This window comes from Astyanax mexicanus, chromosome 6 (assembly GCF_023375975.1).
Source record: "Astyanax mexicanus isolate ESR-SI-001 chromosome 6, AstMex3_surface, whole genome shotgun sequence".
Classification (NCBI taxonomy): domain Eukaryota; kingdom Metazoa; phylum Chordata; class Actinopteri; order Characiformes; family Acestrorhamphidae; genus Astyanax; species Astyanax mexicanus.
Genome location: NC_064413.1, coordinates 18,493,446 through 18,549,592, shown reverse-complemented (window position 1 = coordinate 18,549,592; position 56,147 = coordinate 18,493,446). Strand labels below are relative to the sequence as shown.

Here is a 56,147-nt window from a genome sequence, read left to right as displayed (position 1 = left end):
TGCTCCTGAAGCCGCACCTGCTAATGCTAGCGCTCACAGGTAGCTACGGAAGTAAGATAAAACACGACATAAAGTTCACTAACTGCCTACATTTCCTTTTTGTGCGCTCACGGGTGTAGAAATCAGTAAAATCAGCGGTTAACGCAGTCCTGTCTTGTGTGTTTGTGTGTAGGGAAGCTGTGAATGAGAGAGTGAGAAAGTGTGGGTGTGTGTGTGCGGGTGTGTTAGCCTGAAGCTTACTGTATAAAAACAGGTGTGAATAGTGTTCTTTTTATTCTCGTGTGTAAAAAGCGTAACAATATTCGTGTCCGGCAGTAGGGTTTAAAGCTACTTACCATTGTGGTGAAAAACACCAGCTATTAAAAACAGAACGACGATTATCATCTCTGTGCTATCGATATCCTTAGGCGCTCCGTCTAGTTCATGTTCCTATTGACAGTCGGGCTGCGTGGGGGGTTATGGGCGGGGCCTATTCAGGGCGTATTTGTGACCACGCCCACATGGTGTGGTTAAACAATACTGGGCTGTTTTTTTATCCGCGTGTTGCCTATTGCAGACTTCTCATATTAGTTTTAAAACTTGTGTACGCCTAACAAAAGTGCCAAAAATCTGTTGTGTGGTGGACAAAAAAAATAATAATAGAAAATAATAATCCAAATCCAAAGAAAATAATAATAAATAATAAATAAAAACAATCCCAGTTCTTTCTCCAGTGTTGTCTACCTCGTCACTGAAGTCTATAGCTCATATACCTTTCCTACTTGTATCATTAGTTTAGAATGCTCAAACCCATTTTTAGGTTAGCTAGCTTGTTTTGCTTATTAGGCTATATCTTATCATCCATATCAGCTCTATTTTTCGAGTATAAGGGTTTAGAAGTAGTAGGATTCAGCTGTCTAAAGACATGCCTGGTGACCTGCGGTTCCTCTTTTTATTTTCAGTGGAGGGTTTTCCTAGGGGGCGTGGTTTTGGTCTCTGGTTTTCCCCTGTTTAACTATATATCAATCTGCTCGTCTGAATCTCCTCTACTTTCTGTCTGAGAGGAGAGTAAAAATGATTACCACTGGAGTCCTGAGTCTAAGTCTGCTGCTGTCCGCGGCAGTGCTCCGGGGGAGCCTCGCCAGCGTGGAGCTCCGAGCTCGGTCAATCAGCGGGGAGGACGCGGTGCTGCGCTGCCCGGCGGAGGCTCAGCCCGGGGTCCGCTACTGCTCCGTCATATGGTACAAGGTATGAGAACGGTTCTTCAGATACATTTAGATTAACACTAGAAAACGTTGTGACAGCTTGTGTTTAAACAGTGAAGATAACCAAGATGATTTGTACTTCCACTTGAGAACAAAAGTATTGTGGCGTGGAAGAGGAAGGAAGACCCGTGACACTCATGCTGAATGCTTAACAGCTCCTTTATTGAACAGGCTTGCCACTCACTTATAGTCTTTAACAAGACTAGGAGAGCTAAAACCATTACCACAGAGCTAAAATAGCCCAAAGGCCACCAACCCAGCTGTGTGTCTCCCAGATGGCAGATCCAGAGTGGTGCCCACCCTCTCTGCATAACCCCTCCCAAGGCATACCTGCAGGCAGCCACACACACAACCCAGAGCCGCCACAGTATTATTACTGTAGGCATGTAATACTTGTAGAGTGTTGAAAGTCTAGCAATGCTAACATCAATCCCATCAAAACGTATTTACTACTTAATATGTAATACTCTTTTTGTTGTCTTGTAGTTGCCTTTACATGTAGCTACTCAAGTTTCAATTATTTATTATGGTCCTTATATCCTATTATATTATTTTCAACAAGACTCTTCTTAAATCTTTTTATGAGAAGTTTCTAGTGACACTCACACTTGGCACACCAAGTAGAATACCTTTAATAGAATATAATGATTTTTTTTACAATTTAATAATGAAATTGGTCACAACACTGACATTCACTATGCTGTAAATGTAATGTAATGTGCTTATAGTCACAACACCATAGGTAAGAGAACATAATCAAACACAAATGTAATATAATGAATAATAAGTAAAGGCATCAAACTGTTTTTTTTTTTTCTGTTGACTTCATCGCCGTCAGCTACTCTATACCAGGACACAGTTCATATTTTAAGAGAATTCACTCTTAAACATTCATAAATCAGTTTGAAACAGGCTGTTTTGTTAAAGCTGCTTTTAAGAATGATGTATGATATATGGAAATGAGATGTGTTCTTTATTCAAAACAACAGTCTGGAATAAAATATTCATTATATCTTAGTTATAACTGGGCTAAAGATTTGCACTTTAAAAATGGACCCACTTCTTTTTGCTTTCATGGAAACAGCGACATGGAAACAGTGTATTTTTACAGTCAGATATAGACAGGCCAGACTGGGGAATGATGCTTATAAATCATGTGAAGAGCATCATAAAGAAATATTTAATCAGGTGAATGGTGGATCTTCAAGCACTAAGACTGAGAAACACTAGTTAAATTAGTATTTAAAAGCTAAAGGTTAGTGGTATTTTTTGAACGTTAACCTTCATTTTAACCTGTCGTTTTATTTCATCAGGTCAGCGAGGCTCCCTCTCGCAAGCTGTCTGGTTTAGTGATGAAGAACCTGACACAAAGTAATGGCACTGTCCAAAGATACAAAGGTTTCGTGAGGGAGGTGCAGATACTTGAGGATTCGCAGAGCCTTCTCTTGCCTAATGTGACTCAGGAGGATTCTGGGAGATACCTCTGCTTTCTGTCTGCTCCTGTTGGTCATCAGAACCAGGAGAAAGAGATTCACCTGGCGGTTTACGGTGAGTGTACAGCTATGAAGACATGTTTTTATATGAAATAATATTGTGGTGGTAGACACTCTCTCTCAAGAGAGAGGGATATGTGTATTGGTTACTAACAGCAAAAATATATCAATTAAATATGTTTGTTTTGTCTTTCTTAGACCATGCCGATGAGGAAAATATGAGGAAGGAAACAAGTGAAGGAAAATATGAGCATGAAAATGATACAGTATTCATGGTGCTTGCCATCACTTTACTCATCGTGGCAATGCTGATGCTTTATTGTAGTTATGTAAGTACCCTCTTTTGTCTTTTTTGTGTAGTAGTCTGTAGTTTGCATAATGAATCACAATAAGAAAGCAGACACACTTGTAAATATATAATCCAATATTCAATAAATAACAAATAGCTTAATCAACATTAATCAAATACCATTGTATTCTGTGTTGCTTATGTTAAAAAAAAATATTTTTCTTTTCAGATTTGTCTACGAAATACACTAACCCGCCACAAAGAGAAGTTCTCAAAAAATGCTCTGTTAAAGAAGACTCAGCATGAAATGAAGCATGTCATCGTTAGCCTAAAACCAAATGGAATAGTATCCAAGATTTTACCTGAGCAACAATATGTCTGACCCTACCAACTTCATCATCTGGCCTGAAGAATAGAGGAACACATGACATTTTAGTGAGCATCATTGTGGATCTATACAGCACCTGTTGTATGGACAATGTGTTCAGAAAGGCACTCAAGATGCCTTGGTGAGGTAGTGTGTTGTTTGGGTCTAACACCAGACTTAAAAGTGCTATGAACACACACACTTCACCACTACAATTCTGCTTTGAAGCTATGAGGTTATTTGTTTCTCAGTTTGGAGAGAAGCAAATAAAATTCAACGAGCATCATTGTAGAACACATTGCGTCTGGATAGTGTGCTCTTCATAATACTAACAGACACACTGTCAGAGTTGAGTATTGTAGTGTGTGTTGAGAATCAGAGATCGGGTCATGAAGGCGGAGAGCCAATCAGGAGTCAGGTCATAAATGACAAAAACGAATGGGCTTCTTACAATGTGATATACAGTCACATTCAATACTTTCCACAGGGGTCATCCCATCTCATGATGCTGGTTCATTATGATGTGAATTATAGGTTATTTTTATATATTTTTTATTTTAAAGCATTATTGTAAAGAGTTGTAATGTGTCTAATCTAACCTAACACGCTTTGAAAGACAAGAACAGCTCTTCTTTAATTTGAACAGTCTATAAGCTTAAAACAGCTGTACGCAGTTTTTAAAATTACATTTCATTATGTGTTTTCTGATCAGGCTGTGCTCTCTCTGGAAACTTTGCACTGTTTAATTCAAAACCGAAATGAATGTATGACAGAATCTTCATCACTGTGATCTATCATCAATCATGTCACACACGCAGACATGCATTGATGTTCTAATTTTTATAGAAGCAATGAAATGTTTGTAATCTGGATATGAAAAATCAACACAAATGCAGTCTTAAGCTAATGTTTTGGCAACCCCATAATTTTTCAACATCTAAAGATTGTATTGTTTATTTTCTTCTTACATTTTCAAAAAAATCTGTTGAACTATGTGTTTTTCACCTTGTTTTTTGCCTCTAAAAGGTGTGTTTGTCCAAAATCTTGAATTAAAGTTTTTTCAACGTGTATGTCTTTTAAATGCACATTCTTTAAGTCCAGATTTTCTTTGGATGTCTTGAACAGTCGACCCGAAAGTCAAAATTATGTATTTTTAAAACATCTTTTAAATATTTACTATGGCCGTTCAACTGATTTTTTTGCAGGGTTGAAAACTGAAGCTCCATCAATGTTTCTTCAGACATTTTAACATCAATTACAGACTTCCAGATATCAGCTTCATATAGTTGTTTTCTGTGGTTCAGATCTTCACTACTATTATTTTTATGAACAACCAGACCCTGATATGCTTACTGGTACACCTATTCAGGTAGCTTTACAATTGGATAAAATGACACATTTCCCATAAACAAATAATAATAAAAATAACTTCACTCAAAATGAAATATTACATAGGAAACATTTTACTACCTATAAAATGCACATGATGGGCCTCACCAACACCAACACCTGTACACACTGTTCAGGCACAATAGACAATCACCATCATGCATTCTGGAACTGCCCCCCTGTCAGACAGTTTTGGTCAGAGGTCATGGAAAAGCTATCTGAGATACTAAGCGTCAGCATCACAATCTCTGTTGCTGTACACTGCTTGATGACTTTTCTCTCCATCATTCTCAAAAAATCTGCAAACATTCCTCTTTATTTCTCAAACAATGGCTAAAAACCTATTTCACTCAACTAGAAAGACAGAGCAAAATGATCAATAAAGCACTGGTACAATTTTGTAACTGAACACTTAAATCTACAAAGACTTACATTTACATTACTATATAATATCAATCCCTACAACAACATCTGGTCCCCATTCTTGAAATGTATCCAGAGCTGATCCCATCAATTACATGTTTGTTTATTTATATACGCTCTCTTCAATCAGCATACCTGCTCTTAATATTACAATAACCCCCTGTTATATGTCTGTTGTATTGTCTTATTGTAAATTTTGTAAATACCTATTTCTCCCTATACTTTTATGCATTTGTGACCCTGTATATGTGCATAAATATTAGAAAATATTAGAAAATTAGAAATATACAAGTTTTCTTAGTTTTAAGCAAAATACATCTTTATACTTCCCAAAACTGAAGGAATATCCTGGCCAAGAGATCATTCACTATTTTTAGAGTTCGTAGCTGATTCATTCATATTAGACTCCCTCTAGCGGTTTGCAGTCATTTAGGAAGTGGGTTAATCTGCCTCTGCTGATACTAATAGCAAAGAACATTAAATACACACTAAGTTTTTGGTTGCATTACATCTTTTAATGTTGATGGAAAAACAACCTTTATTTAACAAGGCTTTAATCAGTTAATAAACATTCTGACATTGAATCAATGTTCATTTAAAGGTTTAGAATGGTTAGGCTGACATATTCTACACTCACAATGCCTTTATGTGAAAGGTGGTTCCCACAAATAGAATACAATACAAACAATATATACATATTTAATGTCGCTAAAGTTTAATACACATACATAAAAAACACTTGAGCTATTTATTAAAAGCAATATACAAGGATTTCCATGCTCAATACTAAATGCTGATTTTGTGTACAATACTGAAATTGAATACAATACACCCTAAAATGTAATCAAGGACGAGCTGTATGGCTTTTTTTACCTTAAGGCAAGTGTGTCATGGGGGCGTGTATAAAACAATACAAAATAAGAGTAAAGTTCAGTGTCCTAATCGAAAAGTCCATATTGCTCAGCGCTGCTTTGAGTCTCAGCCAACACTGTTCTAGGGCAAAATAAAAGAAAAACTGAACAGTAATGTTCTTTGAGCCACTTGGCTTCAAACTTACACTGGCTCAGTAGCCAAAAGAGGGGAAGGATGATTTCACAGGCAGCAGGAGTAACTAAAAACATCCAATAAAAGGCAGCCCAACCCTCCTAGTTCCTTAAAACATACACCACTGCATAAAACAGCTGCTTACTCGATTATACATGATTCCAGGTAGCAATCAGAACCACTACCTTGAGCCTGCAGCACCTCGCCGGTGGTGTACAGGATGACCCTCGGCCCTCTCTTTTTTTTTTAGACTATTTTTGCAAAACGATAGCACCACAGTACTAAGCACAGAAGTGTTCCCCCAAGCCCCTCACACAGATTCTAAGGTGTTTTGGTGATACTGGCCACAAGCACATCTTGACTTCAAGTCATAAGACAATTCATACAGCCTTCACTGCATTTTTATATACAATTAATTTAAGGGATAATGCCTGCTAGTTACGTTAAGCCTCTTTATGTGTAATCCGGGGCACGTAGCTTGCCACCAGCTGCAGGAGCCCTGAGAGAGCACAATTGGCCGTGCTCTCTCTGGGTGGGTAGATGGCACTCTTTTGCATCATCACTCCTAGGGGGATGTTAACCAGCACATGGTGTCTATGAGCTGATGTATTGGAACCCAATCAGAATGTCACTAGCCATTCAATTCAAGAGTCAGATGCGCTCTGACTTTGGCGGATTGACATTTTATCGGTGCAGCATTTCTGCTCTTCTCAGCAGAGGAAACTGACCTGTAGGTTCACTGTGAAGGTGCGTCAGCAGAACATTCACAAAAACAAAAATTTTATTGGATTTAGTATTCTGTTTACTGTTGATGTAAAAGTTGGGTAAGCATGCTGCGGCGTGTCCTTGTGTGTGTGTAGTGTATGCGTGCTGGGCACAAGGTGCACCTGCGTAGCTAAGATAGGAATGAGCATCCAACTGTTGACTGTTGTCAGGGTTTTAAACAGTCAGTAGCACACGTGTTTCCGTTGCCGGGATAGCAACGTGCCAAAAATGTATTTGAACACACCTCATTTGCAGAACAACAGGGCCATCAGTGTAGATATATTCCAGGACTCCAATGCTAGTTTAACAGCACAGACGCAAGGCATGACATTAGACTGTTTGCAGGATGTAAGATAGCAATGAGTGTCACGAAAAATTAACACTGTTAGGGCATAAGCATTGGTAGCATTTCTTTCATTAAAGCTTCTGTGTTCAAGTCTAATTTAAAAATCAAAGCAACTACACTATAATGCACAAGATATAATAATATTATGAAAAGTTTACTCTAGCCAGTTTGCAATGTGTAGCTGCAATAAAGTGCACCTCAAACCTTAGTAAGGTGGAAAAAAAAAAAATTCTGGGTAGTGCAGGATGAGTGTTCAGAGACAGGGCAAAAAGTAAACAATACTGGTATGCATGCTTTTATCCATCACCGTTTATTTAAATTTCAACAATAAAGTATTAAACGAGTTTACAAGCATACATACTTGGTGAGGAACAAAAATGAATAAACAAACATAAACTCTATAGTCAGAGAAAAACAAATGTGTGACTGCTTAACCCTTGGTTGAATTAACACTTATTCTAGTCGATATAATCTACAAAAATTAGTTGACTCCAATTGTTCATTGTAGAGTAATCATCAATTACTAGCACTACACAAATTACTGTGGATAGAGACAAAATGGAAAAAGGGTAACAGCCTCGTCGAACAGTTTACACTCACCTCCTACCGCCAACATCTCCAAAAGTGCCCAATCACAACAGAACACAAAAAAAATTTCAAAAAAGCGATAGAGAAAGCTAGAAACAGGAGCTGTACCCACAACAAGCAGAGATGGAGGACATCGCAAAAATATTTGTTCATCAGATTAGTTTACTACTAAAATAATCATTAGTTGCTGCCCTATTTTATACCAGTGATGTCATAATGGGTATTAAAAGGGTATTAAAACATAATCGTTTATATACAGATATTGTATCAGTTAATCAAGCATTAAATCCAGAGGTGCAACATTTTTAAGCCTCATATATGTTTTAGTTTAGTGTGATTTTGTGTACACATTAAACTGTTCTTTCTACTAGTTTTACTCCCCCTTCCCATCTCCAAGAGTGAATTTTCCCTGGTTATCACAAAATATCACCAATAGGGTGATACGGTTTTAAAGGTCTCATTCCGCAAAAAATCCTTTTTTTCTTGTTCTTGCTAAAATACTATAGGTCTCTGAGTTGTGTATGCATGCTGCATATGAAACTGTTCTTCAGCCTCCACTGTCTGCAGTAGCTAGTTGAAGAGAAAATCCTCAGAAATACAAGTTGATCAGAGAGAAGTTAGGGTGTCTAATGTCAACCAGTGACTTCATGGCCTCTTCCACCTCGGCTCAGGACCGCCCACAAGCGGCACTGAACCCGGGCTAGAGCATTAGGAGCTATAGCTAAGGAAGAGCTAACAGCTCTGTTTACAGAGATAGTTAGCATTAGCTATCTTGTGTAAGCAACTCTAGGTTAACACTAGCACTCAGATTTAATGATATAGAGCGGACTCGATATGGGGCTTCGATGTGGTGAAACTGCCCAAGCATCGAATCTCTGAAAGTCTACGGTAAGAGTTTAAGGGTCCGCTCGAGTCTGACAATAAGTACATTTTAAAGGGTTAACTTTACTTAGCACTCAGTGCTTTTTCTTTATGACTAAGGCTGTATCTCTGAAAACATTTTTTCATTTGAGTTTTAGAGCTGTAAATCTGACTGTGGGGGAAGGCAAGTAGGCGTTCTCTGCTGCAGTGCTGTTAGCCAATCAGAGGCGATATATTTTTATGTATGAATATTCATGAGCAAGAGTCAAAATCTGTCTTTCTTCAGAGACCTCTAATTCAGTGATCTAAGGCAGGGCTAAATAGAAAGAAAAAATGGCTCACTTGACATTCATTCATACTAGAGACCACAACTAGACATTTTAAAATGAATGAAAAATGATGGAATGAGACCTTTAACGTCTGAACATATCAAAGCTGTTCATTTTGGTTCACATAATGTCACCGTTAAATCATAAGAAAGCCAGAATCCAGCGAAAAGGGGCTGAGTGAATGTGGTGTGGAGTGTGTGTAGGAGGGTCATTGTATTGAGACGCTATAAAAGGACAGTATCCCTGCACTGTGATCCACATACACTCCTATTTTGGAGGGTGGTGGAGCTGAGATATTAGTCTTAATGTTGTTGTGCCAGAAAGAGAGAGGAGAAGTCTGCAGACTCCAGGACTGATTGTTAGCATCAAACCTGCACTCATTACCACTCCCTTTCCTGCCAACCCCTTTATATGACACTGATATGTACAAAGATTGACTACAGCTCCACTCAACCTCCCAGTAACATCGTGCATTCACACTCTCCTTACACAGAACCTGCAAGTAGTAGTCAAATCTCTCTGGATGAGCAGGATACTGCTGAGCTCTCTGACTGCTTTTCACCACTCTGTTCTTTTCAGACAGAATAAGGTACTGACATGCCGTGTTTGGATCCAGAGTCAGTCGACAGAAATCTAAGGACAAAAAAAGCAAAGAGTTTAGTTATCACAACATTACAAAGAGAAATATTTACTATATTATCTAACACAAAACCAAATAAAATAAAAACAGAAACACAATCAACATAAGGTACAAGTGATCTAGGACAGTTCAGAAACACAAAGACTAAAAAACACGTGTAGCTTGGCGCTTTGCCATCGTACGTTGTCACCCTGACGTCTGGTGCTGCCCGGCAATTATATAAAACTTAAAACAATTGAAATACACAGAAACATAAAGCTATATGTTAGTGTTCGTAAAATCTTGTCTAGTGCTCTAAAATGTTGCAGGCACGCAGAGCGAAGCTTAGCAGCGCGTGCGGCATTGCACACGGGATTACCTCGGTTTTCTTAAAAAAATGTTTTAATAAATAAGGTCGGATCAAGTGTAGTAAAATTCATGGTATAAGAGAAATCAGGCAAAATGCCCTGCGCCTCTCTCTCTCTTTCTCGCTCTCTCTCTTTCTGTTTTGCAGCGCGGAGCTGAATTCAGCACGAGGCTACAAATAATACGATTAGTAAGGACCTATAAAGTTAATCAAATATTGTCAAATATAAAGGATAGGTTGAGGTTTTGGTGAGCTGTTTCAATGGTTTGAAACTAACTGAAACTGAAACTTTTATTATTCTGCACACTATCAGAAAGCCTGTGATTGTTTTAAATTCTTTTTTTTTAATGAGTTTATATTTTATATTATTTTAATTTTTATTATTGTATTGATCAAATTAGTTTTTTTCTTCATAAGATATAAGTTCTTTACTTTTTATGTAAATTTTTATGATCTTTTTAAAATGTCCTATTTTTCCTTTTTTATGTTTATATTTTATATTTTCGTCAGTTTTTAAGTATTTTTATCCCTTTTAAACTGTAAATGCTCAGCGGCTTTGTAAATGTGGGTCCCCCTCCAGTGTAAATAATGGTTGATTGCTTGGTTAATTTTCAGTGTTGTAAACCCAGTTTCTACATAAACAATAAACAAAATAGAGAATAAAATAACTTTACTCTTCCTTTTATTAGCTGCTGGTGTATCTTCACAGCACAGACACACAGTCTCCTGTGCACTCTTAAAATAGGAATGAACAGAAGTCAGTGTGCACCTTCTCTTAAATGGGATGGATATTGACACACCGATTGGTTGATTTCATGTTACGCCCAAAACACAACCATGAATAATTAAGGGAATTAAAACACGCCCTTTGCACCATTGGAGCTGCGCAAGGCGCATTTTTCGCGCCCTTACGATACCAAAGACACAGGACACGCCCCTAAATCCAGCGGCGCAAAGCGCAATTACCAAGTGTGCTTTAGATCATTAAAATAGGGCCCAAAGACTAAAAAAAGGTAGACATTAGTAATTAGTAATTGTGTGTGTGCATGTTTGTGTTTCACCTACATTTCAGAAAGTCTTCTCGCGTTTTAGGTTCTGATGAAAAAATCTGAACTGCTGCAGCTGTGGAGACAGAGTACGGTAAAAATTAGCAGCTAGAAAACAAAATGTCAGCTTCCCATGACAAAGATTAAGCCTAGTTGTAGATGTGTCTGAATTAAAACAATCCTGTAAAGAAGAGTGGAGCATAATTCCTACACAGATATGTAAATGACTCATGGCCTGTTATCGGTAAAACTTGATTGCCAATTGTATTATTGTTTGATAATTGGAAAAATATCAGTATGACAAATAATTTTAGAGCCAAAGGGTAAGTTTATTAAGAAAAACTGTACATAAAAGGAGGCTCTAGTACCACCTCTAGACTGAGTACTAGATGGGATACTTTTGGGCATGGCAGTATAGAGGTTTCTATTTGACATCCTTCAACATATTTATTCACAGATGTTGTAGATGTGGTTGTAGATCCTGCACACTTTCAGGCTCACAAAGCTGGCATTACAGCAGGCCCTATTAACAATCGGTTGGTGATAGACCAAGAAAGTTTGGCAATTTGACAATTTGGTGGAGACATTTTTGGAAACCTATAGGTGTGTGAGCATTATCCTTTTGAAAATTAAGGAGACTGTGGTTGTAGCTTATAGTGCAGTTGGGGAAGCACTTTTATGACTTCTTGTGTCAAGACCAGAGCTGAGTAATAAATTCATGAATCTATGAAGCATTTATTTCCTACATCACATATGACAGCGTCCCAGCTCATCTTACCGTGTGGAGACATTGTGTAGAACTTTTCTTTACAGAAGTCCTCTACCTGCTGTTTCAGCTCAGATACAGATCTGATCAACTCATCAAATGAGAGATGTTGATGGACATAAATGTTGTGTATCTGCTTGGATCCAGACGAGACACAGAGATTCTGGAAACTCTACAGAGATAGTAATAGCAGTAAATGAAAAAAAAATACGTAGTATAAATAAACAAAAAAGTAATTCATTATCTGACTCGCTCTAGTGACTGGACCAGCTGTCAGGTTCCAAGAGTTTTTAATGAACTGGGAAAATCTGCTTTTAGCTACAGTGCACAAGCGAGCTGGAATTCACTACAGGAAACTCTAAAACTCAGCTCACTAGAGTCACTAAATTATTTGTAAATTTTTAATATCTAACCACCTTTAGACAGCCTGTACCTGTTTTACTTAATCTAATTTATTCTTAAATTTATTTTTTTATTTTAGTTCTTCTCTTAGTTCTTTATTTTCTTTTTATTTCTTTCCTTGTTTTATTTTTTTTTTTAACAGTTATGTATTATTGCTTTTTACTATTAATTATATATATATATATATATATATATATATATATATATATATATATATATATATATATATATATATATATATATATATATTGTACTATTTAAAAGTTAGTTTTATCTTAAGTTATCAGTTTTTTGTTGTGTTAAACATATCTTCTTAATTTCTAATCAATTAAACCAGGTTTTATTATTATTATTATTATTATTATTATTATTATTATTATTATTATTGTTTTTTTTTCTAATTCTATTTTTATTTTGATCTACTTTAAAATGATTAACTGTAGTTATTATTTTCTTTATCATGTCAATCCCTGTTTTTGTAAATGCTCAGCTACATTAATAATGAGGGCTGCCCTGAATGTACTTTCAAGTAAAAATAAAGGTTAATTGGTTGATTAATTTATTAGAATTATCAGTATTATATCAGACAGTGTTTGTTACCTGGAGGAAGTGGACGTGATCATCTGTGTGTGAAAGCTGCTCCAGCTCAGAGTTTCTACTCTTTAGATCAGTGATCTCCTGCTCCAGCTGCTCCAGGATTGCTTCAGCTGCACTCAGTTCAGTCTTCTCCTGATCTCTGATCAGCTTTGTTACCTCAGAGCTCCTTTTCTCAATGGAGCGGATCAGCTCAGTAAAGATCCTCTCACTATCCTCCACTGCTGTCTGTGCAGAACGCTGTTAGGAAACACACACAAAGAGCAGATGTAGGCACATTTATAACTCACAATGACAGAGCCAGAGGCATTAGCACTGATTTGATTTTGGGTTAAAAATTGTCACACAAACAATTTATCTGGGTGAAGAATTTTGTGTAAGAGGAGGAATCAACTAACAATTAAAAATGTAGTGTCCACTTTGGGATATTATTTTAAAAATCTGGCCCGTTATTTAACAACAGAATCAATACACACTTTAAGAAAATGCATTTTCATTACACACTAAAAAAAAAAGTCAAAACTGTTGACATATCCCACAAGTTTATTGTTTCCACCCATGGTGGTATTTTCAAATTACCTACAATTTGTTAGTAAAAACTAATCTGGAAACCATGCACAGGAAGGAAATGCAAAGTGCATGTGCAATTATCGACTATACTATGAGACTGACTTTATCTGCTGAACAATTAAGCAATAATACATGAGACGGATTGCTATAACGTGTAATATTGGCACTGCTGTGTTGCAGTCAAAGGAACGAGGCCACAGTCCTCAAGTGTATTATTGCGAATATACCACAGTTTCATTATCGCTGTTTAATAAAAGATTTTGAGTTAAAGTGAGAGAGAAAATATTATCTGTTTGGTTATAAACACTCCGAGAGTTAAAATTGTTCCATTGCTGCTCTGTTTGTAGCTGCACTGTTTGGTTTGTAAGCGCTGCATCGTTGGTAGTTACCCTTATGTGGGGAAGTAATGCATGGAGAGCTTTGGTTAAAGTGCGTTACCGGCTGATAATGACACTCATAGAACGCCTCTCAGCCAATCACATTGCAGGGTCAAAACAAACTGTGGTATAATTTAAGTGGAAACATTTATTCTTCAATATGATTACTATTCCAAATTATGTTTTTACACATAACAAAGTAAAACATAAAAAATACCTCTTTACTAAGTAGTTAACTTACCTTAAGAGTGTCCACTGTCTGTTTCAGTGCCTGCAGCTTTTCCTCGTTCTCCTAGATCATCTGCTGATATTTTGATTGTATCTCTTTTAGCTGACCCTGCAAAAAGCAATAAAAGATGCAATGGTTAATATTTAATATGATGAAACATTCACAGTTTTTTTGTGTTATTTCTTACTGAAAACCGCTTACTATTCTGCATTCTTAATGATTTGGAAGTAGAAAGTAAAGCCTTGTGTAAAACATTCTTACCAACATCCTATTTCTTATTAGCCACTTTAAGTTATAATAAATATATAATGATTCTGAAGGATTGTTGATCTCACCTGTCTCTCAGTTCTTTCTGCTACCGCTGCTACTGTATCGTGACCCTTGTGTTCATGCATGGTACACAAATAACAGATTAACTGCTGGTCACTGCGACAGTAGATCTCTATCAGTTTCTCATGCTGAGAGCAGATCTTCTCTTGAAGTCGTGTGGAGGCTTTGACCAGCTTGTGCGTTTTCCAGGAAGGAACCTCATAGTGTGGTTTAAGATGAGCTTCACAAAACGAGGCCAAACACATCAAACAGGACTTGACGGCTTTGAGTTTTCTCCCAGTGCAGAAATCACACTCCACATCTCCAGCTCCAGCGTAACAGTGAGCAGGAGAAGCAGCTTGGAGTTCTGTCTTCTTCAGTTTCTTTATCACTTCAGCCAGCATGTTGTTTCTGCGTAGAACAGGCCTCGGAGTGAACGTCTCTCTGCACTGGGGGCAGCTGTAGATCCCCCTCTGATCCTCCAGATCCCAGCAGCCATTAATACACACCATACAGAAACTGTGTCCACAGGGAAGAGCTACTGGATCCTTCAGCAGATCCAGACAGACTGGGCAGCTGAACTGATCCTGATCTAAAATACTGGCCTCTGCCATTTTCCTTATCTCACAGGCTGAGAGAGAGAGAAAGCAGCACTCCCGAGATCAGTTTCATTTTCTCTGAACTGAGGAAAAGGAGTGGCTTTATGATTCCTTATTTCAGAGAGAGAGAGAGAGAGAGAGAGAGAGAGAGAGAAAGAGTGTGTGTGTGTGTGTGTGTGTGAGAGAGAGAGAGAGAGAGAGAGAGAGAGAGAGAGAGAGAGAGAGCGAGAGAGCGAGCGAGCAGGCATGTACACAGGAGGGAGAGCTTAGAGCACCTGCCCTTTGGCTCTTATTGCCCAAAGTGCCCTTTTATCAATAATTTTTTTGTAAGTGTATGTGTGAAAGTAATACCCGTTTTTGCCTGGAAACTACTGTATTTTACCCCTCTTTCTCACCGTCTTCTCGTATTTTCCCGTCAATTTCCAGAGTTATATTAAATAAATGAAAAACAGTAATAATTGGGAGCCAGGGCACTGATTGCTGTGTTAATTTCTTAACGCCAATCATGGAGCCGGTTCAAGGATAAAGTTCCGCCTTTTAGGAGAAACAGCCAATCAGCTTTCGGTTTTACCGAGCAGAGTCAGGAAGTTGGGAAGCCCCCCTCGCCTGAAATTTAGGCAGCGGGGCGTTGCAGCAGCTGACGTTAAATCTAATATGGATATACGGAGACTTATAAGAAAGGTAACGATAGCTAACCATTATAAACTGTGATGAGAGATGTTTCTGATAGCTTAGGCCTGGACAATAATTCGATATCGGTATTTATCGCGATAAGAAATGTTTCAATAACGGTGATATCAGTTTTGTGGTATATCGATATGTATTAGAATCACGGACAGGTGTTTTTTACTGGCGTTAGCTCGCCCCAGAGCTCAACACATTCAGCCCCCGTAGCTGGGCTACGTCAGTGCGTGATGACGTAACCACACAGGCACGTAGCCAAATAGGCTAGGCTAGGCTAGGCAAGGCTAGGTTAAAATGGCTAGGCTCGGGTTCGTAGCTTCGCTACGCAGCAAAAATGTCTCGCGCTGGAGCCAAGCGGAGCCGGGACGAGCGGATCCAAGGCTAAGGTAGACTCGGTTCGGTCGGCCCCGGATCCTCGAGGCCGGCCGCGGGTCCGCTCGCTCGGCCGCGGGTCCGCTTCCTTGCCGCTTTGCTGCAAATTGTGCCGGAGAGTGCAGCCGACCAGCAGCGGTAATGTTAATACATCTAATCTGTTCCACCACTTCAAGCAACTCCACTACATACAATATTTTTCTTATAACGTTACTGACTGAAGCACTTTTATAGCTTATGTTGTAACTAAGTTATTCATAGTTGATAAAGCCTGTAGGTTTGTTTATTTGACGGGAAAACCTTGTTGCTTTTATGTGTATAAAGGCTTCTTGTATTCTATATCCTAGTTGAAACACTTTTGTTTTAATCTGTTAAATTTGTTCACAAAGAATAAGAAGCTCTGCCTCTGTTGTAATTTAAAGTTATTTTTATTGGTAATAGTTATATAGGCTTATGTTTGACAGGGATGTCATGTTATTATTTTGCTATATGCAAATAATATTGAGCATTGATTTATTTTGACTACTTTTATTTCTAAAGTATTAAAGTTTTTGTGAAAGGAGGTTTCAAAGGCTTAAATTAAATTTTCAGACAGTAGTAGGTACAGATTTCCGATAGATAGATATCGAAATTATATCGTATCGACCGAAATTTAAGGAATATATCGTTATATTAATTTTGGCCATATCGTCCAGCACTATGATAGCTGGTTAAAAATACACAAATCAAACCTACTGTGTGTTTAATAAAATGTAGCTTGTGTCTAGTCAGTTAGCTTAACTTTGGAATTAGCTAACTTATAAAAAAATACGCAGTCATGGTTTGAGAAAAAAATATAACGTTAAATGTAGTGTTTAACTTACCCTGATGTGCCTGATCAGCCAATAACTATTATATTTTTAAATTGTGTTTATTAATTTAGGATTGCAGGACTTACTGAGCTATAATGAACGAAAATTAATTTAGCTAACTAGTTAGCTAGAAGCTGGATGTTGTGGATAGCCAGAATTTAGTACAATACTTAACCCTGCCACTGCCCTAAAATTGTGTATTTTCCACCTGTTCCAACTGATCAGCTAATATTTAAAGGGCTAGCTCTAGAATATGCATAACAGTGGGAATATGTAGGAACAGGGTTGAGAAACACTGCTCTAACGTGACTTCTGTTTATTTGTAGTTTACACTAACACCACAGTAACCTCACAAATCAACTGGTTTTATTGTAAGTTATGTTTCTGTATAGTGTTTTAAATTTGTGCTTCATTGTGCCCCCTTTTGACTTTGAGCACCTGCCCCTCCAAAGGTCACAGCCCTGAGAGAGAAAGAGAGAGAGAGAGAGACAGAGCAACCCAAGCACAAGTTTCTCTGATTTTACTATTTATAGGTATATATTTGAGTAAAAATAACATACGTTTCTCCCATTGTCATTTAGAGCATTTACTTGCAAAACATGAGAAAGTTACAGTGCTTTCAATATATATTGCATATAAAATAAGTTCATATTCATTTAGAAACAACAATGGTTAAGTTCAGAAATCAATATTTTTTATCACAGCTTTCATGCGTCTTCTTGGTATGCTTGGTATGGTCTTATACACTGCTTTTGGGTGACCTTATTCTACTCCTGGCACAGAAATTCAAGCAGTTCAGTTTTGTTTGATAGCTTGTGACCAACTTACATCTTACATGATTAAATTAAGAGTTTTTTCAGTGGGGATCAGGTCTTGAGATTGACCGTCAACTTATGTCAGTCAGCAACCGCAGGATGACATCAAGAGACCTATAAAAAGAATGGCAAATGGCAGATTTCTCGTATTAAAGAAGAATATCCAACTGCTATCATATTAAACCAATGTCTAATGATGGTGGAGGCTAAGACCGTTTTCACACCAGCACTATTTGGTCCAGTTAAAACTCTGGTCCTTTTGTAACTTTAGTGCAGTTCGATTGAGCAGGTGTGAAAACTGTAATCATACTCGAGTGTGGATCCGGACTAAGACCTGCTAGAAGAGGTGATCTCGGTCCAGTCCCAAACTAACTATTTAAGCTAAACCGATATATTAACCAGTTAACGCTAATTACCACAGCTATGAACAAGCGCTGTGTCCATGCACACACGGTGTGTGCTGTGTTCACTTCTCACAGCTGCGTGACTTGGTTTACTATGTTTACATCTGAGCTGCACGTCCAAACACGTTTTTAAAAGCGCAGTATTTCAGCGTTCAGTGTTAAAGCTCAGATATATGCGCTGGAACACAGAATCTTCTCGCTATATTCACTATTTTTCATATATTTATATTTATATTTATATTTATATTTGACCAATCAGAGATATTCATGCCTGTGTGAAACCAGACCAAACAAGGCAGAAAACGTAGAAAGTAACAAACTCATCAACTGATTCAGACCAGAGAAACGAACTACAGGTGTGAGAACCCCCTGTGAAAACAGTTTCATATGCAGCATGCATAAACATCTCAAAGAGACCTATAGTATTTCACAAAGAACAAGAAAAAGTGGATTTTAGAGGAAGAAGACCATTTGTGGCCCATTTCCTTTTTTGGAGTATCCCGCGACGCATTTTAGAAATAAATTAAAGGTTGGCTATAAGTAGGTTTTTATAATGTGAGAATCAAGATTTGACCACTGGGTGTCACTATCATATAAACCCAATTTAAATCGCTCCCCATCTCCTTTCCTTCGTTATTTATGGCTACATTAATGTACTTTTTGGGAGAACATGGCAACTCCAAAGAATCGGAAAAATAAACAGCGAATGCGGAAGATGCAGTCGCGCTAGGAAAATTCATTTCAGAGGTAAGTCTGTGTGTTTAATTTGTCAGGAATCAGTTACCGTAATGAAGGAGTAAGTTATAATATTAAGAGGCATTTTGTAAAAATCTTTGTTTACACAACACTGTCAAAGATAGATAAAGATTGTAACTCTAGTAAAATTATGTGTAACGTTAAATGATAGTAATCAAGAAAATGTATTATAAGTAGTAACGTTATATTTCATTATTTGTTTTATTACAGATTCTGCGGCCTGTAATTGCACATATAACTTATTTCTTCCCCCTGCTTTAAAAATCTTCACCACGGGTTCAAGAATATGTCTACGAATCTACCTAAAGTTCACTATTAAGTGTTAGTATTTAACTACTCCATTTCTGGAATGTTCCAAATAATCTAAATTAGAATTAACACTAAAATCAGTGACACATACGACATGTCTTCAAATACCGTCTTGGTGAGCATAGTGTTCGTGTTGTCGTGGCCGAGTGGTTAAGGCGATGGACTAGAAATCCATTGGGGTCTCCCCGCGCAGGTTCGAATCCTGCCGACAACGAATCACTTTTGTTTTACTTATCCTTAATTGAAACAACTTTAACGATGTATTAGTAATATATAACAGTTTATAATTATGCACATGTTAATGTGTAAATAATTGGGACTTCTGTACGGGTGTTAAACTGTTTTGAAGAACGAAAAATTACAAGTAACTTAAAAATAAATAAATGCACAATGAATGAATAAATAAAGGAATACATAATTGTATGCATAAATTAATTAATTAATACATACAATTTTATATTTATTTTTATATAAATGTATTTATTTATATATATATATGCATTTATTTATTTATTTACTTATTTATTTATTTAAACGTTTTTACATTTATTTGTTTATTTCTCCATTTTTGTTTATTTACGTATCACCATATTTCTTCATTTATTTATTTCTGCAGTTGTATGTTAGTTAGACAGAAAGGCTCCTGTGTTTCTATGGTTACAGCGCCTACCTGGACGTTACCGATTCCAGCAACCTCCCTCTCTTCGCGCCCTACTCCCTGGATTGTGTATCTCTCACACAATATTATCATAATTGGTCTTAAAATGACAAAATATAATTAATCGCAATTATTTCTGAAATAATATATTATACAAACAGCTTTGTGGAAAGAGTAAAAACAACAACTTCTGTTTAAGCATTTCTTTAGTTAACTGAATAAACTCTAGGTTGCCAAGACCATCATAATGCCTTAACGTCTACATTAAAACTTACCTCCCGAAAGTAGCCCAGCATCTGCAGGAAACCAGGCGTAGATTTAAATAATTTAAGAAAAACTGTCAGTTTGCATGTGAATATTATTATTTCTTGGGAAAACTTAGTTTGAGTTGCCAGTGCTAACTAAATTGCATACTTATTTTGCACTGTATATATGGGCGTATACCAGTGTTCTGTCCAGTTGTGCTACCTATCCATATGTTCTTCTTATCAGCATGTTTTCATGTGTTTTATGGTAAATCTGTGTTGCTAACTATTAAGAAAATAATAAGACAAGAGAAAATACAAAAACTGGCTATAATCAGCCCTATTACCTTAGCTGAACCCTGATATACTGATTTAGGCTTTCCAAATATCCTACTGAGACTTCTGCCCGTGTTTTGTCGAGTTATGCTACCCATCAATACGTGCTTCCTAAATGTACTGCGCATGCGCTGATCTACACATTTTGATTATTTCCGTGTTTTTTTTTTTTTTAATAATAAATATATTTTTGGTGCATTAAACAACCTGGACTCACGGTCATTGCGCAAAAGTGTAAATGGAAATTATTAATAATAAATAAAAATAATAATAAAAGAAAAGCAGTCTGTAATAACCTCTTATTGTCATAACTTTAGCATGATTCAGTGATTTATGCTATGCAAAAACACTAACCTATATCTACTGGGACTTCTACTGAGAACATGCTCTAATATGTTGCGTCTTTAGTTTTTTTTACAGTTAAATCATATGCTAGGGTAGCACGGTTTGGCAACGTAGCACAAATATGGTACTTTTTCTGGCACTTTTATGTTTAAATATACACTCGTCAGAACACTGGTCTCGGCGACCTTCAGACACCATAAACAGTATAACCTACATATTCCACATTTTTATTTAGGTTTTTTTTATTATCTAAGTATTAAACCGTTTTCACATGAAACTTACTTAGAGAAAACCGTGAACATGGCAACCCCAGCTGTCCCCTTGAAGAACGCGTAGTGAAGGTAACAAACGGAGGTGAGGATTGAGACACGACCTCAATCATGGCGGATAATTTGGACGATTTGCTGGACGAGGTTGAAGAGAAGTTTTGTCGAAATGCTTCAGTTTCCGCTCGGCCTGCGCGTGAGATTAAATTGAAGCCGGAGAATCTCAGAGTACGGAGGAGCGAGGAGTCCCTGAGCAGGTCTGTATTATTATTACTGTACTCACAGGAGCTGCACTGATACACGGGCTGCTGATACAGGGCTAACTGTTTACCTAGCTGCTGCTCCATGAACATTATCAGACTAACGGCCAGATACACAGCTTTATCCAGAACAGACTGTATTAACAAGAGTCACAGACGCTGCTTACCGTGCTGTATCACCCAGCTGTATGCTTTATTACACACAGATATGTTGATAGTGTTACTCAGCTAAGCTGACCAGCTAAGTTAACTGACTAGCTATGTGTCTAGCTAGGCTACCTAGGTTAGCTAAAAGTGTAGGTATCATTCTGATGCTGTATGATAATCTGTTTTAAAATCCTAAAATAATACCAGCAACACAGTTCTAACGCAGATTTTACTAGCTAATATGTATTTAGTCAGTTTACTAATATAAATTCTAATTTCAGCCATGGATTCAAGTTGCATATCTAATTATAGGTTAGCTAAAGATTTGCACTCAGGACTAATTTTGGCTAGTTATACAGCTCTTAAGAAAATTAAGAGACCACTTCAGTTTGTGAATCAGTTTTCTGATTTTGCTATTTATAGGTATATGTTTGAGTAAAATGAACATTGTTCATTTTACTCAAACATATACCTATAAATAGCCAAATTCAGTCTTACACACTGCTTTTGGATAACTTTATGCCGCCACTCCTGGTGTAAAAGTTCATGCAGTTCAGCTTGGTTTGATGGCTTGTGATTATTCAACTTCCTCTTAATTATATTCCAGAGGTTTTTAATTGGTAAAATCTCAGAAAAGAAACTCGTAATTTTTAAGTGGTCTTTTCCAGAGCTGTATGTTACCATTAATTTACATGTAGCTAGTTTCTCTGTCTGTAATTAAATTTGTAATAAATGTATTTATACTCCGGTCTATTATTGATATTTTTATTGGTCACCCTCCAGTTTCAGATAAAGTTAGTAAAAGACTGAAAAAAATGTAATTCCAAATATATCAACTATAGATGCACCAATGTGGAAATTTTGGGCTTCTGCAATATCCGATATTACACGTATAACTAGTTATATATATGCCGATGCCTATATAAAAAAAAAAGAATACACTACTGTAAAAAAATAGATAAAAGTTTTACTTAGTATAAATATATATATTTTTAGTATAAAATAATAATGTATAATGTAATAAATAAAAAAGTAATGTAACAACAAAAAATATTTACTGCATATAATGTATATAAAACTAAAAAACAAACAATTAAAAGTAATCACAGTAACAACAAAACAAAAAAAAAAGTTTTTAAGAATATCGCAAGATCACAATATAGAATTTTTATCTTGTCCAATTTTTGGCAATATTTTTGTGCACGATATGATATAGGAGACCCCTATTAAATATTTTAGTGAAAATATCTTTTTAGTAATACATAAACAACCTTCTGTTAAACACTCTTTTTTAATGATCAAACCTGCTTGAGCAGGTTGTATTACATAAGTAGGAACATAGTCCAAGGAGCACTTGAAGGCAGCATAAATTTTGATGGTTCAACAACACTAAACAAAATGTTGTGTTAATTGCTTGTTAGCCTTTCTATTGTTGTTGTTTGAATTATATATTTTTCCAGAAGAAACTATACATTATATTATACATTATATTAACTTTAATTACATTATATTATTTGTCATTTCAAGACCACTTATTGTAGACCACTAAAATAATAATACAATTGCACCATTTTAAAGAGAAAATAAGCTTTATTATAAAGTACATTCAGACATTGGAATTGGAATCATTCTTATAAAATATCTTAAATAAATACAACATAAATAAAACAAAAACACTGTTTAGAACAAGTCCACATACTGACTCATTTTTATTTGCTCTCCTTGCTTAGGAAAACATAACGGGCAATATTTATATCAGCTCCTATTGTACATGTGAAGAGGTCTAGCTAGCATGGCCAGTTTTTTTCTGAGTTGTGTGTTTGTGTATTTAATGTCAGCCCTGTGAGAAAACATGAAGCCTATGGTGACGATATTGAGGCTGCGCTTCAGGAGATTCTCGACAATGATGATGATGATGACCAGACTGGCAGTTCAGATGTGAGTAGGTGAAAGTCTTTGTGTGTGTAACCCAAGAACTGTTTAAGAAGCTCCTCTGTAGGGGGTTTGTCCCCTGTGTGCTTAGGTCTACACTTGTGAGAAAGCTTCACAGCAAATGTGTGAACATTGCTGTTATGGTGAATCATGAGTTCTGGATAAAAAATGATAATCTGGTTCATACCAAAAGATTTTGAATGGTGCAGTGTCACTTCAGAGAACAGAGTTCCACTCATAATCACCCACAGCCCAAATGATGTTTGGCGCTGGGCATGTTAAACGCGTGACTGACCCACAGTATCCCATTGCATTTTATTACAATTCAATTTAAATGTATTTAAATATTACATTCTACAGTAAATATTGTTATAAAGCAGCTTTACAGAGATATGGGTCCAAGCCTCTTATAAGTAAACACCACATTGATGGTGGCAACAATGGCAAGGAAAAACTCCCATCACACTAAGTGGAAGAACCCGTCCTCCTCTGGTCGACCCAGACAGCACAAACAAATAACATAGCTAATGTAGAAACAGGTTATGAATTATGAGTGTGAGTAGATGCTGGAAACATGCTCAAAGTTAATTCCTGGCAGTTTAAGCATCTGTATGGACATTGCATGTGATTATGATTATTTTCTTTGGTGCAAAGAAACTTAAACGTGCTGCTAATTAATATTGAATGCATATTCACAGATACCTGCAACAGTGAGGAGCCATGCTAAGGATTCTTGTCCTCAAACAGCTTCAAAGAAGTAAGTGGACTTAAATAATAATAAATAAATAAAATAATAAAAAGTACCATATTTTTTACACTATACGGTGCACTATCAATGAGTCTTTTTTTGGTCTGTTTTCATACATAAGGCGCACCGGATGGTAAGGCACAGTGGTGTAGCCATGTTTTCCTTCTAATACCGGCCTGTAAAGCTAAGGGAAGCTAAGTTAAATTAAGTTAAGTAAACTTAAGTGCAAATCTTTAAAAAAAATAAAAAATAAAAAGTCAAATGAGCGATGGATGTAAATCTACACAGATTTCTCTCCTGAAACCTGTTTATTTGGGTAAGTAAAGCGCTTCTGTTTATTTACAGTAAGCTTAGATTTCCACTAAGGCTGGGAGCAGCAGCATTAGTATTAGCTGCTAACTGCTAGTCCTAGCCACAGTTAGTGGCTAATGCCACCCGCCCGACAGCACTACACTGAGAAACCCTGAGTGTTCCGGTAGGCCAGAGTGATATTAGCTAGCTGTTCATCCCGCGTAGGTTGTTTTAACACAATAAACGGGAAGGCTACAGTCCGATATATTCTCCTCTGAACAGCGAAAGAGCTAGCACTTAGCACAGTTAGCGGCTAATCCTAATGCTGTTCCAGCAGTGCAGGAACTGAACAGCAAAAGAGCTACTGCCTAGTGCAGTTAGCGGCTAATGCTAATACTGCTGGAAAAACGTATATCGTATATCGCTGCACTTTACTGAAGTGGCTTTACTGCTCCTTGACTGTTAAAATTCAAACTCAAGGTGCACCGGTTTAAAAGGCGCACTGACAATTTTTGGGAAAATTAAAGGATTTTAAGGGCGCCTTTTAAGTGCAAAAAATACGTATTGTAATTTTTTAAAAGACGTATATGTCCAATTTCTCCAACACCACCACCCGTCCTGCAGAGTTCCTGCTCATTTTAGTAATTTTATCTTCCACATACTACACATTTTGTAGCCACAGGTAAGGTGTGCTTGCTTGAGTATTTCACCTGCTTTTCCACTTTGACAATTAGGATTTTGCTTTCTTGTGTCTCAGGTGTTCAGTCATGTTGATTATGCAAATTGTCAATAAACAAGATACACAGGACATTTCCACCATGTACATATAGTTACCGTACTATTTAATACTAATTAATCTTTTGCTGTCTGTATCATTACCAAAACTCGGCTAAAGGCTAAAACAAAACCTGGAGTGAAGCTAATTAGCTAAGGAATGAATGTTCTGCTGTGTTGTATGTACAGATGCTGCCCTGTGTTTCTGGGTGGGAGCTTGGTAACCAGTGGTGTCGGAACAAGCATTTCACAAAGGTGAGTGTTCTAACCTGATAGTTAGAACCTGATAAATAGTTTGATGTGGATGTTTTATGCTTGTATCCAATATTGCAGCAATATTTTCATTTATAATTAAATATTTTTTTGCTGCTTGGCAGGACAGCCTGATCTGCCATGTTAAGTGTTTTAAGGTATTCATTTACCTGAACTGTAAACCTGTGAATTGTTTTGTAAGGTCTCTGTCAAGAGTACAATGTATTTCATTTCATGCATCTTGAGTATAAGATCATATCTGAATCAAGCAAAGCCAGATAAAATGCAAGTGTAAACACACCCAAGATGCACATAAAACAGATACAATTCAGATAATTCAAACCAGTGTAGAAGGGGATCTGAGATGCATTTGTCAACCAAGTATAAATGCTGTGGATATGATCTTATCAGGATACAGTCCAGATACTATTCAGATCACATGACGTAACCAGGTGTAAATGAGGTCCAAATATATTTTCCACTTTATCTTTTCCTGCAGGGCATGTGACCAACTAAGATGCACGGCTTGCGACTTCGGCATTGCCATGTTTAATGATCATGAGTGGGACTCTTCCTGTGACTATCTGTTTTTCAGGTATGTTCATGTGATGTTTGTCAATATAAGTAGTCAGAAGAGGGCAGTAGTGATGCATTCTGAACGACTGAAGTGACTACAGTACCACACATTCTCTTCCTCATTAATTGCTTTTTTATTATTTAATGTATTTTCTACATTGTAGATTAATATTAAATACATGAAAAGTATTCAGAGGTTGTCGTCCACAATCCCCTGACCTAAACACAGCTGAGATGGTGATTTAAGGTGATTTGGGATGAGCTGGAGCTTCACAGTGTGAAGGAAAAGGAGTAACTATTGTTCAGCACCTCCAGGAACTCCTTCAGGATGCGACTGAGAAAATACAGATCTGTGCAAGATCTGTCTTTAAAGATAAATGAGCTACTAAGAAGAATCTTAAATATAAAACATATTCTTTACCCCTTTTTCTTTACAGAATAATTTCATGTGTTCCTGCATAATTTTAATGGGTACCACTCTAAAATAAGGCTTGTTTATAAATAGCTTATAAAGAGTTATAAATTGTATAAAGGAGTTCATTAAAGGTTATTAATTAAAGCAACAGTTGCCTGTCATGTACCAGATAGTGATTCCACATTAATTTATACTGATCTATTTAGATGCTTATTTTACTTTGTCTTTTCCATTAATCATTACCATTTCTGTTAATAAATATATTCATTTGACTATAATAACATATTAAACGCCTAAACTGACTTTTTAAACTTTCCATATTATTTTATTTCACATGTTAAAAAAGCCATTATCAAGTATTTCAATTATCAATTTACAATTATCATCATTAATAAACTCCTTTATAAACTATTTATAAACCGTATTTTAAATTGCTACCTTTAATATCTTCAGTATTAACTTTACAATGTAAAATATTGATAGAAAACACATTGAATGTAATGAGGTGTGTTCAAACTTGTACTGTACCGGCCGAGCATTAGACATTTGGCTTCATATCTTTGTGTGATCTTTCACAACAAAGGTAAATCGGGGCAGTAATATTGGAGAAACTCTTTCAGCCTGGACCCATAGAAGAACGGAAAGTAGCAGCTGTGTTAAATATTAAGTCCTACTGTTATGTGTTCTGTTTTATTTCTTGTAGAAACAACATGCCAGACCGCACCAAGTTACGAGCCAAGTTAAAGAGGCGGCAGGGTGCTCGGGCTTATGCATGCCAGTGCAGCTGGTACTCTGCCAACAGCCTCTCTGAATTGAGGCATAACCCCCAGCTAAAGTGGGTTTGTGGACAACACAGAGCATGATGAACTGGCGGCCCCTGGTGCAGCAAGCAATTCAGTTTTAGTAGGAATGAAAGTACCGGTACTGATAAGCTCTCTAATTGTCAGAAGATGCTGGCCATTTTCTGTCACTCACTCTTCAACGCCTTGTATTGAATTTTTTAACATGAATCACATTAATTATGGGCTGCACTAATGTGTAACACATGCATAGTTTTATAATGTTAATTAATTAGCAAATGTGTGCATGTTATTTAAGTTACTAATGAGAGATCTTTTTCAGTTTTATTGTTTATTACAACTTTTACCTCTACATACACCATAAACCATTATGGAAACATTCAAACCAAGTGTAGTTTTTCTCAGTTTAGCCACAAAGTATATCACTAGTTTATGTATAAAGGTTTTATTCCAGGTGACTTATATATAAGTGAGTCAATTAGTAGACGGTCTAGCCCTGTATTATCTCTGAAACCTTTTGTATTTATTGATTTGTTATGGTAAATCCTTGTTTTACTCTGATAAACTGTACAGAGACCAAAGAATTTAGTGTATAGAGTAACTGTAAATAAACTATATTTTAAACATTCTCATTATTGTGCAGTATCTCATTACCACCGGCCACAGAGTGAATAAATATATGCTAGCAGTCTTTGAGAACTTCAGTTAGCTGATTTTAGCTTGCGTCACTTGCCCAGGTCCAAACAATGCTTCTGCATTTGACTTTCACCAGTTTGAAGTTTACCAGTCTGCGACGTCATCGTAGTCATTGCTTGAAGAGGACTGGCAGTCTTCTTCCTCTATGTCTGGCACGTTTTCATACGCTTCATCGGATGATGTGCTGCTGTCATCTAGAGAGAGAATGAGCAATTACACGGGCGTTAGTCTGTGAATAAATCAGCACTGTCTATTTTTTTTATCAAGTCAGACATCAGATCATGTCCCTGCCATAAAATCTAGCTTGAGACCACCTTCTGATAGTAGCTGGCTTTGGATGGCTTTAGCTATTCTTTGTCAAAAAGGTGGTTGAAAGGCTGGTAATCCAGATAAAAACATACAATGTGCTTATAAACTATTTGGATAAGCAGTGCTTGACTAGACTAGTGTGTATTGTATTTGATTGTGATTGTGTTGGTCTTGCTGTTCATCCAGCATGATGCTGGTCATGATGATGGACCAGTTTGGTGATGCTGGACATGCTAGTGGACTAGCTCAGACATGCTAGTCAAGCAGTATGGTTGCTTCTTCATACTGGTTATTAGGCTTGGTCAGGTGGACCATGCTTGTAGACCAGCTAAACCAACAAACCGGAACAAAAACATGACTGTTGCTAATACCCATTGCAAAATCTAAGCTGGTCAACCAGCTTGAGCTGACCATACTGTGTGTACTTGTCCACGCGTACTCTGATATTTTAAGGTTTTTTTTTTTTTTTTTCCACACAAAACATTGGACCATTAAAATGGAAATTTTTTGAAAATGGGTGGGGGGAATTTTTTGTTGTTGTTGCTTAATCTCTAGAACTACATAAACAAGGCATTAAACTACATCATCCACACACAGATGTCACTAAATTGATTTTGGCATATTACAAATCTCTTTTACAATGCTCTGTTTAGACTTTAAAATCTATAATTTCATGATTTGCATAGTACACAACATACAGTGGTGTGAAAAGTATTTATCCCGTTACAGTTTTTTTTTTTTGTCACACTTATATTTTTCAGATTAAACAAACTTTAATACCAGACAAGCATTTTTTTAAATGATGATTCCATTTATTAAGGTAACCAAACCAAACTAGACAATCCTGAAGGAGCATGTCTGGCCATCTGTTAGTGACCACAAGCTCAGGTGTACTTGGGTTCTGCAGCAGAATAATGATCCAAAACACACAAACAAGTCCACCTCTGAATGGCTTAAAGGTTTTGGAGTGGCCTAGTCAAAGTCTGTTTGAGATGCTGTGGATGATCTCAGACAGGTGATTCATGCTGAAAACCCTCCAATGTAATTGAATTAAAACAATTCTGTAAAGAAGAGGGGACCAAAATTCCTCCACAGAGATGTGAAAGACTGTTATCAAAAAAGCCTGATTGCAGTTGTTGCCGCCAAGAGTGGCACAACCAAGTTATTGGCTTTAGGGGACAAACACTTTTTCACACAGGGTAATAAATAAAATTATCATTTAAAATGTGCTTTTTATATTTACCTCAGGTTATCTTTTTTCTGATATTGAATTTTGTATGTTAATTGTAAAAATATTAGTATGACAAAAAGCTAAAACAAAAGAAATTTGTAGGGTGCAAATACTTTTTCACGCTACAAGTAGTGTGTAGTTTTGATTTCTCTCTTTATGAGGTACAGACAGTACATCATACAGAAAGACATGAAACAATGTATGTAATTCATCTGTGTGGACAGATTTTTTTTTTAATGGAGGGAGTGAAACAGTGTGTGGTATGGGCCTCAGCCAGTTGAATTACATAGGACAGACTTTTAAGTACACACGCTGCTTTGCGGTTACACCTGACAAGTACCTTGATTTGGGGATCTTTGTTGAAAAAGAATGCTGTTTTCTGTCGTCTGAGGAGTGTAGTGGCTCGGGCAGTGCTGTTCATGAAGTGATGGGCTTCCCTCCACTTTAAAACAAAAGATGATGTTTGCAGTTATAGATTACAGTTGTCTGTTTTTTTAGCTACACAATGCATACCACTGATATAACTATACACAAAAATAAACAAATAAAATGGACTATAAAAAATCATGTTTGGTTCCCCAAGTAAAGACTTAATTGAGTGGTTAAAATTGAGTCAGTTCCCACCATCAGTCCTGTGGACCTACTGCACTACATTATTTTCTGCTCAAGCACACCATGTAATTATCAAGGCCTAAATGAGTGGATTAGGTTAAAGGTATAAGTGAAACTGTACTGTGTACAGTGGGTTCCAGGACTACAGCTGAGAATTACCTTTCTGGTTCCCTTATTTTAAAGTGTGTGGGTTAAATTCTGGATTCATTTAAAAAAAAAACATTGAGACTCACATGTCTGGACAAAAGCTTCGGCTTCCTCGCCTACGTTTTCATAGCAATCACTAGAAGACGTGCTGTCCGAATCACTCGCCTCCACTGTTTCATAGAATAAAAGAAAATAATAAATGGTTCTTTTATTTTTAACAGTACAACCAGAGAACTTCTAGAGAGAAGAAATTCCACTTTTATCACATAGTGTTTAACAGTCCACCAAGTACAGCCAAGAAAGTTAATTAAAAGGCCCTTATTGTGTCCATAATAATGTATTTATCTACAGTATATTACATCTGTGGCTACAGGCACTAGATTTCAGATTTTAACACATAAATAAATGTAAATACGTTTTCTATACATACAGCTCTGAAAAAAATAGAAGACCACTTAAAAATGATGAGTTTCTTTGATTTAATCAAATTGAAAAGTGGAAGATGGATGATCACAAGCCATCAACACAAGCTGAACTGCTTGAATTTGTGCATCAGGAGTGGCATAAGTGGAGGAGAACATGCCGAGATACATGAAAACTGTGATTAAAAACAGGGTTATTCCACCAAATATACATTTCTGAACTCTTAAAACTTTATGAATATGAACTTATTATCTTTGCATTATTTGAGGTCTGAAAGCACTGCATCCTTTTCATTTTCGGCAAAGAAATGCTCTAAATCAGGGTTCTTGCACTATTTTAAAAGTCAAATTTAATGCTTTTAAAGACCTTTTTAAGATAAATATATATATAATTTAACACCCAAAAATGTAACGTTATTTGTGATTTCTTTAGTAGAAAATAATTTATTGTATTGGAAGTTAAAACCAAAAAATTATGCCGCCTAAAATTATGTGTTATTTATTATAGTCTTAGTCAAGACTTATTTTAACCTTTCAGTTAGCTAGCTCGCCACTAATGTTAGCCAGCTTGCCAATGAAGTTAATATGTTAGCAAGTTAGCTAGCTAACTCACTGCTAATATTAACTAGCTCTCTGCACACCTTAACTAGATCTTGGCTAATGTTAACTAGCTTATCGCTAATGTTAGAGTTAGCTCTTCGCTAACCTAGTTCTCTCCTTGGTAACGTTAGCTAGCTTACCACTAATGTTAGCTAGCTCTTCCCTAACCTTAGCTCTCTTCCTGCTAATGTTAGCTAGCTCGCCGCTAACTTTAGCTCTCTCTCTGGTAAGATTAGCTAGCTCTCCACTAACATAAGTATATGCTTTCCCACTGGCATTAAATGCACCATCTGAAAATGTAATATCTACAGGAATTTACAGTAAATTTAAGACAATTTAAGACCTTTATTAATCAGACATTAATTGCAGACATTTTAAGACTTTTTAAGGACCTGTGGAAACCCTGTAAATGACAATATTCTTATTTGGAATTTGGGAGAAATGTTGTTCATAGTTTATAGATTAACACAACAATGTTCATTTTTCTCAAACATTTACCTATAAATAGCAAAATCAGAGAAACTGATTCAGAAACTGAAGTGGTCTGTTATTTTTTCCCAGAGCTGTTACTAAAGCCCTGTTACTACTTAATTTTATGGGTTAAAACTCTATACAAGGTTAGCATTCTCCTGCAATCGCTTTCATCTGTTTGAATAGAAATAATTTTAAGAACAAAGGAAGGAAAATCTTCATTAAAAATGTACAGATACACGCGACAAGTACCTTGGAAATCTGGGGCGGTTTTTTGAAGACGGCTGCTGTTTTCTGTGGAAGTTGTCTGTGGAGTGTAGTGGCTCTGGGGGTTCTGCTCACAAAGTGATGTGCTTTTCTCCACTTAAAAAAAAAATAAACAAAAGCATATTACAGAAAAGGAGCCGTTAGAGAAAGCCATTTTCAGATTTTTCACCCATGTAGTGCATACCAGTGAGCTCATATGAACTCTGAAAAACAGAGGCAACCAAAACAAATGTTTATAGATTAATGCAATAAAATGTTTTTTTTTATTTTCCAGTCCTGTAGAACTACTGCCATACATTATAAACCAGCAAAGCATGTAATTGTCAAAGCCTAAATGATTTGTTTTGATTGTCCAGGGAAAGAACTGAAAGAATTGAAAAGAAATATATAACTGCAGGGCGCATGGTTCACACCAAATTAAAAGAAGAGTTTTGGTACCTTTATTTTGAATTTTGTCGCTTAAATTCTGGCTTTATTTTAAGTTAAAGAACACTTGAGCTCACATTGTTGGACAAAAGCTTCAGCTTCCATGCCTATGTTTTCATAGCATTCACCAGAAGATGTGCTGTCCGAATCACTCGCCTCCACTGTTTCACAGAATAAAAAAAAAAATAAAGTGAAAATTTAATGGATCTTTAATTTCAACAGTATAATCAAGTAAGTTCTTTAATTGTTTGATGTACTATTGAAACAGAAAAATGTCTGGGTGTCACTGGAAAGCCCTGCTAACATTTATAATGTGTGTCGCATATGATTTTGCAGTGTCTTGATAAAAAAGGGAGAAAGAAGGGAGAAATCTGGTCTTAAAAAGTCCTCGTAACAGTCAAACTGTTATTCCATGACTTTTTGCATGTCAGTGTATAAACCCACTCACGTGTAAGGTATCACACAATAATAAAATTATTTCTTATTTAAATCTAGTTATTCATAATAGATTGCCTTTTGTTGAATGACCCACCTCCGTTCACCTCCAGCACTTTTAGCTGATGCACCCAACAGGCTTACAATGCTAGTGATAGGGGCATAGGTTTGTCCATGCAAAAAAAAATCACTATTTTGAAAAGCTGTTTCTGAAAATACCTCTAGAACAGGGGTCACTAATAGGCAGACTGCGGTCCGGGTCCGGACCCAGACGTTGTCCAATGCGGACCCAAACCGATAAACTACAGAGAAGGATTTAACCCTTGTGTGGTGTTCGGGTCTGTGGGACCCGTTTTCATTTTTCATCAAATGATACTAAAAAAATATTTTTTCTAACTCAAACTCATTGGCATTGGCTCATTTTTTTGTGAAAAACATATATCATATATTTTCGATAAACACACACTGTACGTACACCCAACCCCCCCACACACACACATTTATATTACATACAGTATGTTTGGCCAAGGGCTAATAAACATTGCTTCATTTGTAAATTTGAAACTAAACAAATTTTCTACTCATATCTTGAGTTTAATTCATTTTCTTTTACATTTTATAAAAAAAAACTAATAAAAAAAGAGTAGCACTTTTTGAAAGAAATGTAACATAAAAAAGGTAAAGGGCAAATATTAACCATGTAAGCTGTTTATATTGCTTGCAATTTAGGTGAAGCAAGCATGTGTAAAGCATTTTAATGTAGAATTGCTTCATTTTGCTGAATTAAATACAAGTAACAAAGTAAACGAGTAACAAAAATATGAACACCACACAAGGGTTAATTCTGACAGTGTTCATTTAAAGCAGTGTAACTTTTTCTTGTTCACACTGCAGTGACGCGGCATCGCTCCCAATCGCTTTCTCCACCTTTCTCTCACCGCTTTGGGGCGTGTCTCCTGAAAGAGCAAGCAGTTTATCTGCCGCCAGCAAGAATGTGTAGAGTTGTAGTTCAGTGCTGTGTATGAACGAAACGCTGTTCTTTTTTATCGACCGGTAAACCCTGCTAAAACATCCAGTTCAGGACCAGCTGCTCCTTCGTCTGTTATCTCACAAAGGGGTTTCTTAAAGCTCAAAAAAGCCTGAAAAAGCTGTAATCAGCTTCTCCTCCGTTTTCTCATTCAGCCTGCGGTGTGTGTGCTGTGTGCTGAAGCCTAAAAGCGTTGTTTATTGAAATGCTGGGAGTTAATCGAGGTGGACTATTAGACCTTAGTTTATACTTATCATGTTTCACTACATCCTAAGTCCATTTTACACCAGATTTCTTCTTTAATTCTGCAACAGTTTGAATATAACCAATCAGGTTGCCAAATTGAAATATAAGTTCTGCTGCAAGAAGGATTCTATTGCTGTCAAGCAAAGCCTTGTATATCATTATATGGCAGTTGTTCTTAACATTGTATTAAAGTTTTATGATGGGGGCCCTGCGTGGTCCAGCGGGCTAAGCTCTGGCACTATAATCAAGAGATTGCTGGTTTGAATCCTGTTCATGTAAGTTGCCCTCGGCTCCCGGAGCCCTGAGAGAGAAAAATTGGCTATGCTCTCTCTCTCTGGGTGGGTAGATGGCGCTCTGTCCCCACATCACTCCAAAGGGTGATGTTGATCAGCACAAGGCTGCGTCTGTGAGCTGATGTATTGGAACTGAGTCGCTGCGCTTTCCTCAGAGTGTGCTGTGATGCTACTCGGCAATGGACCAATAGAAAAGCTCAAAAATGATGTGGAATTACATTTTTGTATCCACTCGGAAACAAACCAATACCCCAAGGATAGGGATAAAATCAATGTAAAAGACACAGTAATAAACAGTCTAAGAATACATTACATTACATTACACTACATTTAGCGGATGCTAGCGGAAGTCCAAGGCGAAAGCATTTTTTTAAAAAGCCTAAAGGAGGCCAAAGGGAAGTAATGGCAAAGAGATAGAAAAAAAGGGGGAGCAGGAAATAGGGTTGGAAGTAGTAAGTCATGCAAATAAATTGGTAGAGTTTCTCTTGGTACACAAAACAAGCAAATATATAAAGAGGACATGACATGATAGAAAAAAGTATTTAAAAAAGTTTAAAAAAAAGGACATATTTAACTTACAGTTACTTTTAGCTGGTTGATATGCTTGATGTTGCAGTGGTGGCATCTGCAGTGAGTGCTCAGGGTAAAGCTGGGAAGCATCTTCTAAATAAATGAGAAGATCATATGAAAATCATCATAAGTGCACGTCATACAGGTTTCGGCCATTTAGGTTGTTTGAAAGACAAGGGTTTGTGAGTTTCAGCTGACCTGAATTCAAAGGTGTCTCCTCATTGGGTGGGTTTTCATAACATTCCCCTGAAGATGTGCTTTCTGAATCATGGTCTTCACCTGTATACCAACAGATAAGGGTCATGAGCGCATTAATCTCTCTATAGAATTCACTATATTGATTATGTGGTTTTATCATACATATGATATGAAGCAACTTACAACTTGGCGTCATGTTTTTTAGAGGGCTTTCCTTAATACAGGGATTTTCTTGTGTTTTACTGCACTCTGCACTAACCACCGGCGCTTCATCTGTGACTGGAAGATGAACAGATTTTAGCAATGCAATTACAATCAAAGTAGTATAGCCTATAGGTTCTATTGCAAAATAAGTGCCCAAGCAAAATTTACAGATTTGCAAGTGATTTTGTTTCCATAAATTTCCTTTTACCAGATATTTTACACTATAAGGTGCACAGGATTGTAAAGCGCACTATTAATGTACGTTTCTTTTCTGTTCTATTTTCATACATAAGGTGCACTGGATTATACAGAGCATTTCAAGAGACACTACAGTAAGCTTAGATTGACACATTTCTCCAGCACTAAGGCTGGAGCATTAGCAGCTAACCCTGAGTGTTCCAGTAACCTAGGGCGATATTATCTACTAGATTTGTTCCACGTAGCTTGTTTTAACACGGTAAACACGCAGGCTACAGTCTGATATACTTCCCTCTGAACAGTGAAAGAGCTAGCTCAGTTAGTGGGCAATGCTTATGCTGCTCCAGCAGTGCTAGCCGGGGTTAGCAGCAGGCTACAGGCCAATGAAGTATTTTAAGTGCCCCTTATAGTGTAAAAAAAACACGGTAATAACTAGTGCAGACTAACTGAACACAGAATAATTGAACTCCTTCATGACAATCATCTTTAGTACCTAGTAGAGCACACATGCATTGTTCTAATCTGGCGCAAAAATGAGGCATAATCAGAAACTAGCTTCTGGCAACATTCCTGAGAAATCTTAGCCGAAGCCTTGTGGGCAGTGGCCTCAACTTCACTAATGATTTTGGGTTTGTGTGCAGCATTCCCACCAACAATCTTTTATGGCAGGGGTATTAAATTAGAATTGAGTATGGTCCAGTTAGAGAAATTTCCGTCAGGCCAAGTTAATTTTTTTAAACTTGTGTTATGATTCCATGCTACATCTGAGGAAGCCTAATAGTTCTGTCAGTGTTTTATGTCATCAACAACTGAAAGACAAAACAAATTACAAATACTATTTAGTATATATCAACAAAATTTATTGTTTTAAATAGGCCTGTCACAATAATGACATTATTGACATATCATACAAAAAAAATACAAATTTAACTTATCGAGTTTATTAATGTGAATCTGTATGTCAACTTTGTTTTAAAATGCTAGATTTATTCTATTTGATTTTAATTATATTAGATTTAGGCCTGCCTGTCATGATAATTACATAAATGACAAATCGTACAATATATGGAGAAATTTTGCAGAACTTGACCAGAATATCAGCTTTGTTTAAAAACGGCAGTATTATTTTATTTAATATTACTACTGTTAGTACTACTGTACTACTGTGTTTTATAACTTTATAAATTTCACCAATTAGCTAGATTGCAATTGGGGTTGAATCATTTCATTTGCAACTGTATGTCTTGGTTTAATTCGTGATTTAATGTTTTAATTTGTTTGTTTGTTTGTTTGTGGAGAACTTACTCTGTATGGCATCCACTTCATGTGGGGACTGGGCATTATAGTTATAATAATGTTCATAATTAGAGTCACTCGAGGTCTCAGAGGTGTCATCATGCAGTGAGGGTCTCCTGGCTTCAGATTCAGCTGTGGAATGTAATTGTGGGCAGTGGAAACAGTAAGTCTCTGTTCTTTAATTACTGACCAATATTTCAATATTTAAAATAATTCTTACAGTATACAGTCAACATCATTTATACAAAAAAAACAACAACAACAACATTGATTCAAAAGGTGTTTCTATAGGGTAGTCTGAAAGTAAGTGCAAAATCTAGTAGATCAAGAACTTATTATCTTGATTATGCTTCTTTAACAGAACTTTAGATTAATGCACTGATCAGATATAAGGACACTTACCATATACAGATGTTTGTACAGTAACAGCATGAGAATTGACAGCATGGAGACTGTTCATGGTTCCATCTTCTCCTGTGTTTGAGTTATGATGACTTTGATGAATCACACAAGCTGTAAACACAGAAAATGGCAAAGAATTATACTTGAAATTAATAAGCAAAGCGAGTGAGTTATGTTTGGAGCCCAGAAGGGGCTGTGGATCAAAAATATTAATTATTATAGCAGTATATAGCAGTTCATGCTCACGTTTTCTTTCATTCGAGTGATCGTTTTGCAATTCGTGCTCACGGTTTCTTTAATTTGAGCAAACAATTTCTTTATTTTGAGCTAGTGATTTTTATACGCACTACAACAAAAAGCTCAGACGGAATTTGCATTTCATGTATAACATATGCTGTTTCTATATCTGATAAAACAGACTGAAGATCTGCATATTGTCATATCCACAGTGTCCTGCATAAGAAACATTTCACAAGCCTCATATGAAAAGACAAAAAACAAAGAATTATTCATTTTTAAAGCAATATTTTCTGACTTATGTGTTTTTTTTTTGTCTACAAAGATTGATATATAGATGAAATCTAAGTATCGTGAAAGTAATAATGATGTTAGCTGATTTAAGAAAGGGTGCCTTTCCTTGGAGGCTGACTGAAAGATATTGAGAAATTAATAAACACAATTCCACATTGCATCATAAGTTTGTCTTAATAAGGTTTATATAGCACACATACTGTCATTTTGCATCTGCAAAATGTTTATTTCCTTTACTTGTGATTGGAATTGACTGTACTTGTGTTCCTTTGGTTATTAATAAGCTGCGTGATGTACTGATTGCACTCTTCCCACACAGGAGGCGTCTTGCGGCGGGGAAGCCAATTCCCTCCAAGCTTCTTGTCGTAGTGCACATAAAAATCGTTAGCTCAAAATAAATAAATTGTGACTACGGATAAAAGAAATCATGAGCATGAACTGCTGTATCGTTTGCTCAATTAAATGTTTTTAATACACAGCCCCTCCCGGGCTCTGTAGTTATGGGGCTCAAGCCCTGGATGTTTTCTGAAAAGCCCTGAATATGTAGTCCAAAACCTTGACATCATGCTTCCAGTCACATTTTAGCACTACAATCCCCAGAATGCATCTGCCAATCTCATGTGTCCGCAGACACAGTATTTTGTTCTTCCCTTCTAAACTCAGACAAAATTTAGTTTAGAGACAAAATAATACGGACTGCTACTTTAAATAGGCATGAATCAGGGGGAAATGGTTTAGGAATCATGAAATTTAGAGAATGATTTGGCTCTTCAGACCAAGCTACAAATATTTCCATAAAGGATGTACGGATTTGTTTTGGCAGTCTGTTTTCTCAAAAAAAGTTTATTTAGCTGCTGTAAATGGAAAGATAAATCTTCTGAGGTGAGCATAGTCCTGGACATTTTGGCTAAGCCCTGAATGTTTAAAATGTCTTTTTACAATGCATTTGAGAGCCTATATTATTTTAAAAATGTATAATGCAGAGTAAAGATGAGATATTAGAATAGTGTCATGTGCTTCCAAATAAATCAACCTAAATCCCTTCACTACAGTTGCAAAAAAGTACATAATTTACCTTATTTTTTTTAATACAATAAGATTATGTGAACTGATTAATTCTGAACATTCTAGAAGGTTTCTAAATTGGGGGTGTTTTAAGCCAATGTACAAATGTAACGTAAGGCCAGTTTGGTTACAAAAAAATACATACAAATGTATCATGCTGTCACACTAAACTAAACTTTTGTTTCAATAAAAAAAATGAATTACACATAAATGGAAAATTGAAGTGTTGCACATTCTTTTCTTTTTGCTATTGGTTTTGTTGGCACTTAATTTACTTATTAAATGGTAGGTAGTGTTATATTTTTTATTGTTAATAGCCCAATACTCTGTCACCCCTTGGCCCCACCCCCTTACCCTTACCCCTCTGTTGTGAGTCTGTCCTAATTCTTGTTAGACTGGAGGGGTAGGGGGGAAGAGATAGGGCTTATGAGCCCTTCAAACTAAGATTTTTTTGAGGCACACTTTAAAAAATGGGGTATGAAAATCAATGGTAAGAAACCCACAAATGTAAGTATTTTAGCACTATATTATCATTGTTTTATGTGTAGTTTCACTGTTTTACGGCTGAAGTCTTCATATAAAGCATAACAAAAAATTGCTAGTAGTTTGTCTCAGGAGTTAGCTAGCTAGCTAACTTTCCCGTTCCACCTTAAATGGTGTAACAGACAGCAGGGGCTGCAGCATTTAAGGTGGAACAGGAAAATAAAATAAAGTAAATCTAATCAAAGCTCAATTAAGGAATAGGCAATAATAATTTCTGCACCTTTCTGAAGATATGAAATACCCTAAAGTTAACTAGTTAACCAGCAGCTAGTTTACTAAACTTTAGCGCTCCTGATTACGTATTGGTGCTTGAAGGGTTGTCCTAATTCTTAGGGGGAGGATTTTACCCCTTCCCTTTCTAACTCTGTTCCAAGGAAAGGGTTACACTCGAAAAGAAGGGGTAGGGGTAAGTGGTAGGGCCAAGGGGTAAAATGGGATTGGGCCTTATTCTAAAATATGTGCTTACTTCTTTATTCCGTGTGATATGGATAGCTGTGATCATGCTGGATGTACTTGCCTTGTCTTCTTTTGTAGTGTTTGAAAAGAGCAGCGTTTGATAATAAAACTAAGATCAGAACTGTAGACAGAACAATGCAGCCCCACACCGGTGCTGACAGTCTGCTGCTCCTGTACATTACAGTCTCTGTAACAGATTCTGAAGAGAGAGAGAGAAGGATATGTTAATGCAATTTTAATGCAATGCACATTCCATAAGTCACTGTTTTTTCTGTAACTAAATGAAAAATGTTAGTATTTTAGTGTAGACATTACCTGAGGCCCAGTTGGTTATATTTTGTTCAGTTGTGTTGACTGGGGCAACTGTTACAGTTTGGCTTCCTGTTTGAGAGGAAATGCTTGAAATTAGGTTTGACAGCTGTGCCAGATTTTCTCGTTGGCTGTTGGAGGTCAGTGACAGCACAGTAAATGCAGAACTAAGAGATAGCACCCTAAATGCAGTATGGACAAAAATATATGTCTATAAATTACATTTTTGTTTTATATTATACTTCAATTACTTAAACTAAACAAATGAAAAAAGTTTTACTAAAATTCTGCAGTTCAATACAAAAAAAAGATATTATCTAAGTTGATAAAGCCATGTAGCTGGACTAAAGGTCTAAAGGCCTAAGCTTACTATTGAGAAGACAGTATTGTCCTGGCATAAACAAACTGTGACATAACATAACATGGAAAAAAACACATTAAAAGACTTGACAAAGCGTTGCAGATGAAGACACTATGGAACAAAGCCTGTGATTGGCTGGTAACAAAAAGAGGCAAGCTTTGCTTTGAACCAAACATGGGAAACCTGTCTGTTATTTAGCATTTTTTGTATGCCAAATTTCTACATTACCTATGTGATTTAAACTGAAGCTTAATTACATTTTACAGAGGCTGACATTAGCATGAAAGTTTATGGGAATGATAGAACAGCTCAATACAAAATACTATGATGCTCCACAGAATGATTTTGTCACAGGAGCCAAACATGGGACAGACAAGCACGGATACAAAACAAATAGTTTATTAACAACAGGATTAATCAGATATGAAAAGTCAGGGGCAGGCAGGGTCAGTATTAGAATGGTAGCGTAAACTAACAACATCTTCCAGAGTGTGTCTAGGCAAAGGAGGTCATACTCTAGTAGTCCAAAAACACAAGAATAAAAGGGCTAGGCAAAAGGATGGTCGGTAAACAGAAAAAAAGGTCAATAACTAGAGAGAACAATAAATAAACAAAGGGCTAGGCAAGAGAGTGGTCAAAAAGCACAAAAAGAAAAAAAGTACAGAGAAAGCGTGAGGTAGAATAGCTGTACAAAATAGGACTGAGCGCAAGTGAATTCTGGGAACTGGAGTCTTTCACGTGTGAACTAGAGTAATTGGCAGGCTGACAGGCAGTGACAGGTCTAACAGATTTATCTCTTCAGAACAAGCTACTACAGAGGTCCCGCCTATGACAAATTCAGTGAGTCTACTGCATTTGAATCAAATATGTACAATATTCCATACAATATCCCAGAAATCTTCTTTTAGAACGAGCAGGTGCAACATGCAAGAAAAAGGGCAAGAGAGAAAAGCTCGGCAGGTGAAGACACTATGCATCAAAGCCTGTAAAGTCAGATAAAAACAGAGGCAAGCTATGAATCAAACATGGGCATGGGACTTTGAGGAATGAATTGTCGGTGTAGGTAAAGTGGTATCATCACCTATATGGTTTGTTGCTGAGAGATTACGAAGACAAACATATTCTCATGGAGGGAAGTTGTGGAAACTTGCCAAAAGTGAAAACACATCTCTTATAAAACTTTGTAAAAGCGAGGGAAAAAAACAACAAAGTCTGGAATGGAAGATGCATAAAGCATCACATGACTTCTGAGGAATGTACGCGACTAGCTAAATGAAACAGCAAAACATTTGCAAACTATTTTGCTTGGGAAGGTGCTTTCGGATTTGTGCATTGCTCGCAAGCTACATTTTGCAGGAAGTATGCAAAGGCATACAGTGAGTCAACATGGAAGTGACAGAAAAATGAACCACTCATGTTTTGATTTCTACTGGATGGGATGAGTCACTGTGAATGCATGTGTTTAGCTGTTCCAGGTTGTACGTTTTATTCAGTAGTTCAAAATGAGTTTGATACAACAGGAAAGGCTAGGTTTATGTTCTTATTCTTCAGTATGAACACCTTAACAGTTCAGGGATATTTAGACCATTTAAGTAATATAATAGAGGAAGATGACAAAATCCTGCACCTAACAACTGTAACCTGGAATAACAAAAAAGCATGATTAAAAAGTGTTCTAAATCACATAAAATTAGTGAAAATTAGCTCCTACTTTGCCTCAATGGCTACAGTACTACTGTTTTTCCAGTACAGTGGGCAACAGGGGGCCAAGTTACTGTTTTATTGGTTTATAAACTTGTTCATTGGCTGGTTCATGGTCTATTCTGATGGAGAGCAGCTCTCAAATAGTGTTATGTGCAACCAAACACTAAAGAAAATACATGATGTCCATTGTAAAGGATGCAGGATCTGTTATATTTAAGTTATATTGAAAACAGATGAGACTTTATTGTTAATTCATCATATAATTACTAAATTAAATAATAAACAATCTTATAATATTCTTATTTAAGATACGCTGACAGCAGTTTAACTTCCTGTACCTGAGCACACCACTCCAGCATCTTCTTTGTGGCCGCAGTAGTTGCTTTCGTTGTGCCCCTGAGTGTGGCACTGCCACAGGTTGCTCTCTGCCCCAAAGCAGTTGAGTTTGCTGATGTGAATTGGTCCTTTACCAGGGCCGAAAACATGTCCCTCACCCGTCACACTGACAGCAGTGCCACAGTTCAGCTGGGCACACACCACATTTGCTGCTCTTATGTCCCATTCATCATCACACACTGTGCCCCACTCGCCATTCTCTATCAACTCCACTCGTCCTGCACAGCTACTGGACTGATCTGGACCCAGCCGGACAGCCTGGTGCTCTGAAGGACAAACACAGACTTATTCAGACCACTAAGAAAAGAGACAGACCTGACACAACCATAAACTTTCATTAGGGTCTTAAATCCACTCAATGAGGATCATTGTTGCTGCATGATAAATGTACTTTTACTAACAATCTATTGAGACAATCTGAGACTGCCGTTGTTATTAAAAGTGGATTTTTGTGTTGAATTTGAAGAAACTGAATAACTGAATTATGTTTCAGTGATGAAAAAATATAAAAATACAATATCTTTATAAAATTAATTCAAATTAACTATAACTATATATTGTTTATTGCTTTTTAATGCCCATTGCATTAGAAGCCTATTTTTTATACATTTTATTCTAACATCATATTTTATTATTCACTATTACATTTTATTATTATACGAACAGTTGATACCAACTGTATTTAATCCTTAATTAGGTTTAATTATCGGGGTTCATACACTTTTTAACCAATAAATTTCCATGACTTTTCCATACCTTCAAGACAAATTTACATCAACATACGATTTTTAAAACATCAGTGCAGACATGGACAATAAAACCAAAAATCAACTAAAACTATAATAAAAAAAAGATTACAGTAGGGCTAAAATTAATCTTATAAAAAAACATTTCTTTAAGCAATGTTGACACACAATCCTTAAATAATAAAAATGTGTGTCAAATCCTAAAAGCTCCATTGTGTATGGCTAAATTACTGAACTAACTCTGAGCTGATGTATTTGTAAGCTATAGTTCTTCTTCTATAAATAGTTCTTCTCCATCGATAAACATGTAGAGAAATCTTCATGACTTTTTTCAAACTTTCTGGGTATTTTGATTTTTCCTGGAAATTGTTATTTTGAAATTCCAGGTATTTCGTGACTGTACAAACCCTGAATAATTATCATTTATTATTTTTCTCGTGGTTAACTTTCATAGTTGTTCATTTTTGTAAGTTTCATTCTGTGTTCTGTTTTGTTACATCAGCGTTTTAGGGCCATGTTAAAAAAAATAAACAGTTTACTTCGAGATTAAAGTGGCAGAGTGCACTCTCCACATATAGGAGGCTTCTCTTGGTGGAGAGCTGAAGGCTCGGCTACCGGGATCGCACCACAGCAAAATTTGGACACTGTATTATCTAACTGTAACACTAGAGCATTAATAAGCAGCAGGATATAAATGTAGATAACTGATGGTAATCACAGCAGCCCTCAGATTATGGGAGGAAAATGGCCCCTTTCCCAAGCAGTTAGAACTACATTTCCCTTAAAATACTACAACTTTATTCTCGTAATATTACGACTTTATTCTCAAAGTGAACTGTTCCTTTTTTTTTTAAGAGTGGCCCTAAAATGCTTTTATATGTTGTTGTAATTATTTGTCTGTAAAATATTGTAGGTTTATCAATGGCTTAAATGGCTGATTGAGCTGAGAAAATACTCATACATAATACCAGTAACACCGCTTATAAATAAATATTGAAACTGAAATTAAATCTCTTCATTTTCAATTTTTTTTTTTTACTTCAGCATGGGTCATATGTAACAAAAAAAATTAAAATAAAAATTTTCATTACCATACAGGTATTTTTTTTTGTCAAATCTAAAATGAAAAAGCTAATAGTGAAAAGAAAAATAAAAGATTTACTTTGGCCTTTCCTTTTCTTGATGAACTGCATAATAAATGTCAAAACTTAAATCAAAATGCAATTGAAAAACATTAGAATAAGCTTCATGTCTGCCAGAATTAAAATGAACACAAAATGAAAAAATCTAATGCAAAGTGACATTTTGGAGTGGACAGCACTTTAAGTGTCAAAATAAAAAGGCAAACGCAAAGAAAGATTAGTGCTGCTGCTGATTTCCAACTTTTGTGGCAAAAAAACTTTTTAATTTAAATTTTATTTTGGTCACATATGACCTGTTCTCAAGTGAAACATTCAATTGCAAATTAAGTGATTTAATTTCTTTCTTTTTCACACATATTTTCACACACATTTGGAAAAAGAAAGCGCAAAGTGGTATTTGCATTTTCATTTTAGTGTTTTCATTTCAGTTTTATTTTTGGCGGGATTTACCTCCCATATGTCGCAAGAGGGTGAGCAGAAGTTTCTGGTTGACCTGCAGCTGCTGAAACTACTCACCGCACACTACCTCCATCACTTTGGAGCAGTTTCCCGGGGCTGTTGTGCAGTTGTGCAGTGTGGAGTTTCTGGTGATACAGTCCGTCAGGCAGGTGTTACTTGGTGCTGTCCCATTCTCACTAAACTTAAAGACTCCTCCACAGTGCCGGTCTGTACACATTTGCTGGGCCAGGGCTTTCTTTTCATTTAGACTCAGAGGTTTCAGGGTGACTCCCACCCAGCTGCCATTCTGAAGAGTCCCCAGAGTTCCAGAGCAACGCTGGGAAAGACTGAGTGTGTGCGGTTCACCTTCAGTGCATAAGGAGAGACATTAGTTTAAATTAGAGTGAGTTGTAGTCCTGTATGTTACAGCTACTACTGCAAATTCAGTATTTAAAAAAAGTTGTTTGGTAAAAGGTGCACTATGAATGGTGCACATAACAGTTGTGTCTGAAACTATCTATCTGACTTGATGCTTTGCTGTTCACTGTCTAAAGCATGTAGTGTAGTGATGAAGGGTTCTGTAACCGAATCACAAAGGCAGCATTACATACTGAAGGAACGCCTTGAGTTGTCATTAGCAATTTGTATTTTAGCCCAATAATAACTTTTAAATATGACTATGTTTATAAATGAGTTTATTACCAAAATGAATTAGGTTATAAATGCTTTATCAACCTTTTATAAGCAGTAGAATACATAAATCAGGGTTCCTTTACATTTGAAATTAATGTTAATGCGGTAAATTCTGCAGCAAACACATGGACCTCAGACAGTAACTGTCAGTAACACTCAGACACTTACTTCTCAATTTACAGACCACACATTTACTGTGTAGTCTATAATGGTCATGTGTATGATGAGCGTACCTGATGAAATATCTAATGTTTGAAGGAGATACAAGGTAGGAGATGTTCTAAACTCATGATCAGTGCATGTGCCTACAATACATTTGCAGAAAATCTAAATTCTTTATTTTATTTGCTTTTTGATGCAGTAAACACGTTCATATGATAGAGTTAACCTCTGTGCTGAGCTGCAAGAGTAAACTGCAGCACAGCCACATCCCGTGAGTCACTTCCTGTGGAAATGTCAAACTGTGGCAGGGAGGACCCTGGGGAAGACTTTTTTTTAGAAAGCTTACAGCACTGAAGGCAACTAGACACAACAATTGTGGTTTGATATGCAGCTTATGAGATTCTCCAGAGTTTCAGTTATAGATTTGTCAAGTTTAATATAAAGAGAACAGCTCATTTGTTCATTTTATGAACTTCAGAATGAGACCAAGGTTACATTCTTACATACATGTAGATAAAATAACAAATGTGTTTATGAACAAGTGAGATGACCTGAGAAAACACAGGTCGAGGTCAACATAAATATATGGTGCCTTTTGTGTTCACAGCATAGTGGTTTAAATTACATATAAACATGGTTTAACGATACTTCCTTACAAATACATCTTCACTTTTCTCTTTTTTTTTGACAAGGTGTTGTCTTTTTTGCCATTTTCGTTGTGCAGCCTTGTTACAGGCCCAGTCAAAAGTTTCTACAGCCAGTCCAGACAGAAACATGGGCCAGAAAGAAATTCTCATCCAATTTTATGTTTGAAATTAGTTTATTTATGTACAATAATATATCTAGCTTCATATGGCATTTTAGATTTTTTTTTGTTAGCAATAATAGTAATCTACTGGACATGCCAGATGACACTTCGGCGTTCCGGCTCACGTGTCTTTTCCTGTCTCCCTTTGTATAAATACCCCTCTGTTTCTGTTCCCCTTTGCTGAGTATTGCACCTTTATCCCTAGCTCTTCTGCTCTGCTTTTCTTTCGTGTTTTGCTATTTTGTTACCAAGCTTGTTTTGTTATTTTAACTAGTCTTTTGCCTTGCCCTTCTGTCTCTATTTTGGATCTACAGTGTATGACCTTTTTTTGCCTGTTCTTTCTGATATGTTACTTGCTGCACTATTTTGCTGCTACCATGTCCAGGTCCAGGTCTCAGGAGGTTAAATAAAGTAAAATAACTGTATGTTTTAAATGTTTTTAATACTTAAGACATTTCAGTCAGTTATTCATTTATTTCTATAGTTTATTTTGCTTAGGTATTTTACAAAATATGAAGCTATTAAACAATATTTAAATATTTAAAGAATCTTTGGTGGCACACTGGCCCCTTTAAGAAAGTAACCTCTGCCATCAGTGAAATCACAACATTTATACTGTATAGTTTTTAAGGGACACATGCTGCATGTTAAGTAATTAATAACAATAATTTCACTTTATATTTCTCATACTGCCTCATATTGCCTCCATACTTAGCTAAAATAAAGCTTAAGGTGTCCACCATGCTGTGGTAAAATATCACAGTAATTAAAATATTTTGGAAAATTAAAATGTATGTATGTTACAGGAAAAGCTCACCATTCAACTATTCAACATGTTTGTAACTCTGGGTCAACCACATTTTTATTAAATAAAAAAATATATATTTTTTACTAAAATTGTCCACCCTGCCATGCAGTTAGCATTGACCGGGTGGACACACACATGACAAGAAATAAAAAAGATAAATAAAAATAATGAATATCATTAAGCTGAGAAATATAATTTATGTAAAGTGTGAAATTCTTATATTTATGACAAATACTCAAAATAATTAAATATATATTTTTAAGTTTTGAGGGACAAAAGGCACAATATTTTGATAAAGACCTTTTTAGAGGATAAAACATTTCCACAGTATACAGTATAGGTGTTGTGGTAAGCAGAGAGCTGTAAAATGGTACTTAAGTAAACAGTAAATAAAAAGCAAATAAATAGTAAATGAATAGTGATATTTAACATAATGACATTAAAAAGATTAAACAAATTGTGCTACACAAAGTGAATTAAGATAAATTAAGTAGTAAACAGAAATCACTTGTATTATACAGAGTAAACAATACACGGTCATAATGCATAAGGGTAGACAGTGTTTAAGGTGTAGCACATTAGCAAAAAGTAAAGTAAATATCTGTATTTATTTATTTTTAATGTTGCTTAATTAATTGTTGCTTACTGAAAGCAACCTCTGTTATATAGTTTGTTTATTCTGTTATTAATATAATTAAAATTTTGCCCATCACACATACAGCTCTGGAAAAAATAAAAGATCACTTAAAAATTAAAAAAGTTTCTTTGATTTTACCAAATTGAAAACCTCTAGAATATAATCAAGAGGAAGATGAATTATTACAAGTCATCAAACCAAACTGAACTGCTTACATCTTTGCACCAGGAGTTAAGGCATAAAGTTATCCAAAAGTAGTGTGTAAGACTGGTGGAGAAGAACATGGCAAGATGCATGAAAACTGTGATTACAAACCAGGGTTATCCCACCGAATAGTAATTTCTGAACTCTTAAAACTTTATGAATATAAACTTGTTTTATTTGCATTATTTGAGGTCTGAGCTCTGCATCTTTTTTGTTATTTCAGCCATTTCTCATTTTCTGCAAAGAAATGCTCTAAATGACAATATTTTTTTGGAATTTAGGAGAAATATTGTCTGTAGTTTATAGAATAAAACAACAATGTTCATTTTACTCAAACATATACTTATAAAAAGCAAAGTCAGAGTAACTGATTCAGAACCATTAAGTTTTTCTCAGCATGAATAAGCCAGTATGATGACTTTGTTTAAAACAGGATTTTTATGTTACTTATGCTTATTTTGGTTGAACATTATTATTATTATTATTATTATTATTATTATTATTATTATTATTATTATTAGTGCACTTTCATTTAACAGTGGTCTGCCCTCATGCTAGCTCTTTTTATCTTTTAATCTAACGTTATTGTTCCAGGGTGGTCTTATGCTTTGAGAGCTGTGGTTTTGCAGTGATATAGTTCAGACATGCTGCTGCTTACAGTGTTCGTTTCAATGTGATTTCAGTAGTGATAATGAGTTTTGAGACAAACAAACAAAACAACAATCTACTGACACTTACTTTGTTCTTCTGTATGATTGACGTGAGAAGAAGCGGCTGCACCTCGGCTTCCTAAAGACAAAAGGAGGACATGAGATAGTTTGGCCTAGATTTTTGGCAGCATTTACAGAGCTTAGATATTTTTATTTTTAATATTGTTAATATTATTGTTGTTATCCTGGTTGCACTTGTTATGTGATTACAGTAATCATCAACATATGAATATAATGGGTATAATGGGTACAACAATAGCAAATTCCATACGTATCCCATGATACGCAGTAGATCAGTGTATCAGACATGTATCAGATATGTATAAGACACAGTTTACAGGCTGCATGAGGAGATTTCTGTGCAGTTGTAAGGCCTGTGGTATATGTATAGCGTTGCAGTTCCAGCAGTGCACTCTGACATTTGTCTCTCAGTGTGCATCATGTTTACTCCACAGCACAATGGAAAAAGAATACTTTGATGAATCTGAATCACTCTTAACTACAGCAAAACAAACAGAAAAAATGCTAAATAAACATGGACATATACTGTATGGAGAATAAATATATGTTAATCACAATGTATGAGATGAAATGTAATTTTGGTTTTATTAGTGTCAGCTTTACACTTTACACTTTAATACACGTATACACCAAGACACAAACACAAGCGACTCCAAGTAACTATACGATATAGTATATTTTTTTTGCTTATTATGTTGCTTACAATTATGTTTCTTTGATTTTACCAAATTGGAATATAATCAAAATGAAGGTGGATGATCAAAAGCCCTTAAACCATGTTGAACTGCTTGAATCTTTGCACCAGGAGTGGCAGCATAAAGTTATCCAAAAGCAGTGTGTAAGACTGATGGAGGAGAACATGCCAAGAAGCATAAAAACCAGGCTTATTGCACCAAATATTAATTTCTGAACTCTTAAAACTTTATGAATATGAACTACACAAAAGTAAAACATAAAAGTTGCATATTTTAGGTTAAATTAAGTTAACATTTTTATTCTAACAAAAACTGACGGTTAAACTTTAAAAACTACGAGCAACTGTAGACTAACACATGAAAAGAATCTTAAGGCCAACTAAACAAAAACAACTGTAGTTTAAATAACGTCTACATAGATTTTAGTTTTAAAATGATAGATTTATTAATTATTACCTTTTTCTAAATGTAAATTAGGTATTTCAGGACTGCACAACTCTTTCCTTTAGGGAACTGCATAAAATATTCACTACTAAATTACAAGTGTGTAACATACGATGCTATGGATCTGAAAACTCACTATTTGACATTAAAAAAATTCGGAGAGACCATATTACATATTTTTAGTTTAGTTTACTATTCTCCACTTTAAAAACTGTAAAAATAAAAAATAAGCTTATATGGAGATATATGAAAAGGTAACATGATAATCAGTATCAATATACCCTTCTTTTTTTGTATGTAGTTGTTTAAATGTTATAAAAACACTGCATATCATTTTTTAAAACTCAGCTCTGTAAATCTGTGTTAACTAATGTGATGTTTAACCAGAGTGCTTGGATCTGTACAGTCGGCATAAGTAGGATCGTTTTTCTGATCACTTCATCAACTTGCAAGGCATCAACTTATCACAGATTTGTTTCATCAGAGTAACAATAAATGGCATATTGATATAAAATATAAAATATCAACTGTGCTCCTTTTAATGTGTCATTTTCAGTCATGTTAGATCTCGTTCTAACATATCAAAGAAAATGTGACTTAAACAATCACATTTTTGAAAGAGAATAGTATATTTTTTTGTCTCAGCAATAACAAACAACAATGACAATTGGGTAAAAATGTTCCACATTTGTAGATATCACTGTTACTATTACAATAACTTTCCTCCACCAGTCTTACACACTGCTTTTGGATAACTTTATGCCACTCCTGGTGCAAAAATTAAATCTGTTCAGCTTGGTTTGATGGCTTGTGACCATCTATCTTTCTCTAGATTATATTCTAGAGATGTTTTTTCCAGAGCTGTATCAGGTATGCTAATACTGAAACAGAGGAGCAGTAATCTACATAAGACAGTGTAATGCTCATATGTCCATAAATATATTACTGTAAATCATTCTTTAAAGCCTGAACCATCAAATATTTTTTTTTCATAAATAAATAACACTTTGCATGACTTTTATTTTGTATCATAATGTTACAAAATTGAACAGTAGGATGCACAGGGTTAAGTGAAAATCTCACAAACTACAGTAAAATTGTTACATGCTCTTCCGTTTGTTTTTTTTTGTTTTTTGTGCCAGTAATGCACTTTTTTTGGAGAACCATAACACTAAAAACACATTGTCAAATTCTGAATGACAGAAAGATGACTAAACAAGGAATTTAAAAACAAATCACATTTGTTTTACTATACAGTACTCTGTAACGTTATGCAGCCAAAGTAAATAGATCATTTTTCTCAGAAACTTTTTAAAAAGTTTGTTAAATAATATGTTGGTTAGGGTTATAGTTAGAACACAGGTAGGTTTGGCTGCTGATTTCTCTGTGAACAAAGGTTTTCTCAAGTACCACCAGCAGCTCACCTTTTACTTTACTAAAGGACTAAAAAAAGATGATGTAGCCAAGAACTGAAATCTCTGGGCTTCAAAACGCACAGCTTTGGATATTGCCAAAATCTATCTATATGGTTTATGGTTATAGATCTAATACATTTGGATTCTAACCTTAAATCAAATCAAATTAAATAATGTATTGACCAATTAATTAATTATTTTATTTAGTTATTGTTTTATTTTTTTTTAAAGAATAGCTTATTCCTTTTATATTTGAGTTGGAAATATTGAAAATCCGTACACTATGCTTAGGGTTGAATCTTAAAGTTATTGAGGAGTAGGTGTGGGCGATATGGCCCTAAAATAATATTACAATATTTCAGTTTTTTTTTTGTTACATTTAATTACTATACTACTGACATAAAAAAATAGCATTTTTTTAGTAAAACAGTTACAAGACATATTGTAACATGATGACAAAATCTATCACAGAATTTACGCACAGAAATAATTACACTAAAACACCCGTAAAGCTTCTCAGTAAAAAGCTAAACAAATCCCAAGCAGACTTCCTTTAGGACCTGCTATTATTAGGATTCATGTTTTTTATCAATTTAAAAAATGGTACCACTTTAAAATAAGGCTCCTTTATAGGTGGTTTATAAATAGTTCACAACAAGTTTATTAATGGTTATAAATTAATAAATTAAATTTTAAATACTTAAAAAACATTAATAAGCACTTAATAAACACATGAATAAAAAGAACAAATACTTTTTTACGTATCTAATAAAATAATATAGAAAGTCAGTTTAGTAGTAGTCGTTTAATATGTTCTTATAATTAAATGAATAAAGTTTTTAACAGAAATGTTAATGATTATTAATGGAAAAGACAAAGTAAGATAAGCGTCCAGTAAAATCTGAGGTTTAACAGTATAAACAAATGTGGAATCACTATTTGGTACACGACAGGCCACTGTTGCCCTTCCTATTTATGTGTTATAGCTGCTTATTAATGGTTTATAACCTAATTAATCACTATTAATATACTCCTTTATAAATTATTTATAAACCCTTTATAAAGGCCCCTTTTTTAAAGTGGTACCCAAAAAAGTTATAACATCATCGTATTTGACAATTTGACATCTCTATTGAGGAGCCATAGATCATCTATTAAACTCATACTAAACACTTTAAAGTAACTTTAAACAAACGTCTCTTTAATTTTTCTGTTGTAAAGGTACAAATTTAACATAAAATGATAATGTTAAGCATCATATGGACACTGAAATAGTTCTTTGGTTAGAAGCTTCTTTACATGAGCGGAAATGCTTTGTAGACGTTTCTAGGTAGAACCTTTTAAAGCATCAAAAAGATTTCCACTACAGTTATGCACACACAAAAAAAAATAGTTTTTATTACTAAACACTATTTTGCTTTGAATCTAGGCAGAAAATGTGTGTTTGCACAACAAATTTCACCTCTGTTTTTAGAATAGATATTAAGCTTTTAAACTCATCTTAAAATAGTCTAATAGCCTGCATATGTCAATCCTTATCTTGCAAGTATAAATGTTTTAAGCTTGAAGAAGTACTGAGTAGTTAATAGAAATAACCAAATAGCCAATAATCAGCCATAACATTAAGTCCACATTAAGTGCACAAGTCCAACTGACCAACCTGGCCAGATTACCCAAGACAAAATCATAGCATCAACTTTGTCAACAATTTGAGTTTCTGTTTTGGTGGGATCAGACTGAGTGTGCTAGTTTTTATTTTACACAAGCATCAGTGACCCTGGGGTGCCCATGACCCTGTCTATGGTTTACTGGTTGTCCATCCATGGATATCTGTTTGATGGTACTGACCATTGGCGTAGGAACCGGGGGGATATCAGAAATAGATGGATTTGTCCCCCCCAAAAATGATACTGCAGAAAAAGCAAAAAAAAATTTAAAATAAACTTTTATTTTGAAAACTCTCTGAAATATGCACCCCTGCCAGGAAAACATCCCCTCTCAGAAGTGCGGTTCTAATTAAAGTTAGCTAAAGAAATTATCTCCGCTTTTATCAAGAAGACATAGGTGCGTGCTCCTGAGAGAAAGTGCTTTTTCTGGCGAGGGTGCAGATTTCAGAACAACACCGGCTTAACACACGAGGTCAGTGATGAAAGCAATGATTCTCAACAACAACAATATACTGCAAAAAAAGCGACTTTTGGGTAATGTCTTATTCTGCTGGGACTAGCAGGGTTTGGATTATGTAACGTTTATATTAACTGCTGCCAAAAATCTCTATGAAACGTAAAGTTATATTTTTTTAATGAAAGGACACAATTGTAAGAAGTGCTCCCAGTAGACAAAAAATAAAAAACACAGGACCCAACGCTACTCAGTTTTTTAAAAAGAGTGGAAAAAGGTTTGGGTGACAAAATAATAATAATAATAATATAATTTTGTCATATATATATATGTTTATGCATAATTTGTTTTAATAAGAGAAAATGTAATGTGGAGTAAAATGTTTAGGTTGTAAAGTGACATTTAGTTGGATTTAACTAATAATAAATAGAAGTACATAAAAAAGGTGTTTTTTTGTGATTTACTGTAATTACGCAAATGATGTTCTAGGTCACTATAGCATTTCATTTATTTTTGCAAATGTGCCCACCCCCCCAACCTATATCAAACCCGCTCCTATGCCTTTGGTACTGACCATTGCATACAGGGAACATCTCACACGACCTGCTTGATGTTTGGAGAGGTTCTGACCCGGTCGTCTACCCATCACAAACTGGCTTTTTTCAGAGTGGCTCATATGGTTAGAATTAAAATGTTGTATACACTTTGTAATATTACTTATGTGCCCCACTTTAACAAGAGCACAAATGTCTATTTAGTGTAGAACATTAGATATGCATCTTAAACTCATCGTCTGAACCACTGGTGCTTACTGGCTTCCAGCACCACGGTTATAAAGTACAAGGAATAAGGAACAACTCAGACAGTTTTGGTATTGCTTTGCGTGTAATTGCCCATTAGTAATCTTTATGGTGTAACACATTTTATGGAGTATAGGGGGCTAATAACTGTGTAATAAGATTAGTAAGAATGGTTATTATAATCTTGTTTGTTTTTGTTACAAATCAGTCTGTGTTACAAGTCGCCATTGTAAGTTTGCTGGCCTAACTCCGGCCGAACCCCACTGTTCCTTTATGCTTAAACAGTTAATTAGCAATAGTTGTTTAAGCCATGATGCATATTTCATATTATAATACATATGACCACTTCCTAAGCTTATGAAATGAATTAATCAAGTTTTTAAAAAATGGTAATGTGCATAAAACTATACGTAAACTTCTGTTAGAGGACGTCCCATTTTCTACAAATGAAACAACGATGCACTGCCACTACAAAGCATGGCATTTCATGTTTACAGACGTACAAAGACCTGTTTTTCACGTGTCACTCAGTCTTTTGAAGTGCCTGAGTTAATTTAAACTCAAAACCGATTGTTATTTACATGAAACTAATGAAACTAAATTGAAATAATGCACAACCTCCAATGTAATACCACAGCCATTGAAAAAGGAAAGGAAAAAGTGAAAGGGAAAGGAAAGTGAATATATATTCCTGAAAAAAGGGGGTTTTATTTGAATAAACAGAAGATACTTTACTGGAGAAGAACCTAAAGTGCAGAATGTCACACCCAAACATCTACAAAGTCTATAAAACAGAATTAAATAAGGGGCTGTTTTACCTTGAGCCGAACACAAAGTGAAGAGGAGGACTGCCATCATCAAACGCTCCATTTCACAGTAGACTGACAGACAGACAGACAACTCTCTTCTCACTTCATGGAAAATGAGTCTGAGAAGCTTCAGCAGCAGACTGCCGTACCGCCTGTGCTCACGTATCTTATCACAAATAGTATTGGCTGCAAATGTGTGACCCTGCAGCTCCAACCTGCATCTGCACACTTGCAACATGTGGTTTCCACAACTAGAGTGATAGCAGCATCATCAAGCCTCTCTCTCTCTCTCTCTCTCTCTCTCTCTCTCTCTCACACACACACACACACACACACACACCCTCGCCCTATTTGCATTCTGCACGGGTCAACGGTCATGACGACGAGAGTTTTGTTCTAGTTTTAGTGGATGGCGGCTTATTTAGTGACTTGAAATGAAGAAAAGATAATATGAAGAGATGAAGAGGCTGGAAGGCCAGCATGTTTTGAGGATGACTTTTACCTTTGGGAAGGTTTGTGTCTTTTTCCATTTAGCTTATCTTACTCTTTGACTTATGTGTATAAATCTATGAGAGTGAATCATGTAAAAAAGAAAAAAAAGTCAATGTTGTTTTATTCTATATTACTATGGACAACATTTCTCCCCAATTCCAAATACAAATATTGTCATTGAAAATTAGAAATGGCTAAAATAACAAAAAGGATGCAGAATTTTCAGACCTCAAATAATGCAAAGAAAACAAGTTCAAGTTTTAAGAGTTCAGAAATCAATATTTGGTGGAATAACTTTTGGCATCTTGGCATGTTCTCCTCCACCAGTCTTACAC

General features: G+C 35.8%; 4 protein-coding genes and 1 non-coding gene across 6 annotated transcripts; 3 read left to right on the top strand and 2 right to left on the bottom strand.

Annotated features, from left to right (window-relative positions):
* The first annotated feature begins 985 nt into the window (after positions 1 to 985).
* On the top strand, positions 986 to 4,461 carry cd83 (CD83 molecule). The gene is made up of 4 exons (XM_049480644.1): positions 986 to 1,227; positions 2,558 to 2,792; positions 2,936 to 3,066; positions 3,256 to 4,461. The coding sequence occupies exons 1-4, from the start codon at positions 1,054 to 1,056 to the stop codon at positions 3,406 to 3,408; spliced, it is 693 nt and encodes a 230-aa protein (XP_049336601.1). The 5' UTR covers positions 986 to 1,053; the 3' UTR covers positions 3,409 to 4,461.
* Positions 4,462 to 7,649: 3,188 nt separating this feature from the next.
* Positions 7,650 to 15,566, bottom strand: LOC103028236 (tripartite motif-containing protein 16). Its single transcript, XM_015603001.3, is given in 6 exon segments — positions 7,650 to 9,771; positions 11,190 to 11,246; positions 11,949 to 12,108; positions 12,939 to 13,172; positions 14,121 to 14,216; positions 14,444 to 15,566. Coding segments are annotated over 6 exon segments (1,560 nt in total). The 5' UTR covers positions 15,032 to 15,566; the 3' UTR covers positions 7,650 to 9,346.
* A 3,773-nt stretch (positions 15,567 to 19,339) lies between these two features.
* Positions 19,340 to 19,421, top strand: trnas-aga (transfer RNA serine (anticodon AGA)). Its single transcript has one exon. It is a non-coding gene; the product is annotated as a tRNA-Ser (tRNA).
* Positions 19,422 to 20,761: 1,340 nt separating this feature from the next.
* On the top strand, positions 20,762 to 27,880 carry cfap418 (cilia and flagella associated protein 418). Its single transcript, XM_007228858.4, has 6 exons — positions 20,762 to 21,314; positions 23,303 to 23,402; positions 24,095 to 24,153; positions 25,399 to 25,464; positions 25,961 to 26,056; positions 27,156 to 27,880. The coding sequence occupies exons 1-6, from the start codon at positions 21,172 to 21,174 to the stop codon at positions 27,313 to 27,315; spliced, it is 624 nt and encodes a 207-aa protein (XP_007228920.2). The 5' UTR covers positions 20,762 to 21,171; the 3' UTR covers positions 27,316 to 27,880.
* Positions 27,881 to 27,975: 95 nt separating this feature from the next.
* LOC103027386 (T-cell differentiation antigen CD6) lies at positions 27,976 to 55,574 on the bottom strand. Of its 2 annotated transcripts, XM_007228856.4 has the most exons (16): positions 55,330 to 55,574; positions 49,044 to 49,094; positions 45,072 to 45,359; positions 42,610 to 42,933; positions 40,213 to 40,278; positions 39,959 to 40,096; positions 37,303 to 37,413; positions 36,910 to 37,032; positions 35,386 to 35,481; positions 35,203 to 35,283; positions 35,014 to 35,097; positions 32,511 to 32,594; positions 31,993 to 32,103; positions 30,334 to 30,417; positions 29,829 to 29,930; positions 27,976 to 28,142 (listed from the first exon to the last, which is right to left on the bottom strand). In XM_007228856.4, exons 1-16 carry the CDS (start codon positions 55,556 to 55,558, stop codon positions 28,033 to 28,035), a joined length of 2,082 nt encoding a protein of 693 aa, XP_007228918.3. In that variant the 5' UTR covers positions 55,559 to 55,574; the 3' UTR covers positions 27,976 to 28,032. The 2 variants fall into 2 exon arrangements, with proteins under 2 accessions (XP_007228918.3, XP_007228919.3); XM_007228857.4 differs by lacking the exon at positions 32,511 to 32,594 and having other exon boundaries at positions 55,330 to 55,573.
* Between the last annotated feature and the right edge of the window lie 573 nt (positions 55,575 to 56,147).

What these genes read in the sequence shown, in the direction of transcription:
- cd83 (XM_049480644.1), top strand. Translation starts at nt 1,054, where the DNA reads ATGATTACCACTGGAGTCCTGAGTCTAAGTCTGCTGCTGTCCGCGGCA. An exon ending in GCTCCGTCATATGGTACAAG is followed by an intron (nt 1,228 to 2,557) that starts GTATGAGAACGG and finishes TTATTTCATCAG; the next exon opens with GTCAGCGAGGCTCCCTCTCG. An exon ending in GATTCACCTGGCGGTTTACG is followed by an intron (nt 2,793 to 2,935) that starts GTGAGTGTACAG and finishes TGTCTTTCTTAG; the next exon opens with ACCATGCCGATGAGGAAAAT.
- cfap418 (XM_007228858.4), top strand. Translation starts at nt 21,172, where the DNA reads ATGGCGGATAATTTGGACGATTTGCTGGACGAGGTTGAAGAGAAGTTT. An exon ending in CCTCAAACAGCTTCAAAGAA is followed by an intron (nt 24,154 to 25,398) that starts GTAAGTGGACTT and finishes TTGTATGTACAG; the next exon opens with ATGCTGCCCTGTGTTTCTGG. An exon ending in GGAACAAGCATTTCACAAAG is followed by an intron (nt 25,465 to 25,960) that starts GTGAGTGTTCTA and finishes CTTTTCCTGCAG; the next exon opens with GGCATGTGACCAACTAAGAT.
- LOC103027386 (XM_007228856.4), bottom strand. Translation starts at nt 55,558, where the DNA reads ATGTTGCAAGTGTGCAGATGCAGGTTGGAGCTGCAGGGTCACACATTT. An exon ending in AAAAAACATGACGCCAAGTT is followed by an intron (nt 35,284 to 35,385) that starts GTAAGTTGCTTC and finishes GTTGGTATACAG; the next exon opens with GTGAAGACCATGATTCAGAA. An exon ending in CGAAGCTTTTGTCCAGACAT is followed by an intron (nt 29,931 to 30,333) that starts GTGAGTCTCAAT and finishes TTTGTTTTAAAG; the next exon opens with TGGAGGGAAGCCCATCACTT.